The following is a 59,468-nucleotide window of genomic DNA, read 5'->3' as shown; positions in this document are numbered from 1 at the left end:
CCAAGGGGCTTTAAATGCGAGGGTTTGCAGTGATTCAGGCCAAGAGAGATGTATCTCGCAATAGGGGGCCCAGCGCAGAGCCCAGCACGGACGTCTCACGGACAAAATAGAGGTGGCTACATTTTGCGGTATTTCTTGAGGCTCTCGTTTCCTGCACGTAAAAGGCACCGAAAGCCTCCGAACGGGCTCCGTGCTGCAAACGTGCAATCAAAAATGGGGATTTACAATAAAGCAAGGCTCGCCCTGCGGCTTAGGCTGAAAGTGCAGTGCACTTTATTCTCTTTTTCTTTTTTCCCCCTGTTTTGGGAGGAACTCCGACTCCTGCTCCCCTGATGAAGTTCCTGCGAAGAACAACTCGCTGCCTTTAATCAGGTTTGCGCTGAGATTTATGGCTCGGTGCCTGTTCCCTGGCGGGGCTCCTCCGCATGAAATGTCAGTGAGCCTGTTATAAATTGCCGCCGGCGTGCCTGCTCTATCTGTTATTTGGCTGGGAGTATTTCCACCTGAAAGTGATAAATTCCGGCTATAACTGCTTTATACGCTTCAGTAATTACAGCGTATAGGGAAGGCGGCGGCAGCTCCCACGGAGGTATCTTCTTTTGTAAAAGCAGCAGCGCGGGGCGGCTGCTCTTGCTTCACAGATTAAAATTTTCCATGCTCAGAGCATGGTTATCCCACGGGAGGGAGTTACAGGCGCTCTGGAAGGGCTCCCGACCAAGTGCCACGTGGGCCCCTAGCGAAGCCAGGGCGAACAAGCAACAGGGCCCCCTTGCTTGGGGAGGGATCGACCTTCCTGGCCACAGCTTAGGCTGCAGAGTCCCCCCCCCCGCGCCGCCGAAACTGCCGTAAAATTTGCCCGAAAATTGCCTGAAAATTGCCCTAGAATTCAGGATGCGGCGCGGGTTGCAGCACTGGGCTCCCGCGGGATGGCCCCGCCCCCTCCGCGGGGGCTACGCCCCCTCCGGTCTAGCCCCGCCCCCACTGAGTTCACGCCCCTCCCCGGTCTAGCCCCGCCCCCGCGCCGCGAGATTAGTTTGCGCCCGATCGCGCATGCGCGCTGGCCGTGGCACCGCCCTCGGCGCTTGCGCAGTGGCGGCGGGCGGCGAATTTGGAGCAGCTGCGGCGGCAGTGGCGGGAGATGCGGGAGGTGCTGCGCGGCCGCTCGGGCAACCGGCCGCCCCGGGACGGTGGCCCCGGCCCCGCTCCCACCATGGCGCCGCCGGGCTGCGGCTGGGCCCGCACCCGCGCCGCCCTGGCGCGGCTGGAGGCGGCGCTGCGCTGCTCCCGCTGGTAATGCTTCCCCCCCCACCCCCCACCCCGGCCCGCCGGCGGCCGTTGGGCGCGCGCGGGCGGCCGTTAGGGCCGTTGGGGTGCGGCCGCCGGCGCCGCGGCCCTGTGAGGCGCTGGAGGCGGCGCGCATTAACGCTGTGGTGTTTTCCTTCTCTCCTCTTCTCCCCTCCCCCCTCCCATTTTGCCGATAGCGCCAGCGGCCTGCGGGAGCCGGTGTCTCTGGGGCGGTGCGAGCACGTCTTCTGCCTGTGAGTAGTATGGGCGGCGAGGTGTAAAGGGAGCTGTCGGTCTGGTGGGCTTCCGTCTCTCGCTGCTTCCTCTTCCTCCCTTCGAAACAAAAAACAAAAAAAAAAAAAAAAAAAAAAAAAAAAAAAAAAAAAAAAAAAAAGGCAGCCTGAGAAGGGGTTGGTTGGTGCCAAGGGTTTTTCTCCTGCTTGGGAGGGCTGAGGTGCTGCTTGGCACTTGCCCTCAGCTCTGCCGGCATGAGCATTTACTCGCGCCTGTCAGGGCATGCTGGCCTAGCAAGCTGCATCTGTGCATAGCTGGTGAAGTGACCTGAGCATTTAAAAACTGTAATTGGGCTGGCCAGAGCAGGCCCGAGGAGGTAGCAGCCCCTCAGCATGGCCTAGGGTGCTCAGCTGCATTCCTGCCACGGGCAGAGTCCGGAGGGCCTGGGGAGCGCAGTGCAGCAGTCTGGCTGTCTATGTCTCCTTGCTTTTCCTGGCCTATGACAGCGAATACAGAGAGTTCAAAAAAAACAACAAAACAAACCAAAAAACACCCCAGTTATATACCTTAAACAGTTGCCTGTTGGAATTCTTCAGAAATTTCGGTGAAACAGATGCGTGCAGTCCATGAAGACGGTATGTCTTTTATAGAGGTGAGGATAAGCATCTCCAAATCTCTGTTCTTAATCCAGTTTGGGCATGTGGTGTTGCCTCTTGTTTGTATGGTAATCACTGTGCCATAAAAGTAGAGAAAGGCCTTCTCTCTGTGCTGGCTTTGTATTTACTGCCTGTCTCCAGCTACACCCTTCTCATGGGTAGGCATGAAGACCAAAGTAGTAGTGAAAGGTATTTTCTTAAGAAGTAATAGGTTAAAGAGTAGTAATGATGCAATTGGCATCCTTGGCCACAGGATTGATCTGTTAAGACCTGCAAGTGATTTACTTCTATCCAGATATTTAGGTTCTTTCCTAGGTTTGGTCATTAATTGCTCTAGAAACTTTTGCCTTCTGAAGCAATTTTCGTGTTCCCTTTTTCCTTTTGTACTTTGTGCCCACAGAGTACATGGTGAAATATCCCCCAGAAACTTGTACAGGTTTTTATAAATGTGTTGATGGCTATCTTATGTTTTTGACAGGTGTAATGTGGATGGTTGAAGGGTAGTGTATGAGTGGTTTAATAAATGTGATTTTGTAGTTGTCAGGCATCTAAAGCCTTGTGGTTTTATTCTGGATAACATTTGTATAATTTGGATGATAGATCTTCAAGGACACTCATTTTCTGAAGTACTTCTTTAGAAAAGTTTTTCAAGACATCGCAAGATGTGGTTTGTTTCAATAAAGCTGGAAAGAATAGTGGATAGTCTTAAGCATTCACTGACAGCTATTTCATACACCAGAAAAAGCTTATTTGCTGGTATCCAAGTTACTGTTATACAGTGATCCTTTCTTCTTTGTGTGTCTGACCTTTTAGTCATCAATTTCAATGTCTCCTTTCATGGCAGGGTCTTGCACGGTGGCTTATTTTATTTATTTATTTTTTAATTAAGCCTAAGGAAATCCAGATTAATTTGTTCCCTAACAAGTTTGTTAGGGAGTTGGTTGAATTGTCAGTTTTCTGATGTGAATTTATTCTGCTCCGTTGCTAAATAAAGACACTTTGTTAATATACTTGGGAAGCAGTGGATAAATGGCCATAGAAGGCTTCTGATGTATGAGGTGAAGTATGTGAAAGTAATGAACTGCAGTAATCAGGTCACACAATGTAAATGCTTCTCCCTCAGCATGGTTTTTGTTATGGGTGAGGATATTTATTAAGATCAGTTCCTGCAGCTTTGTCTGAGTAGTTCTACTTAGTTATAGTTAATGGATAATGACTGTAAAACCCCAATAGCTAGAAATAATTGGGAAATGTGGTGGTATAAAAGCCATTCCTTATTTCCCTTACACTACCTTTTACTTGGGACAGACTCGGGAGACCTGAGGCCAACTTTTTTAGAGAATGAGAGCTGCTTGATTCTCATCTTTGCTTTAAGTGACTTGTCCATATCATCCGGAATATGTCAAAGCCGAGAGCTCTGCTTCAATCTCCATCATCACAGCAGTGCCTTAATGGCTACATCCTTTGTCCTCTCAGTGCAGGCTTCGTACAGTACAAACCACAAACATCTAGTAGCACTCTTTTATCACGTAGATTTCCCATTTTGAAATTAATTGCAGATGGGAGATTGTGTGTTGTTAGAGGCAGAGACTTTTCTGAGGTGCTCTCTGCACTGGCATAACTCTCCGCTTATGGGAGGCAGTAGTAGTGATACTATTTGTGATATTGTTAAATGATATGCTTTGCTTTGCCTTTTTTTTTTTTTTTGGGGGGGGGGGGGGTGCATGACTGTCCATTAGCTTCCAAGCTGGCTATATCTTTTCAGTCTAGATGCATAGACTTTGATCTTTCTGTCCTGATAACAGGGCTCTGATATCACTTACATGCTGCTGGTTTGCATGTTTAGCATGGCTTGATAACATTCACAGTAATAGCCAAAGCTATAAAATTGAGCCTTGGTGGTAAGGTAATAAACAAGGAGACTTCTGAAATTCATTCAGTCTTGGGTAAGTGAAGTCATAGCTCTTTTTATATGCAAGGATAGATAGGAGGTTTTTTCTTTCTTTTCTTTTTTTTTTGTTTTTTTTTTTTTAAAAGGTGGTACCTACCTAATGCAATTCAGATAGCAGATCAGTCTTCTCATTGGGCTAATCAAAAGAATAAAGGATTTTAGGCTCATATAGGGAGAGCAGTATTACTAAGAAGCTACAAGTATTAAGTGGCCTTTACTAAATAAACCTAGGTTTTTCCCCTGGATCTTTGTCCAAGATAAATACTAAAGAAATCATGCAATATTCTGAATGCTTGCAGCTTCCTGTGGGATTTCTTAGAGAAGAATGTTCAGACAGGTGAAACTACAATATCAAGAAAATCTTAAGTAATAATAAGGAGAAGTGATAGTTCAGTATGGATTGGGTTCCTGTCACTCCTTTAAAAACAGAAGGCTGTTGAAGAGCAGACCTAGCTTTAGCTGAGGTATAAAAGAACATGGAGCTTTAACTGTTCAAGCATATTGTTAACCACAGACAATGAACAGAAATGGATGGTTAGCGTATTTTGAAAATTTTGATCAGCGCTTGAGTGTATGAGCATTGAATCAGAATCACAGAAAGATGCAAAGTTTTAATGACAGTCTCCTAAGAAGGTTTGGGATCTAGCTTGCTTAATTCTTTGCATGATTTGCTGTGATAAATGTATCCTCTCCTGCATTTATGACGAGGTTTTGTGTGCTTTGCAGTGCTAGTTTGTCAATGTTAAAATTGGAGGTTCTTGCTCACGTTTTGGCTGTGAAGTGGTTGATAGCAAGTATAGAAGATAATTTATATTGGATGATGAATAACTACATTTGACTTTCAGATCTTGTGTTGGTGACTGCATTGGCAGAGAATGCCCAGTGTGCCACATGCCGGCCTGGGTGCAAGATGTGCAGATAAACCGGCAACTAGATAACATGATCCAACTTTGCAGCAAACTGCGGCATCTGCTGGGTGAGGACACCTCAGGTAAGAGCAAATCTGGGTCTCTGACATCCGTTGAATCCATGCTGCTCTGCTCCATTTCATGTGCTTTTAGAGAACAAGCAATGCAGCCCTATTTAAGATTCTGAAAGGCTGTTCTGAATCAGGTTTGGAAATTTGATTTGGAGAGAGCTGTCTGCATGGATTGCTCATTCTCCAAATCTGTTTTACTAAGAAATCTGTGTGAGCAGGTTAGTCCATAATTCATTAGAATCTGTCTTCCAAAATTAGATGAAGGTAGGATACGTTCCAAAGTCACGTGGCAGCTAGTTGCATAAACCAGATGGACACAAGCTGTCTTGGTGCTCCTCGGGGAGTGCAAATGTGTAATATTTTGCAGTGTAACTTTCTTTAAGGGAGTCCTGTTAATGCACACATAGTGTCCCGGCAATCCTTGGTATAGGTTTTTGCACATGGTAACCTGTCTGTGCTCCCTGCCTAAAAGGGGAAGGAGCAGGTCTTTGTTTGGGATCAGAATGACATAAATGAACTGTCAGCTAGTTTCCTACAGTGGAAACTTGTCTCTGACTGCTAAAAATCATACTCTAGGTATTAGTCTCCTTTACCAAATTTTAGGCTGATTGTCAAAGTAGAAAACACATTTTCACCTACATTCGTTTCATTCATGTCTTTTCTGCAAGCACAGAGAGAAGCAATTTTTTTTAATACCAAGTTTGAGAAAACATTAATTTAGCTGTCAGATACAGAAAAGGTAATTCTTCTTTTGTTGTTGTTTGCTAATATATTTGTCTGAATAAGAGGTTTTTTATTGTCTAATTCCTTCAGTACCTTCACATTTATTTAAGCAATAGCTCTGACATCAAAATATGTAGATACTACTGAAATGTTGAGGCTAGAAGCCTATGTCCAACTGCAAAGGAATGAATTTTATAAAGATATGAAATCCTATGGTGATTAAATGTTCTAGAGCATAGAAAACGTAGATGTTGGCTTAAATGAGATTTCAGGGAAACATTTTAAGAGATGAAGGCTTTTCAAAGTATGGCTATAAGAGAATCTGAGAGGAGTTGCTTGTAATGTTATAAATACAGTATTTCAAATACAGTCTGTTACTGTTATTGTTTAGACATTTTGAAGAACTGTTTTAAATGGAAAAACTTGTATAAGTAACTTTGATCTGAATTTTCATTGTATAGACTTTATTTAATGCATTTAACCTCACAGTACATCTCAAAAGGCTTGCGTGGTGTGGTTAAAACAAAGAACGAAATAAGGCTGTCCTGTGTCTTTCCTTGTGTTTTAACTTTAACTCAATTTCTGTGTCTGCTTCTATAGAGATGGTTTTATTTAGAGTTAAAATTATGAGCTGATGTAGGAGATTACTTTATTACTTTTAGGCTTCATCCAGTACTAAGGATTAATGGTCTCTTGGATGCTTCATGCTTTAGTTATGGGAAAAAGTCTACGAGATGATGATAGTTCACTGTCATAAATGCTTTGGATGCAGTAAGCAAATGTCCAGACCTCTAATGACAATCAATTATGTGTCGCACTGTGACAAATCACAACATGCTGTACCTTCAGAGTTTTTTTTTTTTTTTTTTTTTTTCCCAAGCTAATCCTTTAGGATTTTTTGCCATTGTGAACTCCTCTGCCACATCTGTCACTCTCTGTGGACGTAAATGTCTTTAATAATTACAAAGTGAAACGTGTTTGAGTTTGGAGAATCAAGGCCTTTCTTTTTATGGGGTGACTTTCAGGTTTTTAGAATGCTTTATTTTTACCAGATTTCTGCAGATTTTTTTTTCTTTCTCCCTGAAAGGTCAGAAATTGTAATTTATGTTCCAGTAAAGAGAAACAGACTGAAAATTGATTTTTCTGTTGAAGAGAGAAAGAGAAGCAGTTGCAATAGGGATGTTTTTATATATTTTGTTTTATATACCTTTTGCATTTGTTTTGAGACAATTTTGGCTTGTCTTGAGGCTTCTGTTTGAGATCCCTGTTGACAGTGAAGTTTCTAAGGAAATGAGTCATACTACCCATCTTTTAGTCTAAAAAGACAGACTTAGCTCAGCAAGGAGTGTGTTTGTGTTGTCTTTAGAAACATGTAGAAATCCTGTGGTGTAAAAGGACAAGGTTGTGTTTGTGTTGAGTATTTCACATATAGAAAGCCCCGTACCATCATGTTACACAGCTCATATGAGAGGGATCTCACTTGGTATCCCACTGGGACAGAGATACCTTTTTGTCAAACTGCTTGTTTTAAGAAGCAGCAGAAAATGATTTGGGAGAGACTGTACAAAACAGCTAATATTTCTATTTTAAATTAAAGGGAAGAAGAACAAAGGACATTACAGAATAATACCAGAGGCACTGCAGTGGAATTGGCAAATAGAATGAGCATAGAAGTGGCTTGAAAATGCAAACTACAGGTAGCAAAAGCTGCATCTCAGAATTCATTCGTTAGTGTTATATCCTTAACCTGTGGCAAGCTGAGGAAAACTGCAGACTTTTCACTGCTGGTGTCTAGTGTTGTGCCTTTACAAGGGTAGTTACCCGTGGGATTGGGAAGCTGACTGGCTTCAAAGATGGGATGTTGGCAACATTAGAGCTAGAGATTTTGAGAAGCAAAGAGATTTGTGGTTGATGCAATGTCAGGTACAAACCGATCCATAGGTACCAGTTCAACGAAAGCTGTTGATATGTTGGAGGATAGACTAATGTAAAAAAAAAAAAAGGGGGGGGGGGGCAGGTCCTTCAAAAGGAGTGAATTAATACTGCCCTGAGCTTTTGCTGGTGGAGTTACAGCTGCGAAAGTGGAGGCCAGAATGAGTCTTTCTCCTATTAACTGAATGACTATTTTCAACAGAGCAAGAATGACATAGGGGCAAAGCTTTTGGTGCTGATAAACAGTATGGGAGACTAGAGAAAAGGTAATGCTGCAGTTCTGTCTGGAGCTGTGTATTTGCAGCACTGAGGAAGTTACATGGACTGTGGCAAGATGTTTCTGTTGGCTTCCTGGGTTTTACCTTTTTTATGGGACAAGCTTTTTCCCTCTGTTCTTCTCGGCAGCTACCTTTGGAAGCTGCTGTTAACATTTCTTCTGTTTCAGTCTAGGCAAGAGTTTTCTTCCTCATGACTGAGGGAAGAAAGGCCTAAGCCAAAGAATAGAAGAAATGCTCTTGTGAACATAGAGCAATTTAAGACATTTTTCCCCTCTTTGAGTGAGACATGAGGATGTGTCAAATTCACTTCAATGCGGGACAAGATTAAACAGACTTTTATTACTTCATCCCGAAACAGATGGGGACATGCAAGTAATTGGCAACTGCATCTCAGTTTAAAATGATTTGATAAGTCTGTAAGGGCATGCATCTCTCTGTTCAAACTTCTCTTCAGCTTGCATGCAACTCTAAAAGAAAAAGGTCTCCTCAATTGCTAGGTAAAGTGCTGTAAATCTAGGAAGAAATAGGATCTAAAATTTTTTTTAAAGAGGTTTCATATCGTACATTAAATGTACTGAAACAGAATGTGCCTGAAGGTAGCAATACATGTAGTCAGTTTACCTCACCATGAGATGAGGGTGTAATTTTGAATGTGTGTGTAAGTAATTAAGTTCAGATTTTCAACTTAATTTTGAAGCTGTTCTGTTTAGCCAGTAAAGGATCTAGAATGCTTTGTTTTAAAAGATTAAGTACATCTTAAACTTCCAATATGGTAATTACAGACTTTCTAGCAGAAAGATATTAAGCATCTTTGTGCTGACGATATGGTAGTTGCTGCAGTAGCTAATGACTAGTATTGAATGGTCTGGTCTCTCTTTCAGCCTCCTGTAGAGTACAAATGTCCTCTTCTTTGGGGAGGAAGAAAGGAATTATTAATCTTTGGGTTATTTTCACTTCCTGTCTGGCATCCCTCAGGAGTTGCAGGACTTTTTTTTCATCCTGTTTGATGATTCCCTTTCCAAGTGAAACTTAAGACCTGCAATTGCTCTAAAATGTAAAATTACTGTAATTAAGGTGGGTAATTAGGAAGAACTTGTTGAATCATGGACATAGTATATAGCATACTAGAGATAAAGAAGGTTGATTTACAGTAATGCTTTTCAGAACGAGTTTCTAAATACTTCAGCAAATTTTTCTCAGATTGATGCACTTCAAAAAGAAATTCTCATAGATTCTTCTGACTGCCATTTATAGATGATTTTACCTTATTCTTCATAACATAATCTACCTCAGACTAAGAGAGACAAACTGAAAGGGTTTTATTTTCTCTTCCCTCTTTCTTTAATAGAACTAGACCTTGCAGATTTTAGTCAAATCTTCCTAAGCTCATGTTGATGATGGTGGACAAAGACAGATTAACTTTGATTAGCCTTTCTAGCATCACAATTTAGTTTCTTCTCATTTACTGAAGTGGAAGGGAAGATGCTGAACTCCTGCTGTAATAGATTACACTGCGTTTCATGTGTGCTATGACATTTTTCATAATAGCTAAAGATGAGTGTTTGAATGGCTGGAATTCCCCCCCCCCCCCCACCCCCACCTCCCCCCGGTGTTGAATACTTAACTTGCAAAATAATCATTCTTCAGTGAAGGCACTAATGTTGCACAGATGGTACCAAAGCACTTCCCTTTGATTTTTAATAAGGGACTAGTTTGTCAAAGAGATTTCTCAACTTCTGTTCTGAAACCCATAATAGAGAATAATTTGAAAGGCACACAATGTGCATCATTATATTCTTTTGATGCAGATTAATGATAGCTAAATCACATTTTCTAATTGCTTCTTTTTTTTCCTGCTCTAGTCTGTTATTGCATCACTGCAGAACTTGGAAATACAGTTCTCCAGTTACAAGGCGCTGTGTAGCTCCTAAAGTTTTTGTCTATTCTGAACCCTTTTAACACTCAAGGAGCTGAATTTTACTAAATGTCAGCATGAAGAAACCCGTGTTCATTATGTGCAAATAAGTAATTCAGTGAATAGACTTCAGTTAGCACATCATGTATATGAATGTAACATTTAATACATAGGGAGTGCGAAGTAACTTCATCGCAATTACTGTAGGCTTGTTCTAATACTGACTACTGCTGCAGATTATTTTATGCATTTGCAATAGTGCAAGAACAATCTAAACTTAATGAGGAAGGCTGTACTGATTTACCTTGGGATGGGGAAGTAATTTATAGTATGTATTAACGAGCAGAATTAAATCTTAATCACAGCCATTTTTTTCATTCCTGTTGAGATGCAAGCTCTAATTGACTTCCAAGTTGGAGGCAGCAAAATTTCTTTTGGTTTTATTTTTCTATGAGCTATTTTCTCTGAAGGTAGTTCAACTACACTTAGCTATCAGATAATATCCTCTTTAAATAAATGAACATTTCCTATTAAACTGCAAGAACTTCCCTTCAGTTTCTTAGCAGTGTCTACTCCCTCTCTCTGAGCTTTGGGTCCATCAAAGGATTAGACTTTCAGGGATGGGTAAAATTGCTACTTGTTCTTATTGCCTCTCCTCTTTATCTGAATGCACTTGGGTGTTGGGGCCCTGTGTCTGGGCCTTGGCTATCTTGCAGGATTATAAAGAGCTGAAGTAAGCAACAAACTGCTCAAAGAAGGAATTCTTTTGAAGACAAAAGGCTAAAGAAGAAAAGATAAGCAGATGCCTGTAATCACTGACAGGATATGCATCCAGAAAGGGAGTTAACACAACAGATAAGCAAGCGCCTGTGATCACTCACAAGGGGAGTCAACACAACAGCCAATTAGAAACTGAGCAGATGCGCTTGGACAATATTAGACAACCAATAGAAATGCTTTGCGAGGCGCGTTGATACATGAGCTTGTTAGAAAAGATATATAAATTAGGTAGGCAAAGGAATAAAGTTGGATTGAACTTGCATCACATTGATGTGTGTGTGTTCCTTCCCGTGCTTGCCAAGGATGGGCTGCGGCATCTGGTGACCCCGACGTGATCCTCAGAGACCAACTGGGGTAGTAGTGGAGCCGTAAGCGGGCAAGGATCCTGCATAGCCAGCGACAGTAGCTGGGCGCCCGAAGAAAGGCGGATTGTGGCCACGACTGACCGGTGAGTCAGGGAAGCAGGATGGGATTCGCTGCATCAGCGATAGAACAAGCAACACTAGAGAGCCTGTTGAAGTTGGCTCAGAAAACGGACACCCAGATAACGAAATCAGACTTAACTGATTTGTTACTGTGGTGCCGAAGAAAGGGGCTTATAGCAGAAGCTCCGCAAGTATACAAGCTGGAAGTATGGGAACGAGTCGGAAAGGAACTGTGGGAGAGCGTGCAAGTGGGATCTAAGGAGGCGCGGTCGTTAGCAAAGATTTACCGACCGGTCCGACTGATGCTGGAACAGTTGCACGGAGAAGCGGCTGTTGCTGCTGCCATTCGCAGCGCCGTACAAAGTACTGACGAGGAGCAGGAGGGCTCGGGAGACTCAGAATGGACAGCTGTGAGTGGCTCGGGACCTCGGTATGAGAGGGTGCCTGACAATTATAACCTCAAGTGTCCCCTGCATGCCTGTCCTGTTTCCGTAGCCGAGAAGGAGGCTTGGGGGGGAGTAGACGATGATTTACCACCCTGGGAAGGGGAGGACCGTCCCGTGTGTACCGCTCCCCCGGCGAACATGGACATTGATCCAGTAAAGGTCCCGCTGCCGGATGATGAGCCAGCGGACCAAGAGCAGCTGAGAGAGATTTGTCAAGAACTCCGCGGCCAAGCCGACAAGATGACTGCCTTATTGGACCAGATGAAACACCTCGATCAGGGATCGGGACGAAGGGACATAAAGGCAGTGTATAAGGCTGCCCATAACTCAATTGTAGAAGGGGCTGAGAACATTGAGAGACAGATCGACAAATTTGAGTCGGGTTTGGCGGTCGGTTGTGGGGCGGGTCGCGGGACAAAAGGGATAAATCCGGACGGGGTGTTGTCCTGGTTGCAATCGGTGGTGCATGGCAAGGAGAGGGAACTGTTCGGCTCTATGGGGAAGGGAGGCAAAGATGAGGTAGTGCCACCTCATGACCCGAATTTTAACCCTGTTACGCGTTACAAGGGCCTTATAGAGAATGCTAAGTTGGAGGGAGAGTTTCTGTTCACTCCTACAGCCATGCCAGTTATATAAAGAGTGGACAGACCAACATGGGAACCAATAGATAAATAACGATAATAATAATAATAATAACTATAATTATATATAAAAATATATTTATAATTATAATATTATAATTGTGATTATAAATATATTTATAATTTATAATAATAATATATAAATAAATATAAAAATAAATAAAAGGGATAGAGGAAAAGATAGCTGGCACTGCGGCTTATCGGTACCAAGAAAATTTGCCAGAGATAGAACTACGTGGATACCAGCCAAGTGGGTGCGGCCGTGGCTGACAAAGGAGAAAGCCGAAACAACAAATGCATTACAGGGTGCTGAAGCAAACCCAGAAGTGTTGCCTAAAGAAACATGAAGGCACGGTGGGTTTGGTGGTTGGGATTAACTGGCGTGATTCATGTGTGGTCATTAACGAATATTAATAAGAGAGAAAACATATGGGTAACCGTAGCTAATACAACAGGTCAGAAATCATTTTGCTTGAGCCTGCAGAGACCAGGAGATCCATTTCGAACTTGTTTAGTGGGAGTGCCAGTGTGGCAACCGGGAGAATTTCAAGGATTTATTGGAAATGTAACATGTCTAAACTTTACTACGGTCAACCAGACGCTGAAAACTCCGGGTTTGACTGATGCACAAAGAGATGGTGGGTGGCAGTGTGAGATTATAAAAAACTAAACTACACATTGCGGTCACCCCCAGAAGATTTAGATTTATTAGGATGCGTAAATGCCACAAATGGCACAAGAAACGGAGGATGGGTGCAATTTGAGCCCCTAAGTACAGAGCTTGACATGCCCAGTAAAACATGGGCGTCTGTCGAGTCGGGATTGAAAGCAGACAAAGTAATGGGACAAACATACTCCAAATGCAATCTAACTGATAAGCCAGCGCGGCGATTGCCGCCTGGAATCTTTTTGATCTGTGGAGATAGGGCATGGAACGAAGTACCAGCAGGACCGAAAGGGGGACCATGCTATTTGGGGAAACTAACATTATTTCACCCAAATGTGTCGACAGTGATACAGTGGGCAAATAGTCAAAGGAGTCGTCAGAAGAAAAGAGAATTGCATCAATTAGACTGTAGCGAAGTGGGAGACCCTAAATTTTGGAGTAATCTGAGAACTCTTTTAACGAGCATGGTTTTTCCCGGGGCTACAGCAGCGCGTGCAATGACAACATTAAAGCAGTTAGCTTGTTGGACAAAAAATGAACTTAACATGACTTCCGACATTCTAGATCAATTATCTCAAGACGTAGCCAGCGTAAATCATGCAGTATTGCAAAATAGAGCAGCTATAGATTTTTTATTATTAGCGCATGGGCATGGGTGTGAGGAGTTTGAGGGAATGTGTTGTATGAATTTGTCTGATCATTCGGAATCTATCCATAAGAGAATAAAGGACCTAAAAGATGGGATGAGTAAACTGAGAGAGGAGAGTTGGGGCTTGGAAAGTTGGTTAAAATCGCTAGGTTTAAGCTCTTGGTTTGCTTCTCTCGTTCATCAATTTATGCTTATGGGATTGGTTGTTCTGATGTTACTTGTATGTCTACCTTGTATATTGCAATGTCTGCAGCAGTCGATGCAGAGGATAGCTGACTCTGTTTTTGAAAAAAGAGGGGGAGGTGTTGGGGCCCTGTGTCTGGGCCTTGGCTATCTTGCAGGATTATAAAGAGCTGAAGTAAGCAACAAACTGCTCAAAGAAGGAATTCTTTTGAAGACAAAAGGCTAAAGAAGAAAAGATAAGCAGATGCCTGTAATCACTGACAGGATATGCATCCAGAAAGGGAGTTAACACAACAGATAAGCAAGCGCCTGTGATCACTCACAAGGGGAGTCAACACAACAGCCAATTAGAAACTGAGCAGATGCGCTTGGACAATATTAGACAACCAATAGAAATGCTTTGCGAGGCGCGTTGATACATGAGCTTGTTAGAAAAGATATATAAATTAGGTAGGCAAAGGAATAAAGTTGGATTGAACTTGCATCACATTGATGTGTGTGTGTTCCTTCCCGTGCTTGCCAAGGATGGGCTGCGGCACTTGGGAAATGGAGGAAAGGGGAAGCAGAGTATGAGAGTAACCTTTCTTTTCAGCTGCTATGCATAGCTGTTCAAATAAAGTTGATATTAGGTGTGAATTAATCTGAAAGATGCTGTTTTTGGAGGATGGTCCAGAAACAGCATCATGGTAGAAATGCTAGTAGCTTCCCTGGTAGGTTGTGGAGGTTCCCTAGGTTTGCATGGTTGACCTCTCAGTATGTGACAGGAGATGCCTTTTGCAATATAGATGACTCTTGATCATATTCCATGAATGAATATGCCTTCCCTCCTTTAAAATGTGCTACATCCCTTGTATACCTAAAGAAATTGCACATAAAAACCATCCTAGGAGAGTATTTGTTTGGTTTATTTTTTTAGCAAGTTTTTAATAACCTGACTAGTATGTCCCTGCTGAGCAACCAGTAATGAACAGCCCAGTTTAAGAATCCTTGTGATTGATTGATTTATTTTTCACAAGCTCTCTTGGCTGCCACAAGCCAAAGTGGTATATGCGTAGCTTCCAGTGTATATACTTAATTGTGTTATGCTACTTTAGATCCTACTTCTGAAGGACAGTGCCTTTGATTGCATTTGTCACTTGGAATTTTAGGTCTTATTGTGGTATACACATCAAACAAATTTTGGCCATCGCAAAATTGTTGCAGAAATCGCTTTTGCAAGCTGATTTCATTCTTGCAGTTTACTTGCAGATGACTGATGGTTCTAGCAAGGTAAATATTTTAGAAGAAAATCTGCTAGCTGTGTAAACAGTGAAGGCTAGACAAGTAAATAGTAACTATGTTTTATATCTTGCATCTGTTTGTAATCAAGCTTTTCCTTTTTTTAGATGTTGATTGTTGGAATGAAATTGGATATGGTATCTTTCTGAAGGCTAGCTAGTCGGGGATTTTAGTCTCAGTTTCAGTGCTCTTTTCTGTTTGCACCAAGCCCTGCCTTAAAGGAAAACCAAATAGCTGCGGTTCTCTACATGACAACTGTCTTGCCTGTGTGCTGTAGTTTCTATTGGATACCCAAATGATTGATTAGCTAGCCTCAAGCTGTGTTCTTAAAGGTAATTTTAGTCTGATGCCTTACATATCTCACTAGCTGAGTCTCCCAATATCACACATATTTCAATTCAAGAGAAGTAGAGTAATACAAATCAAGATTGAGGAAACATTTAACCTTGCAGTGTTTATTTTGGTGTTCAATGACTAGCTACACAATTCTGCTTTAAGTAAAATAATTTCAGACTTTGTTTTTTTGTGGGTTAGGGGTTGGGACTGTGTTTTGTCTGATGCTGTGATTTATTACAGCTTGATATGGAAAATAGATTGTAGTTACCAACACTAAAAATAGGAGAGAAGGTATGGTGAAGAAAAATTATTGTTACAGAGTTAATTCATTGAAAAATAAGCATTGCAGAGAGTCTCTAAGACTTCTAAAACTCAATGCTTTGCATAAATTTTTACTTCCAGGATATTTAAAAAGAAAAAACTTAATGCTATTTTTTTAAAAAAGTAATAATACTCTACGTGCCGCACTAGGCAAAATAAATACTAGTTTCATGATTCTGATCATTACACATCACCAAGGAGACTTTTGTGAATGGATAGTTTAGTCCCTGTGGTTGGAGGCAACCAAAAGGATGAGATACGCTCAGTGCTCAGATGTCCCAAGAGCCAAAGTTTCACACAGTGATAAGGCTCACGTTTATGTCGGGGAAACTTGTAACCTAAAGCAAGCTAGGTTTCCAAGAAAGAATCTGTAAGGACTAATTGTTAGCACTCACCAGCACTGAGAAAGATGTCAAATTAGTTGCTAACTCACTCTGTACGTAGTCATAAGCCATTGAGGAGACTGTTTATAGCTCCTGTTTTCAACTATTACTTTATGCATGGGTACTACAGGATTTTCATTGCGTTTATTTAAAGAAAAATTTAAGATCGTAAAGTGTAACTTTCTTGGAACTTACTACCACGGGGTAAAGAATGAAATAAGGCACAATTACTTAAATTTTGTATATTCCTCTGATTCATCTACTGAATCTGTGGAATTAGTCTGTCAGGAAGGTTTAATGCTTTATAAGGATGTTATGTTTGACAGTGTAGTTGCAGTTGCTCTCCTTCTAAGTGTGTGAAATTGCTGTTCATTTTGTGTGTATACACTTTTTACTATTGAGACTTGGCTAGGATTGTACATCTCCAAATGGATAAACAGTATTAACTAAATCATTTGCTTTTCTGAAGTGACCTGTACTGAACTGATGTGAGCGTTACTCTGACTGTTGAATTGTTAACGCTTCTTATGAACTCTAAATCTTTTTAGAAAAATGTGTATCTGTGTGCTGTGTGTGTGTGTGCAGCCTAATTTTCCTAGTCTCCTTAGTTAAACCTATTTCCGAATAAGATTCAGTTGGAGGGCCAATTTCTTTTCTCTGTAACCTAATCAGAGCTCTGGTGTACATGTGCTGCTTCATGAACCCATAGTGTTGAGGAAACTGCCCTCCTAGGATGCTCACTTGCCTAGCAGGTAACTTTAGCTACATTTGGGATCTCTGAACTCTAGGTGCTGTGGATTTTTTTCTTCCTTTGTTGATCTTGCCAACTCAGTTAAAGCCATTCTATATCTCATCAAAAGAAATTTAGGCAGTCAGAGGTTGTATTTAGTAACCCTTCACCAGTTGTTAGTTTGTATTTTTTTTTGATGTGTATTCTGCTGAAGAGTACTTTGCAAACTGTTTTTTCTTCCCTGCCCCACTTAGATTCAGCAGAAGATACATCTGCACCAAAAAACCCAGACTGTGAAACAAAGAGTAAGAAGGAGCAGGTAAAGATGTGGTTCAGCCCAAGAAGTAGGAAGATCAGATGTGTCCTGAACAAGAGTCAGCCAGCGACTAAAAGCAATAATGTTTGTCAAGATCCATCTTCAATTTATGATTTCTTTCCTTCTCCACCTCATGAAGAGCCTTCCAAGCAGGCCAAAAAGCCAACACAGAAACCGAGCAAGAAGAAGAAGAAAAAACGTCTAGCACACATCAACAAAGTGTGGGGTATGGAGAAGCTTGAGCAGAAAGGAGCAGTTGAGGAGAAAACCTCCAATAAGGAAAAGTGTGTGATTATTTGCAGTCAACCAGTAGTCTTAGGCACCCCAGAACTAAAGAGCCCTGAGGAGGCACTTCAGCAGGAATCTGTAAAGGAAACAGACTCCAGCAGAAATATGGAAATATCCCCACAAGGAAGATCCTCAGAGAAGAAAGATACCAATGAGGTTGCGTGTCCTGAGGTACAAGGCAGCAAGGAAGGAGTTTGTGCTCCAGAGAAACCACTGGCAGTAGAAAATGAAGTTACGCCTTTAAAACGTGGAAGGGAACAATTCAGACTTCCAGTTACTTCTCAGTCTAAAAGACCAAGAAGATCAGAGAGGAATATTATTAGGAATCCAGGCAGTCAAGAGGCTTACTTAGAGGAGTTACCTCAGGGCTGTCCCATTTCCCCAGCAGCTGAAAACAGAAGTCCGGTTCATGTTTCTTCCTCTGTATCAAAGCTTGCTGGTGACACCTTAATGAAGACAAGAAGCTCTGCAGTCTCTCAAGAAATAAATAGTCCTCCACTTCCAAAAATTCCCTCTACTCCATCTACTTCTAAGACTTGTAATCAAATAGGAATACCACACAGTCCTTCTGTGTTGAGGTCCCCTGGTAGTAACACGATTGCCAGAAGAAATTACAAAGGAGAGACTTTGCTCCATGTTGCTTCCATCAAGGTAGGACTGTCATCTTTTATTTCAACTTACAGCAAAGATTTAAAAAGACAATGCTATATTAAAAAATATATCAAAACCATTTATTTCAGCCCATCCTGTCCTGGAGTGGGAGGAGGTGATGGGGACTTTTGTGATCTTGGTCTTCTAGGTAGAGAGTTCCCAGACTGACTTTTTAAACTTCACAAAGTAGTGACTGTGGGAATGCTTAAATATAGTTATCCTTGAATTTCAGTGTCAGTTATACTTATGAATTCTGGGAAGTAATAATCAAATAGTTTGGCCTTACATGTCAGAAGGTGGTCTTTGTGATCTGTTAAAACTTAGGAGTTTAGCTGGGTATTTCAAATCTCACTGACTGATCCTAATAAGTTTCAACCTGACCTGAAAACACAGCCAGGACAGGATTTGAATTACTTGTGTGATATCCGCTAAGGTTGCACAGATTTATTTTTAAGTATTCCATAATCTTTGAGCTCTTCCATCTGATGCAAGTGTTAGCTCAAGAAGAACAAAATGCTGCAGCCTGGGATTCCTCTGCTGTTGTCTGACCTGAACACTGTCCCCACAGATAATATAGGCAGAGCACGAAGACAGAGTCAGGATGTTTGTTGTAGACTTTGCTTTTATGTAGGCTTTGTTTTAGTCTTGCAATGACACCTCCACTTATTTTGCTGATGAAATTCTACCTCTGCAGAAAATAGCTAAGATGATAATTTCATGGGCTTTGCAACAGTTTTCTTTCCCCTATTGCTATGTAGAAGCTGCACATAGATGAGGGAATTTGAATGCTTGCAGTCAAATTCCTCAAATGCACCAAATAAGCAAGTGAGGTCTAAAAATATGGTGAATCTTTCCTGTGAGGTCATTTCAAAGAGTTAGTATGTCTAAGTTGCCACACTACCTTGTGCTAAATCATAATACAGAAATATAGCATTGTTAATAAAATGCCTGCACCGGGAGAAATGATTCATCTGTAAGTATGCTGATACTTATATAGCACTCTATTTGTGGAGACAAGGAATTTTCTTGATAAATAACTATCTCCCTCTCAGTATTATTTTAATAAGCTGCTTCTCTTGCTATTGTTATCTGTCTTCCCAAGTCTACTTTAATTACTAAAGCACTGTGCCCAAATTATGCTTCCATGTTTTGCTGGGAATTTCTAAACAATACTTTCATGACTGCTTCTGAAAATTGCGCTACCTTGGTAAGTTTTCACACAGGCCTGGTTTCCGGCATTGTCAGATACATTTTTGGTAAGCAAGTGCTACAGCTAAGAAGAGAGAATGTGCAGCTTATTGGGAAATTTAGAGTAAATGCAGTGATATGACAAGCAGTTGGTTTTTGACTGCAAAGGATTTTGAAGATAAACACGGAAGAAAACTCAGCTGATGTTTTAGCCATCATATGTTTGTTCTCTGTCTATTCAAGGCTAGTAGTATAGCTGGCACTGCTTGTTGGCTTTACTGCAGCATTGGCAGCAGAGTGGTAGAGCTCTTCTGGTAGGTGAAAAGCTGAACTCCATCTGCAGCGAAGGTGATGGGGGGGCTGACACCTGAATAAGAGGGGTTTCTTTTTTGAGTAGGTATGGTGGTGTAGATTTTTTTTTGTTAGTCCAAGATATGAATTCGTATCTGCAGTGTTTTGTTTTTTTCCTTCTATGATTATTGAGCTAGAAGTGGGAAGTTGATTCTACTCTTTGTTAGTACTGCTATATTATTAATCCCTTAATTCCATTTGCACTAAGAGATGCTTGTTAGTAAAGCTTGGTTAACTAGCTAGGGCTTCATGGTGATCCTAAAGCCACTGCTGTCTTTCAAATATAATAGTTAAAGTAAGGCAAGGAGAGTGATATTCTAGTTGTGGTCTTAGATCAGTTACATGTGTCTTCAAGTTATAGGACTACTAAACTTCAGATTTGATTCAGAGAAAGCTGTTCCACTGTCTCTGAACCTCAGCTCCTGTCCTGTAGGAGGAGGTAACATGGGTTATCTCGTCTGCATTCTTTGTTCTTGTTGCATAGCTTTGTTACTAGGAGTATGTTAGGGCATTCTTAGGAAATTGCTGTTACCTGACAGCCGATAAAAATGTGCGCAGTTACTAGCACATGGCAATGGGGATTAAACCCAGTTTGCTCAGGGTAGCGTGTATGTGAGGAGTTAGTCTTTCCAGAGAGTATTGGTGATGGCTTTGGTAGCTTTTTATTTTGCACAGCCAAGGATCTGACAGGGGCAGGTGGCGAATGCAAGAAAAAAACAACAACAAAAAAAACAAAATACAAAAGTTATTGCGTGCTTCATCTTCAGTATAACCTGTGTGTTTCTCTGACCCTGTAAAACCCTGCTACTCCTTGTTACAAGCAGTGGAACTCATTAATCTGTCTCTTAAGAGAAGCTGGTCTTGAAAATATTATGCTTTGCTCTGTGTATGTTCACACAGTGTGTTTTTTTTTTAATAATCCCATTGGATCTTCTGTTTCTGGAAGAAGTGTTTTTATTCCTGATCTGTTTTATATAAACGTTTTTTATTTTCCATAGGCAACCATGTTTTTCTATGTGTGTAACAGGAAGCAGTTTTGTAGCTGCTCTCCTGAAAATGGAATGAAGTCTAATTCTCTGGGACTTCATTAATTATGAGATGTATCTGTATTATGGTCTAATATGCTGAATTTAATCAAAATTGAGTTCTGTCTTTTTGCTCTTATTTAAGAGATGATTATCATTATTGAGTATTAAAATTAAGTGCTCTTCCAAATGATTCTGAGGGATTGTCCCAGTTTACTGCTTCTACTCTAATGATAAACTTATTGAAATCAAAGTGGTTCTCAAAAAAAGATTCTAATGTGAATGAGCTTAATGCCAAGTAAATTAAAGTAAATGCAGCTCTTCCCATAGTAAACAGCAATCATGTTGATCTTCCATAATCATTAGAGAAAAAACTTCTAATCAGTTAAAATACAAAATGTGGCCTATTGCATTTCTGATGGTCTAAACTGATGGGAAATTGCTTCATCAACACCTCTTCCATATCTGAAGTTTTATGCTAAAATAATGAGTGGCTCACAGCTGGCTTGGCTGTCTCTACCTGTGAGATGATTACAAAATACAACACTCCACTACTTAACTTGTTAGTACAGAGGCTTAAATCTGCTTTGGAGACAAAAATCCTTTATGCTTCTTTGATGAAGTCTTTCAAGTTTTATTTGTGTCTGCATTTCTTCTGCCTTCTGCTGTGAAAAGGCAGCTGATGGGGAGGTTCACAGTGTGCTATTGCTGCAGTTACAAATGCTGTGAAGGAGGAGGAGAAAAAACTGCAATGCAACAAGGTAATGGCTACAGTATTAGAGAAGTGAATATGACAAAGTTGGGGGAAGGTTTTGATTTTTATGCCCACAGTTAGAATCAGTTAGGCAGACTTGTCATCCTTCTGAGGAAAGAGAAAATTGCATCTATCCAGAATATCTGGTTAGTCTGAGGCTAGAGCAAAGGAATGCTGGGACTACTCTGGTGGTTCTCTTCTCTTCCAGGGACCTGTAGTTTTGACAGCTGACCAAGAGGGACTTCCTAAAGGCTTCATCCACAGCAAGCCTGCTGTACTGGATTCTGTGTCTTCATTATATTTAGTGCTGCCGTAACTATTAGATAATTCCTTGTGAGCCTGTGAGATCCTTCTTCCTTATTGCTATGTTACTGTGAGGAAAGGAGAGAGAAGGACTTCTGTGGGATTTGTGAGTGTATGATAGCCAGTGGCAGAATACGTTTTAACTCTTATTTCAGGGAATCTCTGACCTTGTCAGCTGTGCAGTCTAGTTCTTCCTTTTGGGTACCGGGTGAGTCATGCAAGTACTCTGGACATAATATCTCCCCTGCTGCCTTTCCTCTTGGACTTCTAGGTAGCTAGCTGTGTGCAGGTGCAAGAGGAGAGTTGTGCTGCTGCATGGGCAGATGCTGTCTATCCTTGTCTTTTCCCCAGGGCTGGGATCATCACTCCTGCCAGCTAGTTTGCAGCAAACATTGCTGCAAAGCAATGTTTGTAATTGCATTACAAAGCAAAGCATTGCTTTGGCAGAGGTCTGTCTTCCAAGCCTTGTTGTGACTTAGCTGTGTGCACATAACATCCCTCTCTCTGGAGAGGAGAGGGCTGTTAGCAGAAAGCAGCAGGATGGCGCAGGTGTAGTTCTTGAGACTGACACAAAGTTGTAGTTAGACTCCGTGAAGTTAAAGCCAAGCGGTGTAGGAGTGGCAAGCAGCCTCCTTGATTATGGGTACTGTCCAGTAGGTAGCTTAGGACAAAAACAAAGTGGTGTAACTGTTTAAAATGCAGACCTTAAGAATACAGAAATTGGCCAGGATCCAAGTAATCAGTCTTCCCAAATATGGATTTGAAAGCTTAGAAACAAGTTGCCATTTCTTTTTTTTTTTTTTATGAAGTTTGTTACTTCTTTTGAGGTGAGTGAGACTTAACAGAATGAAAACATTCAAGGAGTTACAAATGACTGTGCTGAACCCTTAGGCTTACTAGTCAGCTGGGTAGAAAAAAAATAGAGAAACTTGAGGCGAGAAACTCACTGTTTCCTGGAAACAGTCAGTTGGAGCATTCACAGTTCCTGCAAGGTCTCTGATTTGTTTTTGCCCCCTCTCACTACTTACCTTGATTTGTAGGTAACCTAGCTTCCCTCCTCCTGTGCCATAACTTAATGAGTAAATGTATTTGGGTTTGAGGAGTTTTTTGTTTGCCTTGCTTCACCTAAAGTTAGATATTCAGGTATTTTAGCAGATAAAGGGATGAGTGGTTGTTTGTTATGGTGCAGGTTTTTGGCTTCATTTTTTTTTTTTTTTTTTTTTTTTTTGAACTGGTAGAGTTTGTTTTCATTAACTTAAAGGTAACTGTTAAGTGGAAAATACCTGTGGTTAATAGAAATAATAAAGAGTGTAATGGGAAAAATTTCAACAGGGCTAAAAGTATACTTGCAGTTCTTGACCATCTGTCTATGCCAGTCCTGTGATGTGGTTGATACAGGGTTGAGAGGAGAGGTGGGGGATATTGGTCCAAGCCAAATGATAGTGGTTTTCTGGCCTTACGCCATCAGCATCTGCGGGATCTGAACTCACATTGGGAGGCAAGTTTCTTTAATACCTGTGAGAACACCCTTCTCTCTATATACTTATGTGACACTTTCTTTTAGATCTGCCAATAGATGGCCTCAATGCCTTTCTGGTTTCTCTCCCTCTCTCTCTCTCTATTCCCTCCCCCCCCCCCCCCAAGGGGAGTATCCCCAAGCTGTAGCAGAGGTAGAGCAAAATAGTTGGATCATTTTGTTGTCACTATACATAAGCATCTGGAATTGCTGTTTTTTTATTGTGGTCGTGCTGGAACAAGTAAACTCAAGGGACTCAAGCAACTTGTTGTAGTACGTTTTGAATTAGTAATCTCCAAACAATAGCTGGGTATAGGTTTAGTCTCTTACCTTCCACCTTTAAGTCCCTCCCTAAAAGTAAAAGCGTATTTGTATTGTGGTTGGCACAAGTAGGACTGGCACCCTACTCGGTGCTAAGCTTTTCTGGTTCATAATTAAGCAAAACATTTAAGTGTGTGGGTAATCGCTCAATGTGTCAAGCATGTACTCTTTTGGATCACTGTCAGATGTTACTACCTTGCAGGAAGGACTCAACACATGCCTGCTAAGGATCTGCTTCAATTTTTTATTTTTAAATTTATTTTACACCAAATTTTCACAATATAGTAGCTGATTTTTAAGAAATTCTTAGGGAATAAAAGGCATGCCTTCCTAGCATGCCCCATGAATTTGAATTGAAAACTTCTGGCTATATTTTTTTTCTTCCAATTTACAGACTATGAAGAATTTTCTTAACAAATCACTTGTAATCCTGACTGACAGCACTTATGCAGACATTGTACAGTATAACTGAAAGAGCTTCCCTTTCTGTCATCTCACAGCTAGTTGCAAGCTGTAGAGAGTAAGTTCCATTTATGACTGAGGTGACAATGTATTTTTTTCTGTAACTTCTCCCAAATCCCTGTCTCTCTTTAGAACTCTTCTGTGAACTGGAAATCCTATTTTTTTTCTAATTATGATCTGGACCTAGCTTTCATTCTGTGTGTGGTGTTAGTACTTTTGTCTGCACCAGCAGCATTTCCTTTAATAAAACTACAGTAGTGTTTTACAAATTAATATTCACACAGCTGTTCTGAAAAGCTGTGATACTACCTAATGCCCACACAAATTATTAGCTGTGCTTGTTGCTATATAGGAGTACTGTTGAAATGTCAAACCCTTGCAGTAGATGTTTGCAAACTTAACTTTAACAGATAAGCTCAGATTTTCCTCCTTATAGATAATTATGTCATTTTCTATGGACAGAAGATAGTGTTGATCACTCTCTAAGCTGCCCCTGAATAACTGTTCAGATTTGGTATATCTGTGTTTCCTTGTGGCCATAAAGAATATGCTATTCTATCAGAACACCTTGGTTGCTTAAAATGTAATATTTTTCTGGGACATCTAGATTGTGAATATGACACATGGAGCTTGATTCTGATATGTTAATTTGCTTGACTGCTGTGAAGCCAGTGATTCTGAGCTTTTTTTTGTGTGAGAATTTTGAGTTTAGATTTGTTGCGTGTTGGATTAACTTCTGCTAAAGAGTAAAAGATTAAAGCTATTCTGTGTTTCAGGAACAGGATGGGGAGTGCCTTGGTGTGGCAAGACATGCAGAAAGCTCAGGCTGCTTGGAGGACTGCTCCAAGAAGAAGGGAGAGAGGATTTCAGAGTTCTCTTTGCTTCCAGTCTCTTGATTTCCTTTTCGGCCTGCTTTTTTAAAGGACTCTTGCTACAGACTTCCATGCCTTGGCTCCCACAGGAGGCTCCTACTTGGCTGTTTGTAGCTGCATCTATATATGGTCCAGTCATACAAACTTTCTCTCCTATACTTGACTTAAGAGTATCAAAATGTGTGATTCAGAAATTCTGCCCAGTTGCTTTGTTTACCTTGCTTCTACTCAAATTCTACCTTGTTACCATAATCTCTGCATCAGTTTCCCCTTTTTCCTACATATATTTCCTCCCTTACAGTAAAACCTCAGGGTAGTACTTTTCCTCCCCCTCAACTCAAAAGAAAAGTACTTCTCTGCAAATTTAGACATGCAAGTGAAAGCTATTGCAGTGGAGTAGCTGTCAGAGATAAAGGTTCTGTCTGTTTCAGTATGGGTATGATTGTAGTGTTAAATAGAAATGTTTTCATTTTTCCTTTTGACTTGAGCGACAAGCTTGTCAGGCACATGGGCTAGGAACATGCATAGGTAAAATAGACTAATTATTTAGAATAATTTGAAAAAATTCAAATCTGAAGGATGTTCAACTTCTGAATAAATGTCCCTGACTTTATTTCTTGCAGTCGCTTCTAGTGAGTAGATTGTGATCAGCACAGACTTGTCCAGCTATGTATTCTGAATTAAGATTGTCATCTGCGCCTAACTCGCACTGCTCTTCGATTAAGTAAAATGTGCAGGTACTTCTGCACATACAGTATTGTTATATAGTGATGGTTTCCAAGCTCGTTAAATGTTTATCTTGACAGTTCCTGTATGGAAGACTTACCAATGCATTTTTATTGAAACTAAATTAATCTGCATCTTTTTAATTTTGGTAGTATAGCTTTATCTCTTGATGATAACTCTTTCCCTGTGTAGGGTGACTTAGCAGCTGTTGAACAGCTATTGAAAAATGGAGCTGATCCTAATGTTAAGGACAATGCTGGCTGGACACCATTGGTGAGTGTTGTAGGGTTTTTTTTGTCATCTTATCTTTTGATTAGATTTCATTTCATCCCTTCTGTCCTCTTCTATATTTTAGTCCCCTTTCCATAATTCATTGTCACCTAAATGCATGCAAAGTGAAGGAATGATGATAAATAATGGTAAAAGGATTTGTTATTAGCAACTACTTTCCTGCCCAAATCAACTTTCCTTTGCTAGGCTATGACATGTCAACAAGTTTATCAGCTTGTTATTCTGCAAGTGTCTGCAACTTCACCCGTGACCATGTTCTACAATGTGTGTGTTTTATGGATTCCTAATGCCCTCAGCTGTTTTTTACTGTTTTTTGAAGTATTTTGAGTGGTTGAATGAAGAGTGCTGCACACTTGAATTAAGCAAATAAATAAAAGGTGCTTTTTGACCATAACCTCTTTTCTGAAGAGTACCCTTGATAGTCTGTAATCTGGGAGGCTTTGTTCTCTCTGTAGTCTGATTTACACATAATTGGTTTCTACTCAGTTCCTTTTTATGCTTTTTATTAATACCATGTTCCAAAGTTAATTCATGTCAGGAATGAAATGCAGTGTCTTTGCATCATCTTCCATGGCCACGTATGGGGAGATGTTTAAAAATGAATGTGTTAATTTGTGTGACAGATGCTCCCTCTCAGTTCTGTTTCGTTTGAGTTTTCTCATCACTACTTACTGATTTACTCAACCAGCACGAGGCATGTAATCATGGACACAAAGAGGTGGTGGAGCTGTTGCTACAACACAGAGCGCTAGTGAATACTACCGGCTATCAGAATGACTCCCCACTTCATGATGCTGCCAGGAACGGGCACGTGGATATAGTTGAACTGCTGCTTTTGCATGGTGCCTCCCGTGATGCAATGTGAGTAGATGTGAAAAGTTATTTTAACTGTAGCATTAGTTCCACCTACAACTTCTGGAGTGTGTTAAATATGAACCAAAACTATTAATACAGTATATGCAGTTTATTATGCAGTGTGTGTGGTGGGGGGGATGTGTATGCTCCACTATGCTTATGTCCCTCTTTTCAATGTGTCGTCTTCTGCGTTCGGTTTGTCTTAATTTTTTTTTAAGACATCTGAATCTCAAGTAATTGATGGATGTAACTTGAACCAGATGAGAATTGGTACAGCTGTTTGTCTTCTACACTGCTTGATTTGAGTGTTTCAGACCGGTGTCTCCTACCTTCACAAATAGTACAGGTACAGGGCTAGCAGTGTTGCAGACACTAAATGTGGTTTTAGGTATTGTAGTATCGCTGTACCAGGAACTGCATCAAATTCATAACTAGGTCCAATGCGTGCTGTCATTAGATGTGGATGTGTAGTAACACAATGGTAAGATGAAGTCTTGCAAAACATCAATTTCCTTGCTAGCCCTGTGAAGTGGGGTAAGCAAGTTCAGCTTAATCTCTTCAGCTGCTTTCACAATACTTGCTCTTGAAACTTAGAGAAATAGGGTATTCTACTGAAAAGTGTAGAGTTCTCTAATCCACTGTATTCAAGGTTAGGACTGTTTTTAAGAAACTTAAACCTGAAAAAGTAAAACAAGGATCAATTGTTCATCTTCACTGTGTTCTTGAACAACAAAGACCAGCGCATTACACTTGGAAAAGCTAACAACTTTAGAAGCTAATTTTCAAGCCATTTGAGTACCTGTGGCTGGTTGTGTGGCGCTGCTTCTCTATTTGGCATTTGAAAGCATTGCGCAGATGGTAGCTTTGGTGCAGCTCTTTGACAGGACTTGGGCACTGGGAGGTTTGCACAGCAGAATCTCCAAACGCTGACACTGGGCTTCTCGGGTCACTTACAAGTCTTACAGACTCTGCTACATGTGTTTTCCCAAACTTAGATAAAGCTGATCCTATTTTAGCTTACCTTGTATGAGCAAGTGTGACCTTTTGTTGAAAAAAGCTTTTCTTTCATTGAAGGAAAGATTTGTCAGTCTCGTTTTGCCTTAGCTTTTCGTTGAATACAGGTAATATTCAGCAGTACATTAAAATCGTGTGCCATGAGATATGTCACAACTCTAATTTTGATATGTTTCCTGAAACTAGCTACCTCTTGCAGTATCTCTAAGTATCCAAAATGGCTTCTTATGGCTTCTGAATGAGCAATGTTCTTGACTTAACCTCTAGGGTGTTCAGAATCTTTTGCGGGTGGTTATATATATTTTCTTAGGCACTCAAGTAGCTTTTCAGCTGAATGTCTAGTGAGAATTTTAAATGTCTATAGTAAAATTCTTATGTGATCAGTATCCATAAAAGTGGTAAGAAGTTAAATGATTTTGTGTTGGGGCGGGGGGAGGGAAGGGGAGTGGGTTCCTCCTCAAAATCCACTTGGGAACAAATTTAGCCTTCCTTGGTCTTGCCTCTTTGTCTTGCAGATGAAGCCAGAAATGCTTTAGCAAAAATCCAATTGTTCCCCTTACTTTGGGGAGAGGAAGGGGAAAATGAAGTTTCTGAATTTTCTATAGATTCTCTGTAACTTTGTTACTGCACACATTACTATTGCAGTAATGATGGAAGGCATACAAGCAAAATGTTGAGGCTTGAAAAGTAAGACTTCACCCATCTTTTCCAACCATTACCGGGAAACAGTGTGAGCAAGAACAAAGTGGCCAAGGCTTAAGAGCGCCAGTTTGCCAGTTCCCTCCTTGCTTTATTGTGCCCTGCTAGTTTTGTGATAATGAATTGTGCCAGGTACTTTCCCTGAATCATGACTTTGCAAAAATTTTTTTCCTCTTTCTACTGCCTCTGGTAGTTCTCCTAATTAAAAGGAGTGGTTGGATTTGTCTAGGTAAGTGGATTTCCAAATGTGGAAAGCCCTCTTTAATATGGAAACTTTTTTCTTTCAGTGGATGCAGGCACCCTTATATGATGATGTCTCTGACAAAAAGCTTACTTTACTTCAGTGATTCTTTTTCTAAATCCCTGGGGTATGCAGATTGGTTTTAAGAATGGGAAGCAAGAGTGGGGTCATCGCTTCAGATGGTGCAGTTACAGTTGTTTTATCAAAGTGACTGATTAGAATTGGCCTCCTTGTGCTTAAGAGGAGGATCTGCCCACCTCCACATTATGACTCTAGGGTTTCTTAAGCAGAAATTGAGCAGTGATGAGCAGAATTCAGTTCTCATATGAAAGGTTTGTTTATTTAGGGGTATTTCTGAGGCATACACAGCTTTAAAGGTATGCGATATGTAAGCTAGATCTGTACCAAACTGGTATTGCCAAACTGATTGATTTGTTCTTTTTTTTTTTCCCCCTCTTTTCCTTTGTATTATAAGAGGTTCGTTTTGGTCCCTGTATAGGCTCCTCAGGCTTGCAATGAGCTAACTTTCAGCCCAGGAGAGGGCCCTCTTTATCCTAGCATATTAAAGTAATTCTTCATTACCTCAGTGGGGGGGGGGGGAGGGGGAAGATTTCAGTTCAGCATGGTTACTTAGCATTTTTATTCAGCCTAGTTCAAGAAAATTGTGAACATGCTGAAAGTATTCAAATTTTACTTGGAACCCTGTAAAATGTAGCATGAACCTCCCTCCAAAAATGCAAACTGTCACGTTCCTGTTTTGACTGTAGAATTAACTCCATTTTGTGTTTTAATGTGTGTTTGTGTTTTGGTGGGTTGACCTATGGGAATAAAAGCCTTGCTTGTGTTGAAAAGCTGGCTTAAAGCAGTAGTTTTGAAATGTAGTATGACAGTTGATAATTGTGCAGGATGAAATGTTTCATTTAAGGTATGCAGTATTCATAATTCTGTGAGCAAGTATAGCCACTTTCCAAGAGACCTCAGGTAATGAGATGTGCAGATAGGAGTGCAACACTAGCCATCAGAGGGCTGAGGCTTGAGGCTAGCTTAGGTTTAGGCTGTTGGATTTGGAGACCCATCAAGTACATCTCATTCCAGTATGAGTCAGACTAGTCTCCTATTTTTCCCCCCTGCCTCCCATGCATTTAAGTATAGAGAGTATAGGAAGTAACTGTATGTAACATGGAGCAGCTGCACATCCCTTGGAGAAAGGGAGTGCAGATGAGAACTACCTGATTTTCTAGGAAAGCAATGCTTGGCTTTTGGTATTTCTCAGCAAAATTATTTTTTGGGAAATCTGCAAGATTTAGCAGTTGTGGCACTTCATTTGCCATTCAAAGTTTTCACTGACTGGGAAAGATATGAACTGCAAATAGAAAATATTATATGGACCAGTGGACCTATTAATTGTCCTGCTGATCTAGTTAATTTTAACTTAATCTCCTACACATAGCTAATTTATATTTTTATAGGTTTTTTTTCATGTGCTCACCCTCTTGAATTCTTTTTTCCTTGCTTCAGAGCAAGCCAAGTGACTTGAAAAATGAGATGTGTGCATTTGCAATTTCACAGCACTTCATAAATGCTTTCACTCAAATGGGTTATCTTGCCAGTTCTTCATGCACAGTAAGTTTAGCATTAGTAAAAGTTGTTTTGTTGCCTTATTTTTTTTTCCAGGTGTGTTAGTTGTCTTTCTGTAGTTTAAGTCAGATTCTGAACAATTCCAGGTGAGTAGGAACACTTGGAGATACTCAGGTCTCAAGTTAGGAGTGACGCAGGGGCAAAAATCATCATAACCTGCAGATGATTCCAGGAGGTGCTAGGCCCATGGTACTGACATAACTTTGCTTTTTCCTGAGTTGAAGTCAGGATAGTGCAAGGCTTCACTATCCGAGTGCAAGATAGTGTGCCTAACTTCCTGCTAGCAGCAGGTTAGTTAGAAACCTGGCCCTATTCTGGGTGTCTAAGCTGGTGTTTCTGGCTACATGGATTCAATTTGCTTCTCCTGAGGTTTGGCACCCAAAATAAGAGTGCTGATTGGCAAGTCCAAAATTGGTCAGATTTCTGCATGAGAATTAGTTACACTGCAGGATTGGGACCTGGTTGCAGGTCTTCTGCTGAGTACTGAACTCTTCTGTGAGACTGAGGAAAAACTTGGTTTATGCTCGGCTGTGGAACAGTAAGTAGCTTTGTAATCGAGAGTTCTCAGCTGCTCCACTTTCACACCTGAAGTATTTTATAGCTATTGCTTGCCTGTATTGGAAACTCTGCAAGTTTGGGGCTTCTAAAAAATTGGCAGAGCCTTCTTGGTCACTTACTTGCTGAAAGTTTCCTGAAATGTATGGAAAGTAGCTATTAAGTTTCTCGTTGACTGCAGCAAGTGAATTCTGCTCTTCGTAGCTGAGATTTCAGCCGTGTTGTGCCATAAACTGAATCCTCCTAAAGCTTTTTCGTAAGACATTCTTTGATCTGTCAGTCCTGAAGATAGCCCCTGTTGTCTCAAGTAACATCTTACTCAGCAGATTATATTGCATCGCTCTTCATCGGGCTTCTCTTTGTTCTCAGCGCAGGCGTCCTTCTGCTCTTTGATTGGAATTTGTTCTGGCTGTGAGAGTTTGCCACTGACTATTGACTACCTCGATGATGGACTAATAGGAGACTTTGCATCAAAGGATACATCTGACTCTTGAGTGTTTAAATCAGCTCGCAAAAAGCCCACCTGCACCGGTAGACAGAAGTGTTTTTAGAGACCTTGTATTCTGGCTGTAGCATCAGATGCACTTGCTTGTCTCTTGCAGTGACAATTGCATCTGTCATCTTGGAGCACAGAGCTCGTTAAGCAGTTGCACACATTTAGACCCCTTCTGACCTTCTAGTAGGGGCAGGAAAATGTTGTCATAGATATTTTTTTAAAACACTTCTTTTTTGCATTGGGGGACTTAATACATACTTCCTGTTTAGTTTTGTTTGGGTTAACTGGATCAAAATTTCCCCCCCCCCCCCTTTTTTTTTTTCCCAACCAGAATGAGGCGGGAGATTCCTCTTGTTCTTTAACTTGGTTGAATGAAGACAGAATTGAGCACGTCTTTTTGGCAGCAGCTTATGCTTCTCATTTCTGTACCATATCCTCAACTATGCTGGTACAGCTGTTCACATGTTCCTTGATTCTGTTCACAGGATTTAAAAAAACAACAGCCATTTCTAGCATGCTGAATGGTTCCTCAACTACCTGCACGCATAACTGTTCCAGAACTACAGGGACTAGAAGTCTTTCTGATTTATGATTATTTACTTCTTGGGTAGTTAGTGGGTGCCTATGTAAAAAGAACAAATCTGTTTTGTCTTTATTCTTTGCAAAAAGTATGTGAAAACTTAAAAAAAAAAAAAAAAATTTTTTTTTTCCTTCCTGAGCCATTCTGCTTTTCTCATATACACAACAGCCCAAATGATGGGTGGGTTTATTCAAATCTGAGCTTTTAAATATCTTGTTGCAGTTTACTTTAACTGATGCACCTTAACATTGTATGAACAGCCACTAACTCTGCGATAGTTCATAATGGTAAGACAGCATTTGCAATACACTATTAAGAATGATCTTAAATGGAGGAGAAAAAGAAAGCTTCAGAATTGAGTGAACACAGAGGGTGGAGCTGGACTTCCATTTTGTACAGTTTAACTGGCAAAAGATACTGTTTTGTATTTAACTTGTTGGCCTGAACTGAAACATTCATGAGTGTGGGTTCCCCCTCCCCAGCAGCAACCAAGGACATTACCGTGGTTTTGATTGCAGGGGAGAGGGAGGAAAGAGCTTCCAAATGTCTCCAGCTGGCATAGTGGTTTTATTTCCCCCTCAGTAAAGGCACAGGCATCTATTTTAAAAGATGATCTTAGTGTACGTGCTAATACGTGCTTCTCTGGGATACATTGTTGAAAGGAATGTCCTGCAGCAGTTTGACAGATACGGCCCTTAAAGACAGGCCAAAAGCCAGCCAGATGGCACAGGACAAAGCGGGAACAGCATGACAGTGTTTAATGGGTTGCACCTTGCAGGGCTGGGCTGGGACTTGCCCAATTACCTTTCAGCCCGCAGGATTTGTGTTGTGCTAGCTGCTGGCTCATTAGGAGCAGCAGTGCTAGGGGGTTGGCAGCGTTGTGGCATTGGCAATTGCAGCCCGGGCCCTCTCGTGAGGGGGTGTGTGATTTCTGTGGAGCATTGTTTTCTGAAGAGCGTATTTTAGCAAGCGGTGGTCAGTCAGGAGGATAGAAAGGGCCGATCAATCTTCTAACTTTTCACTGCCCAAAATACCCAGTTAAGTCCAAGACAAGACTTAATGATCTGTGCTTTGGTTCTGGCTGGATCAGGTTGTGGCCTTTTGTGGAATTCCCTTCGATTTCTTCTCTTTGCAGGGACATGTGGTTAAGAGACTGCTTGAAAGCAACAGCAGTTTTTTGACCTTTTTAAATGTTTCATTGTTTTGATGACTAAGCTTGCCAGGTTGCACATACTGAGTCAGGGCTTTGTTCTCTGTGACAAGCTTCCCCCTTTTCAACAGGTCTTACTATCTCTTTGGAGAGCTAGAGCCACTGGTGGCTCTAGTGGTGGGGAGAAGAGGATCAGCTGGAGTAGCCATTATTCCTGCAAAGGGCAAAGCAAGCAGAATATCTTCCAGGTGCTCTGGCAGAGGAGCGTGTTTCCTAATGGCTGTTATTACACCTGTTCTGCAGATTCAAGTTTTCCTCCTCTCGCTACTGTCCTGCAGCTGCAAAGAGGAGATACATCATGGCTGAGCTTGATGGCGCGTTTATAGCAAACCACATCTGTCTGACTGCTGTTAAACGAATGGGGGAGGAAAGGGATCTCAAGCATATTTAATACCTATAAAACGCCTATGTTGGAAGATAGCTTTAGAGATGCCGTGTAATAGGAATGGTAATCAACAAAATTACCAACGAACTAAAATTTGAATGAATTGGCTGTAGGTGTTCTGTGGAATATTTGGTAAGACGTGTGCGCAAATTCTGGAAGTGTGAGGAAGTCACAGTTCCTGAGTAGGAAGTAAATAGTATTTCTGATAAAAGCATAACCATGTCAAGGTCAAATATTTAATAACATAGTAGATAGGAACTTTTGAGGTGTCTTTTAAGGCAGAAGGGTTAGCCCTCAAGAGCTGCTGAATTACTGGGCCTTGTTGATAGATCTGCAGTTGCCTATAGTTCTGCACTTGGCTTGCCCCATAAGACGTAACGGCAACACTAGCTGAAACGGCAGTAGAGCAGCAGGGTTTTGGCAGTGTGACTTCTGTGGCTGGGTTGATACCTGCAAAGCTCAGGCACGCATGGAAGCTAATATGGACAAGGAGTATAGTGCTAATGGTCATAAAGGGTCGTGTTACCAAGGCTTGGCTTGTTGTTTTGTGTGTTTTGCTTTTAGCAGTATTTTCCTGTGGCTGCTGCGTGACACTGCTTGGTGGGTTTGGGTGTGGAATGTGTTTATTTTTGGAGTTGAAATGCTTTTTCTTGGTTCTGAGACTGCAGTGAGAGATTAGAGATCTTGTGAATGATATCAAAGTGCATTTCAAAACAGTTTAACAAGGGCTGTAGTTTATTTAACTTAACATGCTGCTCTGAACATCTTTCTCCTCAGCTGAATGCAGCAGCTTGTAATTCAGTATCCATCTGTCTTGCATGCAAGTCTTACTTGAAGCTTTGTATATTTTAGCTGAAATTGCATATTAATAAGAAAGAGGGGGAGGAAAAACTACCCAGCTGATGCACCCAGTTAGTTGAGAATCAAGTCACATTTTATTTACTTAAACCCATCTATGCTTGTTTTGCCAGTAATATATTTGGTTTGCGGCCTGTGGACTATGCGGAAAGTGAAAAGATGAAGTCTGTGCTAATGTTACCAATGAGGAATGCATCTCTTCCATTTAGCCAAGCCTCTGAGGTAAGTGTGTTTATTAAAAACATAAGTTCATCCTGTAAGTATTGATGGCTTGGACTCTAAGTTGAGTGCATTACCTGCCTTACAGGGAGGTTTGAAATCAGTCGTGAAGATAACTTGGATAAAGTTTTGAAGCTTAATTTTTCTAGGGTGTATGGAAGATGCTTGCATGCTCTGGTATTCCACGATGTAGTGGCTTTACCTGGGAAAACAAAGGAAACATCTTGCAGTGCTGCTTTATTAGAGGAAAATGACTACTATGTGTTCAGAAATATCAACTGAACTTCTACTGGTGGCTGTTTTTCTGCATACCTAAACTTCCATTCACTAAACTGCCTGAAATGTTTGGCAATCTCTTTGCTCCAGATGCTTTTTGTGTACCTTCATTGGGCTGTTCCAGTATCTTCCATCATCCAACGATGAAGATATCAATTCAGTAGTTGAAAACATCATATTTAATTTTTTGCCAAAGGTGTCTGAGGACTCGTAAGCAAAATCAGATTATCCAGACTCAACAAATTAGTGTATATCAAATGTTTTGTGTTTCCTAATGAATGGTGATTGAACTGAGCTGGCTTATTTTAAGCATCCTAGTCCCTTCAGGATATACAGCGTGTTACAATCCCTCCTCTTTGAGATAGTGAGATACCCATTGGCCAAAAGCAAAATAGTGCAGCTAAAACAGAGTATGTTTTACTGTTCTTCCCGAATGCAAGGTAATGCAGCTCTTCTGTTGCAAGCAAGCAAAGTTAGATTTTTGCATTTGCTGTAGGATGTGTGTGTCTGCGAGTGGTTACCAGCTCACGTGGATGACTTCATCCTAAGCGTGAGGCTTTAAGATGACTGGGTCTCAAAGGTATATTTGTTCTGTGGGACCTGGCAGTACTTGCTAAGACCCAGGAGTTGAAGTACCACATTCTTGTCAGAATAAAACTTGAGTGAGCAGCTGCTTTCAATTTGTATTAGTACTGTCTCTGCATAAAGCCTTAGACATTGATTACTTCCAGGGCAATGTATTGGATGCTTTTTTTACTCAAAAGGAAATACAGGTCTTAATTTGATAGGTTATTTGACATATTGACAGGATAGGTGTGGGAGATCTTACTCTATTGGAAAATTTCTTTTCTCCTTCAACATTGCAGTCAGCATGGCTGTTTACAGAACAGTAAACTCTTTTATACCAGCTGAATGGGTGCATTATCAGTCTTACTGATCTCTCTCCCTCCCTCCCTTTCCTCTTTTTTTTTAAAAAAAAAAACACTGATACCAAAACAATTTTTGTGTATCTCCTATAAAGTAAGCCAACTATCTATAATGTCAACTTTCACTCTAGAACTAGTTTGTTATATGTAGATTTATTTATGAACCCTGTCCACTAAGCTTGCCATGAATTGTTTTTCGAAATGCTTATTCTATATTTGATAAAACTGTCAAACAGATTAGTTGCTTTCTTTATCATCCTGAACATTCACCTTATGTAGGATTATTATTTTTTTAATGCAGCCAATGAGCCCTAGCCAGCCAAGGGAGGGGCCTCTTGGAATACTTGGGAGCAATCTTAGTTCAGAGCAACAGAAATTGCTGAACAAGCTAGCAACAATTCTGAAGTCTCGAAGATGTACCGAATTTAACAACGCAGGTATGTACCCTTGTTGAAACATCTCTGTCTGAATACCATAAGTAGCTACGCTTCTGCACTTCATTAGCTGCAACAATTTTTATCATTCCTAATAACATCTCTGAATTATTTATAGCATTAGTAGAATGTGGGTATGTAGTGTTGCATGTTAACCGGTATAATAAGATTCTTGGGTGCTTTTCTTGCAGAGAGGCAAAGGAAAAACGAGGCCAATTGTTTAGTGGGACTCGGCTCATGGTCTCTATCAGCCTCTTAAGAGCTTCTCCTCAGGGACTGGAGAGGGGGAAAAAGCAAGCTGCCTTTCTGCCTGTTTCCTGCCCAAGTGTGAGGAAGCAGTCTGCAAACCTGAACTTGGGCACTCTTTTGCCTGCCTGTTCGCTGAGGCAGGAGACTTCTAGGGGAAGCGAGCAATTTGACTGTATTGTCTAATTGTTTAAAATCCCTAACTCCTTCTTGAAGACCTACACCCTTAACATTCCTTGAAAGGAGTGACTTGAGACTTGACTTGACTTTAAAGTTTCTTAGCGTGTAAGACATCCTCTAAGCTTTTTATTCTATACAAATGAGTCTTACAAAGATAGTGCCCTTAGAGTGTAGCACTGATTGTAAGTTGACAACATTCTTTTCACCTACCAGCTTTCTTCAATTTTTTTTTTAAGTTGGAGCCCAATTTACAGGATTTGGGTGCGTTTTTTCTCTGTTGAGGTCATTGTCTTCATTCCGTGTCTTGATGCTATTAGTTTATTTTTTTAGAGTATTGCTTCTCTTACTCATGAAGGAAGGAAGTACTGAGGCAATTTTTCTTCCTCTTTCCTCCATACCCTAATTACTCCTCCGAAGTTGTGAGCTGCAGCTCTGTTAGTCTTGTGGTAAAGCGCTGAAATTAATAGTAAAAATTCCTGCCAGAGTTAAGTATAATTAAAAGGTAGAAAAACACTACTATGCAAACCTGAGCCTTTAAGTGAATCTTGGAACTATAAAAGTATGAGACTTTTTCTTTTTTCAGCAAGTGTGTGTTAAAACACACAGAACTTCTAATGGCACTTCTATAGACATGTTTCTTCAAACAAAAAAGAAGCTCAAAAATCATATTTGTGCTCAAAAGTGATTTCTAAATCATTAAGACCTGTTTATTTTAAGTGGTGATTGATGCTTTTCAGATTGGCGTGGTTCTGTTTTTTATGAGCTTTTAGTCCTCATGTAACTTTTCTTCTAGTAACTCATCTTGTTATCCCTGATGTTCCAATGCCGAGGACTGTCAATTGCATGATGGCTGTTCTGACTGGATGTTGGGTTCTCAAGTTTGAATGTAAGTATTAAATATATGAAATTCTTCCCTCTCCTGCAGTTGTGGGTGGACTTCCTGAGAGAATTCTCTATTTTTTTTTCCACCAACTGCCCTAATATTGATACTACCTTAACATGAAGTGTGCCTTTTAATCTTATGAGTGACAAGAGTTTTGATTAAATACAATTACTTCTTCCTGGCAAGCATGTGTATTGCATTATTAGATGCATAGAGTAGGTCCCACCCCGTGTGTCAGTGGAGAATGGATTTGTTCGTTGTTACATTAAGCATGATTAGGAAGATTATGATAAATACCCTGGGAGAGGAGGAGGGGGCATGTTGTTGAGTTCTTGAATTTTGTGTGTATATAGCTTCTACTGAAATTGTTAGAAAATGTTTGCTTGCCTGGGGTGTATAATCAGTACCTGCAGGAAGGTAAGGTGTTGCCTGTCTAAGTATAAACAGATCTCTTGGATGTTAGAAGTTACAGTAAAGGTTACGCTGTCAGCTGATCGTAGCCCCTGTTTGCCCTTCCTGCTGCAAAAGCTGCCCAAGCTTTACGCTGTTTACTGACTCTAAGCCATCACAGGTATGAGCTGCCAGGTATAGCCGTCTTATTCATCCATCTGAAAGTGTAAGCAGAACAAGTGTGTAACTATCAGTACCTGTTTTTTGAACCTGCAGAGCTTGCACATAGTATTTCTTCATGTAAAAAAAAAAAAACCCTCCAAGGGAAGATGACCTGTATAGCATCCCCCTAACATACAAGTAGTTGTTCTGGTGTGTTGTCATGCAGTCTACCATTAGTGTTTTGTGTGATGTGTGCTTTGCTGCACAGCCTGTGAACTTCTATCCTGAGTTCTGATTTTATTAATTATTTTTCTAGTATCTGCTTTCACAGTAGTTGTAAAAGCTATCTTCTTCCCCTTGACCTTTATGGCAAAGTCCTTTCAGCTAATAAGTACACTGCAAACGAGTTAATTATCGGTGGAAGGATTCATAGACATTCATTCCAGTTTTCTACTGCCTGAATGAACATCAGAATGTAATGGTCTTTAATGGTCTAAACTCTCTTCTGTTGCTAATATTATGAAGGCATTGCTTAAAGTACCTAAGAGGTTTAGCAGTTTTTTGAAGAAAGCACATCTTTAGGATCTCTGAAAACTGTACTTTTTTGGAAAGTCATTTGGCTTCCTTATAGCCAATAGATTTGGGCCCTGCTCCCTCTTTCTAAAGGGCCTGTTGAATAAGTTTCCTGAGATGCCTTCTGCATCACCTACGATGGCTTTTGTGATGGCTCGTAGAAGCTTTTGGAAAAAGAAAGCTGTGTATTGCCTTTATGCTGTTGTCATTACAAAGAATAACTTCTTGCTGAATATCTAGTAGTGAGAAATAGTTTATGCTCATGCAAGCAGAGGGTTTAGTAACTTCAGACACTTGCTGAGAAGTAGAAGGGAGGAGAGGTAGTTTTCTGTTTGAAGGTGGGGATGCAAACTCAGACCTAAAACTGACATTTAGATTGTGCAATGAGAAAGGGAGTGTTCAGGTGGTCTGAAATAATATCCTGCTTAGGAAAGACTGAAACATCTGTTTCTGTGGTGAATCGTTTTGATGCAGGTTCTTGGTATAAAGCTACTTACAACCATACAGGAGGTCAACATACCTGCCATCATACATGTTAGGGATCTTTTCCTTTACTTCATTTTTGTCTGTTTGCTAGTTGGATATGAGGAGAATTAATGCTGCCAGTAAAGGTTTGTTGCTTTCTTTCACTGAGTGGTAGGGAGATTAACTTAGTGAGAGTTGATTTTAAATCCGTGTGGAAGACCATAATTTTTGGAATTGAGATTGGGGGAGGGAGAATAGATTTTTTTTTTTTTTTGAGGGGGGGAGTTATTCAGAGAATATTTTCATGTATTTTGTTTGCAGTTGTTCTATTTTGGGTTGTTAGAATACTGATAGGTACACTCCTGTCTGCTAATGCTCCGAGCTTACTAAGTAACGTACTTCTTAAAAGCAAGCGATTCTCCTCCCTAGTGGGAAATGTTAGTAATAACTCATGGGGTCTGATGCAGCTAAGTGCCTATAATTAACAGCACCACTCCATCTGTTCCCACCAGTCTGTTATTAGTCGTCTTCAGAGTCATTGCAAGTTAAAGATTGTTATAACAAATAATGGGACTCCTGATGGAACATTTGTCTAGGAAAAGAGGTCTTTCCTTTTCCATACTTCCTCTGTTTGTTTATCATTTGTTCTTGGCTTTTATTTGGAAAAGTCTGCTCAAATGTGACACAAACTTCCAGAAGGGCATATGCACTCTGGCTTGCTGCTGTCAAAGCTGTTGCAAATAAGTTGAAAGAGGAGTTTCGTATAGTTCGGTATTCTAAACATTCACTCAAAACAAATAACGTTTTCAAAAACTTCACTGAATTATTTGGAAAAACAAAGCTCAGTTTAGCACTTAATGAAATGCTGACTGTGCATACAAGTGAATATTTTTTTCTTACAAAGTAAGCTGCATTTGACTATTTTTAAAGTTGTAGCCTGTGTAATTATTCCACTTAAAGTATTGCATGCTTGCAAAAAAGTTTCATTGAAGTCTGTATTTATCATTAACTTTTTCATTACAGTAGGGTTTATGCTGTGTTTCTCTAAAAAGCAATCTCCTTCCTCTGCCTGCATCTTTATGTATAATCCTGTAGTGCTGCAACTTATGTGTCTGTACAGAGATGAAGCATCCTTTAGTATCAGTAAAGAGGTAGTGAGGAATTCTCCAGTAGAATTTGAGCTAAGCATGAGGGCTCCAAATACTAGAAGTCAGGAAAGAAATATATTTTCATTTTTGGGGTTGCTTTTGTCTTGTGCTAGAAGTTCAGGATGAAAGGATGTTACTACTACACAATATCAGAACTTTACAGAAGAAAATTTTTGCCTAACCAGTCGCTAGTTCCGTATTTCCCACACATAATGCACTGTCAGCAATATATCCACTTTCACACCAGCATAGAATTCAATTGAGACACCGTTGTCACTGTGCTCCTTGCCCTTGGCCATATCTTTCATTGCTTTCATTATTTTATTGCCTTCATTATTTCTGGGACTGTAATAGGGGCACAAAGTAGCATATCATTTTCCTCTGGCAAGTAGGCTGAGACAAAGATTCAAGTATTACTGTGTTTCCTCTCTGCTTTTTATAGATCATAGAACAGTGTAATTAAAACCAGCAGAACTCTTTAATAGCTTTTCAGCTTTGTTTTTTCCTTAAACTCTGAATGTTACTACTAAAGCAGGGAAAGAAAAATGATCTCTGTGACAATATGCATTGAAACACGCTTGTGCCAGTCTTTACAGCCAAGTCCAAGGCAGAACTCTTGAGTATCTCATTGCTCCAGGTAAGGGAAACTGATGTAGGGAATAAACAGTGTTATTGGTTCAGCTCTGGTCACTTAAAGAAGAAGGGGAGGAAAAAAAAAGGAAAAAGAAAAAGGAAAAAAAAAATTCTTTTTTTCCTTTATGAACTGAAAACAACTGGGAGATGACTGGAAGGGCCAGTGGATTGCAAGACTCACATTACATGGCAAAACCACTTTTCTGTATTTCTTGGAGCAACATACTCATTCTTGTTTAGGCTGTTAGTCAAGAGAAGGGCAAAGCCGGTTTGAGCTGACAGCTTCTAAGGCTGAGCTGTCTCTTCCACACATAAACATGTTTTAGAGAAGAATCTGATACTTCAAGCCTTCCCTTCCTTAAAACAATTTAAAACTGTTGATCAGTGGAATTTCATGTTTTGCAGTTAGAAACTTACTTCAACTGCATCGTTCTAAAAAAGGACCCACAGTTATGCCAGAGTTGATTTAAAAAAAAATTATATATATATATATATATATATAAAATATTTTTTTTGGAGGTGGAATCTTTTTGTTGTATTGGCATTACAGTGAAGAGAAATATTTTACATCTGTAATACTAAACTTCTGCACTCCCACTGTGGCTGCATTTTCTGGAGAGGAATAGTGCTGACTTCAAGTAAAATAGTCTCCCAAATCTAGACTGTGAAGCTCCTGGCATTTGCAGAGCAGGAAGTGGGGGAGAGGATGTCTGCAGTGTGACATTTACCTTGCTCTGCAGAGCTAAATGGGATGGACTGAAACAGGAGAAGAGGAGACCATGTTGCCAAGACCTAGTGCTTCCTCTCTTCAGTTTGGTATAATCCAGAAGTTAATTCTTTCTTATGCTGAGAATTCTTTTGTTTTAACTCATTTTTGGTTTGAAGAAAACCTCATGTTTAGGAAGCTCGTTGAAGGGGAAAGGATGGGAAATACAATCCTGTTAATTTAAAGGTAAGTAACAGACTCAGGAGTGAGGATGAGTGCTTCCTGTGAAGGTTAACCTAAGCTTTGCACCTTAGGAATGGCCAACTCCAGCTATTTTGATGATCAGTCAAGAGAATAGCTGTGGCTGATAGTGGTTTCTTAGTGAAGAGATACTTCTATTATTAAAGCAAATAATGATTTTCATATTGCATACTGCTAGCTTCTGGCAATCAGTGTTTAAGGACTTTCTGAGCATCTGGTCTGTCATGTTTAATAACCATCACCTGAATTCACTTGTCAGCTCCCTTTCTAAGGAGATTCATTTTAGTCTCTGCAGCATCTTGTGGCAGTTCTCTGTTTTGGGAAAAATGGGCCATTTTTATTTCACCAGTGAGATCTCTATCTCAACTCACAACAATCTGATTCTGAAGCTACTTTGTAAGCATCCAAGAGGAAAATATTAAAAAAAAAAATCTTAAGCTTTTTTGCATGCTGTTGTAGAGACCAATAATACTCTTGATGAAAGCAATTTGAAGCTAGTCTTGCCCAATTCCTCTAAGGCTTTCTCTCAGACCAGTTTTCCTTCTTTTCTAGGAAAATGATCTCGTCAGGCTTTATTCAATTTGCATAAGCCCAGTGCAGAGTGAACCAAAGAAGTTGCAGTCTCTGTTAGATCTTGAATGTGTAGTATTTTATCTTCTTGGTTGCTATCGTGTATTTCTAAATTACTCTCAGCTGTTCTAAAAGATTTTTGAGACTAACCCTTGCTCTTTGCTTTATTAATGCAAATCCAGCGAAACTTCACTACGGTTAATTGAGTTACTGAGAACTAGCCATGAGTATCTGTGGGTGATTACAACTTGTTCTTGGCATCTAATTCTTCTGTACTACACCTTGTTTAAACTGTTTTTGCTGATGCAGTTGGTTTCATTATAAATCATAAGACTTACATGAATAAGGATTATAGGGCTCTGATCCCAATAAATTTTGCAAAATAATGATTTCCTTTTTTTTCCAGTACTGGTATGTCCAGTTTTGTCAAAGGTCAATTAATGATACCGCCAGAGTGGCCATCCATTTAACGTGCTTGCTCCTTATGTACTGGAAGGTGATAAGGTAGGGGAAGTGGTTTAGTGAAGTAACGATCAGTTCAAGTAGTGATGTTTTACTGACCTTGTCAGCGAGGAGAAAACAATATTCTCGGTGCCAAATGTGGTGGCATCACTGTACTATGCTCAGAACTCTTGCCTGCAGTATTTTCTAGAGACCTAAATGCAGGCTCCTTTCTTTCGATAGACGTTGGTGCAAACAATCTTTACATTTGTACAATATGCTACCACTAAATCGGCTCTTTGTAACTTCTAATGCTCCCTGTTTTTAGGAAGAATCTTATTTGATGCTTCCACGACTGTGGTCTTGTCCACATGTGTGTATTTTTGCTGGACAAGCAGTAAGCTGTTATTAATGAGTGCTTGCACATTTACACTGTGTGTTGCAAAACAGCTCTGGTCCATGTGAAATGGAAAAAGAACCTTTGTTTTGGGTCGCCTACCTGCAAAAGGGCAAGACTTATACTATCTACTGTGAATAAACTAGAGGGCCTCTAAAGCATAGTTACAATAATCACCCTTTTCTCTGCAGGGAAGAGAACGTGTTAAGTGAATAAATATGATCACCCTCAAACCTATCAGATCCGAGGCTCTTATTAACAATAGTATCAAGGACTAAATCAAGATTTTTTTTTTTGAGATTCTGACTAAAGAGTGGTCACATCCTGTTTTATGGACTAGAAATCTGCTCAGGTTTACCTGTGAAGAAAGCATAGACTGCTAGTTCGAGGAGTAAAAAAAGTTTACTCTCTCAACTTTTCTGTTTTGCCTATTGTGTCACTGTTACCCTCTGACCTGTGAAAACCCTAGAAGGACAAGGACGTTCCCTAAAGGAGTTATCAATCCTGTTCTGATACTTAAGATGTCTGTCTCCAATACAACGTATTTTAGAAGGGAGGTAGCATAGTATTGATGGTGCAATAATTGCTTATTAGTTAGGAAAATAGTATAATTTATTTTTTGGTTAATTTGACCAGTGTCTCAACATCAAATTCTCAGTGTTGACTTTTCAATACAACGTTTAACAGAAGACTGTCTGTAATTTCAGGAGTGCTAGGAGGCAGTTTATCATGGCTCCTGTTTGGAGTCGAAGGGTGCTGTACCCCTTTCTTAAATAGGAATAGTGTGAGGTCAACGGAGCTTCTGAAAATGTCCCTATAAAGGTAGTTCAGTGATACGCCCCTGTGTACAGTATAGCATTTTATTTCTTTTTATTGATGCTCTTAATCAGGATGACACTAAGTCTGGTGGAGAGACTATAAAAAGGGAACTGTCAAGTTATCCAGCCACTTGTACATATTAGCAGCTTTTAAAATTAATGGGACCTACTCAAGAAAAAGACCTGGGCTTTATTGAGTCAACTTAGTTTGGCACTCAGAAGTTGTCACAGAAAATAAAAGCCCTAATGGTATTAAAAAAATGTTGGAAGGCCCTGCAGTATGCTCTAATCATCTATCAGTATCTCTCCTATTTCAAATGTGAAATTGAGAGGAGGTTTTAGCACAAGGATCTATGTTCTTTTTGTGGTGGTTGTATCATAGCTTAGTAGCATGGTAGAGGGTTGATACAGGCCTGAAGCTTCCAAATGCTACCACAATGCAACCAAAGCCAATCATGCTGTCTGCAAAACCTCATTTAGGCTGTTTTGTCTAGCTGGAATCACTGTATCTGAAAACAATAAGGCAAAATTAGTGATCTAGAAGAGTGACTTGATGGGAAGTTCTGTGGGGAAAGAGATGAGCAGAGAATAGGTGAATAATCGCATTCATTAGAGATTTGCATAATGAGAAGGCTCAAATTGTGCTTCTCTCTTTTTCTCTTCATAATATGACAACAGGAGACAATATGACAACTTCCCTCTTGTTTTGCTGGGTTTTTTTTTTTTTTTTTTTTGATGTCTGAATCATTTAACTCTTGAAAGTGCAAAATCTCTTACTAGGTGCAGGAGTGAAGAGAAACAGGCAACATAAGAAACCCATCTAAACAATGTCTGCACTTAATGGACAGCTTGCATACTGGTGTCTCACTTAAAATAATTTAACTTGCTGTTTTTTTGGTAGGAAACCTTCCCCTGTGGATGGATTACACCTTAATTGTTCACCTCAGGGTTGTAAGCACCTTCCTCAAACACTTGCTGATAATTATAGCAATTAATTGAATGTATAAATAGACCACAAGTCTGACATGCTATTTGCCTCACTGCCCTGGTCCTAATGCTATCCTTCTGCTGTTACCCTGTCCTTACTGTCTCTTTCAGAGTGATACTCTTACCACAGAGTCATTGTGCTGTTGACAGTAAAATTGCCTTGAAGTATTTTGAAGCCTGAAGCATGACTGCAGAACTTGAGGATTCTAGCGATTTTCTTTTTTCCTCTTTGTTACCTGCACACCGACAAAGCATTAGAGAAGAAGTCATTTGAAGTCCTAGAGTCCAATGGTCCCCCAAAACATTTGTTCTTAGCAAATGTGACAGGACCTGCTAGTTGGAGCAAGATCTGTTTCTACATCTTGCATAAATAATATGTTCTGGAAGCAAAAATGTACTATTTTTCCCATCACCAAGAAACATACCAGGAGTCTGTTGCTCCACAAAGAGTGTAGCCTACCAATGTCATCTCTTAACATCTTTATCTTAAAGAAAACACCTGGGCACTAAAAACTTGCATCCAGGGCATTTTTCTCCCTGACTGGAATATACAGTGTATGTGCCACAAAAGCGGCGAAGACACAGATCTGTTCTGATTCTAGTTGGTTAAGAAAAGTTTAAAATTAATCACAGAATTGGTAAGGCTGGAAGGGCCCTCTGGAGATCACCTAGTCCAACCTTCCTGCTCAAGCAGGGTCTCCTAGAGCATGCTAGACAGAGTTGCATCCAGGCGGGCCTTGAATAGCTCCAGAGAAGGAGACTCCACAACCTCTCTGGGCAACCTGTTCCAGTGCTCCGTCACCCTTACAGTGAAGAAATTCCCTCTCACGTTCCTGTGGTTCAGTTTCTGCCCATTGCCTTGTGTCCTGTCGCTTTGGACAACGGAAAAGAGTTTGTCCCCGTCCCCTTGACACCCTCCCTTCAGGTACTTGTAGACATTGATAAGATCCTCCCTCAGTCTCCTCTAACCCAGGCTGAAGAGGCCCAGCTCTCACAGCCGTTCCTCATAGGGCAGGTGCTCCAGCCCTCTGATCATCTTGGTAGTCCTACGCTGGACTCTCTCCAGTAGCTCCATGTGTCTTGTGCGGGGGAGCCCAGCACTGGACACAGTCCTCGAGATGAGGTCTCCCCAGGGCTGAGTAGAGGGGCAGGATCACCTTGCTCGACCTGCTGGCAACAGTCGTCTTAATGCAGCCCAGGAGACCATTGGCTTTCTTGGCCACCAGGGCACATTGCTGGCTCATGGTCAATGTGTCATCTACCAGCACTCCCAGGTCCTTCTCTGCTGAGCTGATCATGCAACCACTAGACAAATGGTGTTTTTTGCTTTCTTAAAAATTGGAAATATGCACATTTAATTGGTGCTTCTGATGAATTGTGTGGAAATAGGACAAATCTAGTTGAGTCTCTCTTTTTGCTATCTTGGAAGAACTTTTAATACATATAATGTTCAACTTTGGCATGCAAATTCCTTGGAGGACTTGACAGTGGGAAATGGACAGACATACAGACAGACTTAAAGTATTTTGCATTTTCTGCTGAAATAGGCATTCCACTAACATTAGTCACTTTCATGATTAAATTTTAGCTCTTTTTTTTTTTTTTTTTTTCAGGGAAGTAACTCTATGAAAAGACATCATAGTGTTCTGTGTTCATTCAAGCTTTTATTACTTTCATATCAAACTTGCTCCATTTACCGATACTGGCACTAGCTGCTCTATTTCTGATGTACCCAGCTTATAAGAACCTCAGCTGTGTAGCAGAAATCCTTGAAATTGAGCTTTTGATGGCAGATTGAATTAAAACATGTTCTTTATAGTGAATTTATGATGAATGAACGGTTCTGTTTTTAAGACTGGATGAGATGGCTTCCCCTTTATTGTGAGTTGTACCTATTAACATCTGCATTTCATTGGAAGGAAGGAATAGCCTTAGAGTAAGTTAGAGGCAAATTGACAGAGGAAATTCTGTTGACCAGTTGTGGTGATCTTAAGGAAAAAAAGGAAGGGGAGTTACTGAAACAACCTAAATCAGTTAGGAGTGTCTTGAGTACAATATCAGTATTTAATGCTGTTATCAATAATGAATATGTAAGTTGCTTTTCTGGAAAATACATGACTAAGTTGCCCTTCTGGTTTTGTACAAGTTCGTGTTGATTTTTGAAGGAATTAGCTATAACAAGTGTGGATACTCACCTTGATACTTGTACATGGAGGCAGTTGTGTTTTGTTGTAGTATGCAACTAGTCAGTTCCTTTTTTTACGTTTGTCAGCCTGCGTAACAAAGGAATATTGCAATCAGTTATGGTTTTCTGTATCAAATTGTCTTTATGTAAACTCAAAGAGCTAGAAATGAAAATACTAATTCCTAATGCTTTTGTGAGTTTATATAAGCTGCTGGTAAGTAACAGTTGGCTTTCAAGTTCTCTCTAGATGAAGATTTAGTAGTGCTACTTACTGCCATGGTATCCAAGTACCTTTGTCAATGACACTTCTTTTTGTGGTCTTAGGTTTTCTTCCTTTCTAGGGCCAAACCACCTCATTTTACTTGTAATTTTGTTCAGTTGGTTGTATTTTGTTTGGGTATTGCAAGTTACCTATCTGCAGAGTGGAAGTAGATTGCATAAATAAGAAAGACTATACAAGCGTACTACTGAAACACCACTGTAAAAGTCACAACCTTGACAACTGTAATCCTCCTGAGCTGTTTCCAAAATCAGCTTTGCAGACTTTCTTGGGTAACTTTTGAGTGCATCGCATGTGCAGGCAAAATGTTTCATCCTTGGATAAGTGACAAACAGTCTCTCTTTCCAAAGTCAAGTCAGGTAGTGTGTTCCACTAATGTTAGCGATACATTAGCATCAGCACATTCTAGATTAGAAAAAATAACTAGCCTTAGAACAAGGCAAAACCATGCTGACTTTAGAAGACAATCTCATTATGCAGTGCTACTAACAAAAATGAATGCCACTGTTAAACCATAGCATAAATCTCCAGTTTTGTGCTGATTTTAGACCTTGAAATCCTATCTGATTGTTATTTGAGTCCATAGCTGTTCAGAAACAGCTTTGTACTTGTTTTGTAATTGCTCTTTATCAGGCAATTGGTCTCACTTTTTTTTTAACTGCAGAGCTGCTTCTACATGCTGGCTTTAAGCTTCCAAATGATCAGCAGATTTGACATTTGGCAGTAAGTGGTTGACCTTTCAGTGGGTGAGAGGAAAAGCTGGTCATTCCTAGTGTTTACAGCACTGATTTTTAGTATGATATTTCTTCTCCCTATCTAACTTGTATCTTTTAAACCTATTGTAAATTCTTCTCAAGTCAAGGGGAAAAAATTGCTAAACGAGACACACTTTGTCATGTTTATGCAACATTTTGTATTGCAGGCAGTCTTTTTATCTTAGTGTAACTGCTTAGTCCCTAAAAGGAAATGCAAGCCTCTGTTAAGCTATGAGGATTTTTCTCTTTAAAAAAAATAATCCTGGTGTTTTGAACTAATGCTTTCCCTATTGCTGCTGTTCAAGGGGTACAAGCTTGTCTGCAAACCAAGGTTCGAGAACAAGAAGAGAAGTATGAAATCCAAGGTGGCCCACAAAGAGGCCGACTCAACAGGGAACAGCTGGTGAGTTTTATTGCTTGAGACAGATTGTCTTATTGGCCTTTGGTCCATGTGTGTTTTGCCCTTTGCCACTTGTGAAATAGATACAAAATTTTTGTGTTCTTGTACAGAAATTTGATTATGTGCAAGGTGATTGAAAGAATTGTGAACACCCATCAAGCAGTCCTTTTTATGTATCGGGGTAATGTTGCCTTCCCCTTGTTAGAGGGAACACTGTTAGGTCCATGGCGAAGCTCTATGGCACAGGCAGTGATGCCTCCTTATGGTTCTCTGCTCTGCTTTAGAACCTAATAGAAATGATCTGTAAGGACAGACGGATGTTTGAATTTCCTGCTTCGTTACAGAACTACTTCATACCTAACAACGGAGCAGTAAGTTCGTTAAATGTTTTGTAACAGTAGCTAGGAATGTCATGGATCCAAACCCCATTGTACTGGGAAATAGACAGACATGAAGTAAGCTTTACTTAAAGCATGGCTTTAAAGTAAGCTTTACTTTAAAGTAAAGTTTTTTTTTAAGTAAGCTTTACTTTAAAGCATGGCTTTACTTGACTGTTTAATTATATTGAGGATCTTATTTGCTGCGTTACTGACCTTGCTTATGATTTTGATTGGTTTTGGTTTTTGTAGATACTGATTTTTCCATTTTTTTCCTGTGTGCAAAGCTGTGAACATCTATGTTTATACTTTTCTCCTCTCTGCTTAGCTGCCAAAGTTGTTTGATGGATGCTACTTCTATTTTTTGGGATCTTTCAACCATCACCAGAAGAGTGATCTTGTGGAGTTGGTCAAAGCAGCAGGAGGACAAATTCTGGTTCGACAGCCAAAACCAGACAGCGATGTGACACAAACAATCAACACGGTGGCATACCATGCAGAACCTTCTTCTGACCAGAGATTTTGCACGCAGTATGTCATCTATGATGTGTCTTCTAAACTCAAGCCAGAGAAAATTCGTCAGGGTAAGGTCTGGATGGCCCCCTCCAGCTGGCTTATAGACTGTGTAATGTCATTTCAGCTGCTGCCGGTAAAGTGAATATCCTTGTATCATGAACAAGATTAAGTGGTGAATCTTGAACAGTTGAAAAACACTGTTAAACACTGGTCTGTGTTTGGGGAGGGAGAGGGGCAGCAGGGAGAACTAAAGCTCTGATTCATCTTTTGCACTTAGGAATGCAGGAGAGCTTTGATTACTTCAAATGATTTATGAAGATAACTATGTTGGAATAAATGAGCTTGCAATGGAGGAAGGAGGTAAAGATACTGCATTGAAAAATGTGCCTTCAGTTATTTAGTAAGCTTTATTTTACATTTAACTTCACTATAATGATCAGTGACATACTTTGTAACTAAGACTTTACAGAACGAAACCTCTTACAGCGTTCTTAATTTTAAACCAGCCCTTCATAGGCAACAGAGCGTGACCATGTTTCTCCAGCATCTAATGTCTGTTGACAAGAATCTGTTGTGTGTGTGAAGATCTCCCAGCCAGGCCAAAATTCATATTTAAAAACAAAGTAAGACCTTATGCATTTGAATGTAATCATTTGCCTATGTAGGTATCTCTTCTGTTGGACAACACGTTATATTCTTTATAATGTTTTGCAGCTGAACATTGTAGGAAGTTCTTGTCAAAGTGTCATAGGATGAGCTCAGTGGAAATTAAGTAGAGCTAGTGGCCTGAAGTCATATGACAGTAGATGTTTTTAAAACCTGTATCTTTAAAATCTTAATCTAAACTTAGTTATTTGTAGTGAGAGTAATAATCCAAATTCATTCTCCTTCATACCTGTAAATATATAATCTGTATAAGATTCTATTTTCTGGATGTTTTAAAGCATCAAATTCTCTATAATCAGAAATACTACTGTAAGGCGCAGGTGATTGATATCATGATTACTTTGGAAAAGAAATTTAATGACTGCAAAAAATAACTATGCTTCACTTTTTGCACAATTGTACTGGCTTATCTGGCTGCATTGGAGTGATGTTTGATTCTTGCATATCTGTAATAATTTTTAGTTCTTTCATAATAAATTATTGTCAAACTTGCTCTTTCTCCTCTTCATAAGAACTGTCTGTTCTTAGGTCATATATTGCCTTGTGTATTTCCTTGGTTTTGGAACTCGTAATGTGAAGATGGGGTCTTGTAATCGTTATTACATTGAGAGTGATGGTTGTGGGATAAAACCAAATTTTTGTGTTCGTGTATTTGTAGTAGTCTTGTAATAAAACCTCTGGTGCCAGTCACTTTGGAGTATCTCATTGCTTGATTTAGCTGCAAAATAGTAGTCCATATGTATGTCATCCATACGCAGATGAAAACGTAAGTACTTTTATGTGAATTTGATACAGACGTGAAGACTGTATCGTATCTGCTAGAGCAGCTCTTCAGTGTAAGAGGCAGGTGTTTTCTGTAACTGTTGCCATTGCAGATCCCACAGTAGTTTTGAGTACCCTTTGTGCAACTCAAATATACTCTTCACCTGTAACAGATAGACTCTTCAATAGTATCTGCTAGCCTTGTGGAGCTGGAGTGTCTTGATCTATCACTTAGGCTAGACTGAGTCATTACTCTTAACTAAATGCAGTTCTTGAGTACTTGCTTGTCTGTGTGAGCGAGCAAAAATGCAAGGCTCGTTAATAAACAGAACAATCCATGGGATGAATGGATTTTTTTTGTTGTTCTGGCAGGGTGGGGGCTTGGTGCAGATAAACACTGGCAGAAAATAAGCTGCTGAGTCTATAATGCTTGGGCTTGGTCATTTATTTTGACAATTGTAGCTCATTTTAACTTGACATTTCATGGTGCATCGATATACCTATTGCAGTGTTCTTTGCAGAATAGCAGTGAATCTCAGCAAAAGTCTTAATGTGGCTTTTCTGCTCTTTGCCGGAAAGGAATTTGACCCTTCTGTGATCTCTGCCTATCCCCTGTACAGGCCAGAGATTTACGGATTTTAGGAGCCATTTGTTCTTTCCTGGGAGCTGAAGAGAAACTGCATTAGAACATGGCCGTTAATTTTTAAGCCACACTTTAATTTACCCTAAGGTCTTTGTTTTTAATTTTGCTTGTATGTGACTTGATTCCTCTGTATCAATTTATAATTTCCAGCAAAGTTTGGTATCACATCAAGAATCCCATGATACCATAATGAAGAGCAATTCTTGATATTTTTGAGTGAAATGTACCTGAGATTGACTCTGACCCGTCTCCTTCAGGTCTCTTCAGAGATTTGGAATTTGGGTCCAACCACCTTTAGACTTCTGAACTTGCAAAGAGTAGAATAACCTAGATTTTGATGCCAGAATTGAAGCAGATGTGAAACTGCTCTTGAAGCAATAGGTAAGTACAGAAAAACTAGAGTTCAATGACAGACCCTGCTTATTATTCACAACTGTTGCTGATCATTATAAGCAGAGATAGCACTCAATAAAATGTGTCTAGAAAGAGATTTGTATTAAGGATAAATCAAGTTCCTTAATCCATTGGATGAGTTTTGACTCATAAAAACAAGGTCATAAAATCATGAGTCATGTGGAGAAGGGTGTGTAGGGATCATTTTTCACTGTCTCTTCTAGTTCAAGGGTGCATTAAAGGAAGTTTAGTAGGAGGCAGACTCCAAGTAGAAATTTCATGCGGTATGAGTAGACTTGTGGAACTGATAGCCATAGACTGCTTTAGGTGCTATATGTTTTGGTGTGGCCTAAAGCAGGGGACTAGATTAATTCATTGAAGAAAATCTGTTAAAGGTTACTAAAGAGACAGAAACCATGACTAGCTCAGGAAAGTCCTCCGTACTGAAAGTAGTTGAAAGCTGGGAAAAGTAGCATATGCTAATCTTTCCAGTCCATCTGCTCATGCCTCTGGCTGCAGACAGCGTAGGGAGCTAACTGGACCTCTCTTAGAACATCTGAATTTATTGCAGTGTTCTACTAAAATGCATAAATTTAACGTGCATCAATGAGTGGGGCATTTAAAGAGGAATGAGTCCAGGATTTGCCTTCTGGGATTAGAGAAACTTTTATCTTAAATTCCTACCTTAAACTCTATGGACCTCAAAAGTTAATGATTTTCAGGCAACACCTTTGGAATTTATCTGTGTATTTCAGGCAGCGTTCTATGAAATTTAGCTAACCTTTTTGAATGGCTGTGACCTCTAGTCTAAGGCAGATTATTTAGGGGTTAACAGGTAAGTGTGGGTGGGTGAATATATATATGTGTGTATATATATATACATATATATGTATGTATCTTTTTTTTTTGAGGGTGGCTTTGTGTATAAAACTGAAACGTGAGAGTATGGAGGTTGCTTTCTAGCATCAGTCTTGTGGTAGATTCAAAGCAATATAATTATAGAATAACTCGTACTTCCGGATGTTTTTGTCTTAAACTGCTTTTTCAAAAAAATCTTCTGGGTTTTTCTTATCCCCGAAACATCTTTCCACTTTTTCTGAAGTAACTGAGATTAGATAATTACTGAGGGAGACAAGGAGATTAATTTTCTTAAGAAATATTTTTATGGTGGGCACATCAGAGGAAGTGTAATTATGGTGAAGGTATCATAGGAAATATTTCTCTTAAGGCTTTGTTCTTCCAGCTGCAAAATAGTCTTTTCTGTGTTGCTGAGCCTTGAGGCTTCATTTCTTATTTGAGATGTTCAGAAGTGACTTTTCTGAGAAAGAAGTGTGTGGCCTGTAAAAAAGACTCGCTGAAGTGTTGCAGGAGAACTAGCTGTTGCATTATTTTTGCAAGCGTTTCAGGGAAATGGGAAGAAAGCAAATAATACTAAACAGTGGTGGCTCCTTTTGGTCTCAAAGTAGAATTCACATATCTGGGCCATGCTCATCATCTGTCTTGTCTTATTCCTCTTTCTAATGAATAGCAAGCATGGAAAGGTGCAAAGATGAGCATCTCTCCAGTAGCAAAGATGCCAGCAACTGCTTAGTCTAAGCTGCTTCTACACAGCCTTTGTTAGGCTTGAGGTAAAGGCCCTCTCTTCTGCTCTGTCACAAGAGTCTGAGAAGAGCTTGTGCTCCACTGACTCAGGCACTGTCCAGTGTCTTAAGGCTAAACATTATCTGGAAAACTTGGTTTGTTTTATGCTATAATTTTCCAGTAGATCAGCTCTTTTGGCTGACAAAACTCTAGCAAGTATTTCAGTCAGGACAAAGACGTCTGTATGGATGCCACGAACTATTGTAAAACTGTGTGTTTGGGGGGATTGTTTGGAGGAAAATGTATAAATGTAAGGAGCATCTGGTCCTGCTGCCTATGCTTTCTGTGCTGCTTCTGATTTATGGTGGCTAGCTTTACTGGAAGGGGATATAGGGAAGGGGATGAAGTTCGTTACCGCTAGCACAGCGGAGCCATAGAGCTGCTGCACAGCAAGCTGCCTTCTGGCCCATCTTCTGAATTGGCCAAACTGCCGGCAAAGTTCTTATCCTGGGATCCTCATTGCTGGAGAGCAGGGTGTGAAGGACAGAACAAGGCTTTTCTTGTTTCCCTTTTAAGCTATTTGGTACTTCAGTGCTGGATGATGACCTATTTTTGCTCTTGGAAATGAGGTGAGTTTGATGTCAGAGTAATGTTGTTAATCCATTTGATCTCCATGTCCCTTTTTCTGACTTTCTTCTGTATTTTGCAAGAAAAAGTAGTTTGACACAAAGCAGACCACACTGTCTTGCAAAAAGCAGCCATGCAGGCTTAAATATCAGTTTAAAAGCGATAGAAAGATGTCTTTGGACAGCCCGATACCATTGGTCAGGAAATGGAAAATGTCTCTTATGGAACAAAAGAAGATTCAGCTGTTTTTAATAGTACAGCATGTTCTGTCTTTCCAGACTTGTTTGATTTAAATTAACGGTAGTTTAACTAGTGCTAAATTACCCTTAAAAGCAGGAGAATGTTTTGTATGCGATCTGATGGGGAGGAAATCTCCCACTTTTCCGTTATTTCTAGGGAGAAGATGCATTTTCTGTGCTTCAATCTAATTCCTGGCAGGAGGTCTCGTGTGACGAAATAACAGAAACGTCGGCTCCTGCTGCGCGTTTGAGAGACTGGTGTCATTCACCGAACAGAGATGCTGAAGCAGCAGCAGGTAATGGGACGGCTGGTGCCCGTGGCTTTATTGTGCAGCAGGGGCTGCGATATCTTTTGCTGCTGGAAAAGGTGCGCGCTGCAGCTGTGAGAAGCTAACCACGCAGGGCCGTGGCCAGCTGCGTTATGGTATCTGCCCTGGTTGTCAAAGCGTGTTTAAGGAGCAGCGGAGAGGTTTCTTCCCTGATGTGTGCAATTGTAAAGCAGAGCAGCCCCTTCTCAGGCCTGACTTTAGTTCGGTGCTGTTCCGATTCAGATGTGCGGAGCGTGCTGAGGAGTGGTGCTGCGTGATGATAAGCGCTGCTCAAACACATGCAGTACTTACCTTGACAAACCCATAACCTAAATGCACATAGAGTGGGAAGGGAACTGAAACTATACATTAAAAACCAAAGTGGACTGGGTTAGTTTCTTGCTAGTTTAGGAAGCTGAACTAATCTCCTGAAGTGTCAGGTAAGTACTTGGGGAGGGGGAGCAGATGGGAGGCTATTAGCAGCAGTTAGCAGTGACTGGATTGTAATAGGAAGGTGATTGCCCTACATACTACTCTGCTCCACTTTCCCCTTCCTAGTGTCTCTGGGGTTTGCACTGGGGTACTGCTGACAACCTGAAAAGGGGAAATGGTTTTCTCCTGCTCTTCGGGTCGGACCAAGTTGGAACAGCAAGTGACAGACAAAACCTAGATCAGCTGAGACTGGTAGGTATTTAGTGCTGGTCCACCTGGAATTCATAGTCTGTAGCAAAATTTAACTTTTTTTCTGCACCATAAAAGATCTGCAAGACATTTGGAGGAAAAAAAAAAAAAGGACTGGGAGCAAACTAGGAGCCTTTTTTAATTGAATTAAATATTAATATGGATAATATGATCAATAGCATATTGATTGTGTTAGCCACAATAATGTTTAATTCAATAAGTCTGCAGTGTTGAATCTTTTTTTCCCCCTGTAACTTCTTTTATACTGTGCAGCAATGTAATGCCCAGGTTTTTTTAGTAGAGTTAAGAGGATGATAGTACCAGGAGAGGGCAAAGGAGCCAGGCTGTGCTCTAGGTGGAAATCCTTTGTGGGCCATCATGTTAACTGCGTAAGGCCAGGGTTACCCATGTGGCTGATATAACTTGGCTTCAAAACAGCTGCCCTTAGGAGTATGTATATGGCCCCCGCATAAGCAGTATTGATTATTAATGTAAATATTGCCCATGACCTCCACATACTTAGCTTCTGGAGCCTGATGCAATGCTTCTTTCCTGCTTTTAACACTTGACACCTAGCAGCTATGTGAAAATGGGAAGATTTTTCTGCCCTAAAGCTCTCTAAAGCAGTCATAACATGCTGCTGAGTAGGGGCCAGGTTTGGGTTTTAAACTCATCCGACCTTGAACAATTTTATTTGTGGTTATAGGCGAGTGGTTTTATTAAATTAAAATTCAGTTTTGCTTAACTGAAAAATTGGAGACAGATGTTCTCTCCAGTTCAGTCCACATGCAGTACAAGTTTTCTGGTTTCTGGTTCTTTGCTCGCTCTGCACCTGTTGAACAAGGCATGGTGAAAAATACATGAAACAACCTGGAAGAAATGTATGGGTTTTTTCTGGTAATGTGCTTTTGCGGACTCTTTCAAGATTTTGCATGGACTCTTGACTTGTTTTTAGAAAAAAAGTGCTTAATGAAATCAACTTTGACTGCATACCAAATTAGAAGGTCCTGTGGTCTGGGCAGCAGCATATGTCTGCGTGGCTTGGGAGTGGGCTGTAATTAGCTAGTTCAGGTCACGCTAGCTACGTATTTGCTCTGCCACATGTGGGACATAAGACTTTCCCAAGGTGCTGAGTAGGTGCTTGGGCATTTATACTGGCCCAGTATGCAGGGTAGACTAGCACAAAACCAGTCCAGTAAGCAAGGTGAGTTGTTATCAGAGTGTCCCTATGGATGCTGAGGATGCTTTTGCCAACAGACAGGGGAAGTGCAGGGAGAAAAAAGAGCCAGGATTTGATCTGCAAAGTGTTCTTGTTGCATTCCACCTACATATTGCAGATCCAAGGAAAATCCCATAACCTTGCTTCTATTTTTTCTTCAGTTTGGCTACAGGCCCTGTGTGAAAGCCTGAAGCCTCATTACCGCAGCTACTGCCACAGCCAAGGAAGCAACTAGGTCCTAACAGTATCTGGGTGCAAGAAGTGACAGGTCAATGAGCTCATCTGTAGAAAGCTGTCAGCTCAGATCAGGTTTGCAGCTAGCCAGACATTTTCTGTTGTTTTTGAGCACCTGCAGCCAGGTAGGTTTGAACAGGAATTGAATGGCAAAGACAGATATGAATGCAAAACGGAACTCAAGGTCTTGAAATTGGAGCTCCCAAATTTATGCACAAAAGAATAAAAGATCGGATGCAGCAGCTCCGGCATTAAGATGCAGTAGTTATGCAGATGCTATTCAGAGGGCAAGTTTTGTGTTATCTGCGGGTCAGAAGCAAATGCAGTTCCAGTGCGAGGCCAGGCAAAGCAGTACTGGCTTTGGATCAATCTCTGAATTGCAGCCTTGACACTGCAATAATCTGTTAAATTTGAGATGGCATTTTCACTATGGGTTTGAGTAAAGAAGAAAAAGAGTAGGAACAGAGCAAGAGAAAACTCTTAAAAGACAGAAAGGTCCAAAGTCATCTGTCACCTTCTCCCTGCAGACAGCATGCTGGAGCCCTGGAGAGAGGAGACAAAAACGTGCGCTCTGGTGGAGCAGGAGGAAGACTGGCTCTGTGCTTAGGCAGACAGCCCTCAGGATAGCAAAAGAGCAATCTGGATGGAAGATAACTCTGATTAGCTCATGCTAACCTCTAGATACTATGTTTGGCACCCTGGAGAAAGCGCAAGGCCAGGAGGTTGCAAGGATATATATATTTAAAAAAAAAACACCCAAAAAACTATTCAGATTACATTCAGGTTGCTAGCTGCCTTCAGGGTTTTATTGTATGCACCATAGTCCCTACACTTTGAAGGGCTTTACATATGCAAAAAATCTGAGGTTAGGCCAGAGAGAGAATTGTGACTCTTTTTGACAGATGGCAACTGGAGGCCTAGAGAGGTTCATCAGCAGTTGGGAGGTGAACAAAAACTAATTCTCTGGATGTTTGGTATTTCATCCATGTGCATGTTCCTGTGCTAGCACCACTAGCGAGTCCCAGATTCATGTTGCAGGTTTCCAAAGTGGCTCCAGATGGCAAGTGAAGGTAGACTGTGGGCTCTTCTGCTTTAGAAAGCTGGCTTTTAGCTGTGACTGCTGAGGAGGCTAAATTGTAATTTCTTTGTCCCACAGGTGATAAATCTTGGTGCATTTTTAAATATTTGATCATGGTAGTGAAACGCACCTGAGTACAGCAGAGGAAGCAGGCCATAACCAGCCCTTGGGATGTGTTGCCTATTCCCACACCTAATTAGTGCACATTAAGGTAGCTATTGAAATGGCCTTTGTGTATTAAGTGATAGCATTCACTTCTCCTGGTTTCATTGTTTGCCCTTTCTCTTCCCCTTCCCCAAAGAAAAAACACTTTCAAGCATTACACTTTGAAAGCTAAGCGTCCAGCAAGTGAAGAAATCCTCAAATGAAAAAATTGTAGGCAATTTTGTGTCAGCATGTTGTTACCAACCTAAACGCTATGGTCACCCCCACCTGTTAGCTTCTGCTTCCTACAATGCCCAGGCTGCTCCTGGTATTTCTTTGTCAGGGCAAGTGTGAGTGCCTAGGCTTTGCTCTGGTGGTTTGAGCTGGCAAAGCTGCCTTGTCTGCCTCATGATAGTCTCCATCAGTGCAGCGCGGGCAGACCAGGGGAGGAACAGACAGATGGCAAGGAGAAAGGTTTGTATGGCAGTGAAAGTGGTTCCTGCAGGCATTTGAAAGCTCTGTCCTTGGGGTGAGTGACAAAATTGACCTGTAAGAGGAGTAGCAAAGTTCAGTTTCCAAATCTTAACCTCTCAAGGCCCTTTTGTCAGGGTTTCTTTGCAGTAGCGCTGCCCAAAGCAGAAGCAGGCAGCTTTTTTTAATCATCTTGCACTTGCAACCACCTTTGCATGAGTCTCTGCCCCTGCCATGCCTTCTTCAGATTTTTGCACTCTTATTCGCAGCATTATAACATTTGCACGTCGTGGTTCCCTGACGTTTCCTACTAATGGATTTTGCATTAGTAGCTAGTATCGGGAAATCTAGTACCAAAAGGTTAATGTACATCCATTAGTCCTTTTTCCCCTCTCCTTTATGTGCTAGTAGAAGACCACCAATTTCTCTGTTAGGCCTGGAAAGGGTATGGAGCACTGAATTCTGTATATGCAAAGCTGCATGACTGTTACTATTGTGTTTAAGCATGTGGACAAAGTAGGACTTGCAGATGTTGAATGATATCGTTCAGGTATTTTTCAACCTCCACAACGTTTTTTTTCTTCCTTTTCCATTCCCCAGAAAAATCATTGGGATTTTTGATCTACTCTTTCCATCGAGTAGACTACTTGCTCTGGATCTCCTATTTTGCAATTGAAGCTGTGCATTCACCCATCTGTCAACTGCAGGCAAGCCAAGGGAAGAATGGTGTCAAGGTAGCTCAGACTGACTATCATGTAGACATCTGAGCTAGCTTTGATAGTTAGTCTGTTTCCGGACCTTTTTCAAG

General features: G+C 40.5%; 1 protein-coding gene across 4 annotated transcripts; it reads left to right on the top strand.

Annotated features, from left to right (window-relative positions):
• The first annotated feature begins 1,138 nt into the window (after positions 1-1,138).
• Positions 1,139-54,741, top strand: BARD1 (BRCA1 associated RING domain 1). Of its 4 annotated transcripts, XR_009958798.1 has the most exons (13): positions 1,139-1,290; positions 1,482-1,538; positions 4,971-5,116; positions 17,046-18,046; positions 25,757-25,837; positions 26,544-26,716; positions 34,500-34,608; positions 36,109-36,244; positions 37,461-37,553; positions 48,627-48,724; positions 49,427-50,237; positions 51,943-52,066; positions 54,683-54,741. XR_009958798.1 is itself a non-coding variant. In XM_062579012.1 (12 exons), exons 1-12 carry the CDS (start codon positions 1,139-1,141, stop codon positions 49,921-49,923), a joined length of 2,334 nt encoding a protein of 777 aa, XP_062434996.1. In that variant the 3' UTR covers positions 49,924-50,970. The 4 variants fall into 4 exon arrangements, 3 of the variants coding, with proteins under 3 accessions (XP_062434996.1, XP_062434995.1, XP_062434997.1); XM_062579012.1 differs by lacking the exons at positions 51,943-52,066; positions 54,683-54,741 and having other exon boundaries at positions 49,427-49,682; positions 49,892-50,970; XM_062579011.1 differs by lacking the exons at positions 51,943-52,066; positions 54,683-54,741 and having other exon boundaries at positions 49,427-50,970.
• Positions 54,742-59,468: the final 4,727 nt, after the last annotated feature.

The sequence above is a fragment of the Rhea pennata genome, chromosome 6 (genome assembly GCF_028389875.1).
Source record: "Rhea pennata isolate bPtePen1 chromosome 6, bPtePen1.pri, whole genome shotgun sequence".
NCBI lineage: Eukaryota > Metazoa > Chordata > Aves > Rheiformes > Rheidae > Rhea > Rhea pennata.
Note: the sequence above shows the minus strand (reverse complement) of the source record. Positions and strands in the feature narration are given on the sequence as shown.

Bases quoted from the DNA above. Each gene is read 5' to 3' on its own strand.
- BARD1 (XM_062579011.1), top strand. From the start codon at position 1,139: ATGCGGGAGGTGCTGCGCGGCCGCTCGGGCAACCGGCCGCCCCGGGAC. The intron at 1,539-4,970 runs GTGAGTAGTATG...TTTGACTTTCAG, and splicing joins TGCGAGCACGTCTTCTGCCT to ATCTTGTGTTGGTGACTGCA. The intron at 25,838-26,543 runs GTGAGTGTTGTA...TTACTCAACCAG, and splicing joins ATGCTGGCTGGACACCATTG to CACGAGGCATGTAATCATGG.